The sequence below is a fragment of the Pseudomyrmex gracilis genome, unplaced genomic scaffold (genome assembly GCF_002006095.1).
Source record: "Pseudomyrmex gracilis isolate BER0280 unplaced genomic scaffold, ASM200609v1 scaffold_99, whole genome shotgun sequence".
NCBI classification, from domain to species: Eukaryota; Metazoa; Arthropoda; class Insecta; order Hymenoptera; family Formicidae; genus Pseudomyrmex; species Pseudomyrmex gracilis.
Genome location: NW_018020683.1, coordinates 43,803 through 106,903, shown reverse-complemented (window position 1 = coordinate 106,903; position 63,101 = coordinate 43,803). Strand labels below are relative to the sequence as shown.

Below are 63,101 nucleotides of genomic sequence, written 5' to 3'. Positions count from 1 at the left end.
AGAACGGCCTTTGAGTTCCACTTTTGTGAAAATACGGCTAAAACCAGCGGCTGAAACCGTCGTAAAAAATTACAATAGGATGGCCGCTCTCAGGTTTCTCTCTGGTTCGCGTTGCATGCTCCAACGCCCTCTAACAGCGAATTCGGTAGCTTGCACTAGTGCGTACTGAGCGCGACTTTTTTTTTTTTTTGAAAAAGTTTACTAAAAAAGTTTTAAAGTTTCATTAAAGTTTGATTGAAAAAAAGCGCGTTGGAGCGAATAGGAGCATGTTGGGGCATGCGACGCGAACAAATCTTAGGTATTCTTAACAGGAGGAAAGAAGCGGCAAGAATGCACGCGAAGTGAGGTAACGCGAAAGGAGAAGTTAACTTACCGAAACCAATTCCTTTTTCTTAAGAAAACAAGGTATGTGTGTTCAAAAAAGATTTTAGTTTGGCAATAAGAATAATGTTTATTATAGACATATTCTTTTTTAAGAAAAAAATTTATATTTTAATATATATAAAGTATGATTTTTTTAGTAACGTTTATTTTCAACAATTTCATGATGAAGTCCAGTGAATTATTTATTCTATCAGGAATAATTTAATTATTTCATTTACTATTTATTGTTTACATATACTTTTTGTTACATACATGATAATACTCGTTGTCGCTTCGATTATTTGTACATATAGGTATGTATACTCTCGTATATCAAAATAATTTGCCGTCTTGTGAACATGAGTCCACACATTATACTTCTATTCACTAGTTTGTAGTCGACGACAAACGATAAACGATGTCACTGTACATCGTCACGATCGTCGTCGTCGTCGTCGTCGTCGTTGTCGCGTACTTGCAAAGAGTTTGTGAAACATTAAAACCGGCAATATGCGACGTTGTCGCTTAATGACGCCCCTGGAGACACCGTCGCCACGATAATTATTGCGCGACGGCTTTATTGACGGTACACCGGAGAATATAACTTTCCTCGTTTCTTACCATGTAGCACACACGTTATAATTCTGCGCGATGCGACGCGATGTCACTTTGTACAACAGGGAATATGCGATAACGCGATGACGGTTCAACGAAACCGCGTCGCTCGTTCTTCCGCGTGCTAAACTACAATTTAGATACATTAGCAGTTAGTTTGTTTCTAATCTTGATTTTATTTGTTTTGATTCTTATATTTTTATATGTTTCTTCTGTTCTTTTCCAAGATTGTTAACTTTACACTGTTACGGCGGTGTAATGACATAAAAAACTGTAAGAAAATACTTCAATATTAAAAATTAAGTTAAAGATATTAGAAATTACGTTAAAAACTATTTTTTATTCAAAGTTTTGACGTTTTTAAAAGGAATTTGTTATTAGTCTAGACTAAAATAATACTTATTTTGAGCAACAAAAGCACTCCATTTAACAGGATGATTTTAATGCTCAAAATAATTATTATTTTGGCAGTAATCAATTTCTGTAAGAATAGCATTTTACACAACTACAATATTACAAATAATTGTAATATTGCACATAAGTGCAATAAATCGAGAGATCACGTATATAAAAAACTATACGCCATTACTTTTTCCTTTATTATCTTTTCTTCTCTATATAACAAGTTTTTCATTGTTTAGAAGTAGAGATAATGTGTGTGTGTGTTTTAGAGAGGATAATAAATTACCACTCCATTTCTTCAAATCCCCGTTTTAACATGTGTTAACAAAACTGTGCCCTTTGAACTGTCGAATATTTGGCCACAATGACAAAAAAATGCAAGTTCTCAGATACAATATTATTGACATTATATTACCTTAGTCTTTTTGATTTTTAACTAAACAGATTTTTTTAAAATTATTTTATATTTTTATTTTTTCTATATTTTGTATACATACATACGATATGTACGCGAGAAGTGCGCGAACGAAACTTGAAAATTAAAAGCTTAATTATTCACAATAATCGCACATCACGCGTGCGCTTATGTTTTATTTATGCGTGTTACTTTCTCGCGAGATATTTTTTTATTACGAGATATGCACCTGTACAGTTGCGCGATCACAGCAATAGGTCTCGACTGAAATTTTCCTTGGAAATTGTTGAAAGAGGGAACCGTGCTCGCCGCATCGCATCGCGCATAACCATAATGGAAATTACAAATGCTTCTCATTCCGCGAGCGACGTGTGTATGTGTGTATGTGTGTGTGCTTTTGCGCAATATGATTAAAAGAAGCAGATTATTGTCGAAGAGAGAGAGAAAGAGAGAGAGAGAGGGTGGCGACGTGACGTTGAGAGAAGCTCGTATCGACTAGAATATAGACAGAACGATCACTTATCAGGCTTTATTAATTTTCTTGATGGAGACCGCTATGTATGACAGATTGTACGTCGCTAGAATAAAGTAGAATAATGGTGTACGTCGATTATGTATAGCGTCACGGATATCGCAACAGACAAACTGTTGAAAATGAAAGAGAAAGAGAGAAAGACTGTTCTTAGTATTTTACAGATACTGCGACTCTCTAAAATGTATATACATGTGTAATAACAATACATATGCAATACATTCAATCCATATTAGGAATTAAGTATTGCGTTATTGCAATAATAAAATGTGACAGTTTACTAAATCGTGAAAATTTATAGACAAATCTCTAAATGTGATAAAGAGGGGACGAATCTAAAAGAAACGTTAGAAGAGAAAAAAATTAAACGCAATCATTTTATCATTACGTCTTTTCATAATATAAATATTGTAGATACTTTTGTAGATAATACCTGCGGTTGAATATTCAAATTCGAACGTAAAGCTTGGATCTCTATAGTGTGCACATGAAATATACATATAGGGGAGATTCTTTCCTTTAACAAAGCACTTTTGCATTGCTTGCCTCGTACAACCAGTAAAAACTGTAGATAATACACGGGTAATCGCGCTGATACACTACGTATATTTTTTTTCCCGCAATCGTTTCGTGCGCAAATATCACGTTGGTACCCAGCGACGCTCTTGATTCCTAATCGAACGCGTTTGCGCTGCAAAGAGTCGTCGCGCCGCTGTTTACTTTATTTTACACGCGATTTGTGCGATACATTGTAAAACATTGCGAAAGTGCGGCAATGTAAAATGTGAACCTTTTTTTTTACCCGGAAAAAAATTCTTCATTTACGGACAAAATTTTATTACCTGGTTATGTATAATTACACACTATGTATAATTATATACAATTATGTATGTGAGATATCGTCTTAATCTCAATTAAATATAATTATATATAATTATAATCAGATATCGAATTCGAATTGATGTATGCAGGACTTTTTTTCCCGGATTAAATGAAGAAGATAAATGAAAAAGAGAGATATAATAGTAGGATTTGTTTCTGAAACCAACTTATCGCTTTTGTGAGCAAGAATAGCAGTTTTGAAGATTTTATAATTTTTTAAATTATAGTTGTTTCTTTGTGACAAAAAAGCTCCTCAAACGCGCTTCAAAAGAACCCGTTACAACAATATTCATTCAATTTTTCTATTGTCATTGTCTACGAAAGACAAACCCCAACACCGTTTCTCTTCACATATATACAACGACAGATGACAACAACATTGATTACCTCCTGATTCCTAATCAAGCTATAAAAAGTCGGCTCTGTTTATTCTGTTCCGTGGTGTATCGGTTCTTTCGTGTGTACCCAACCGCGTTCAAGGTATATCTGCCTAGCACCACGAACGATTATTTGTCATGTCATACAGTTGTGCACGCATTGTGCAAGACATACTTCGTCGATGGCGGACCGTATGTGCTCGGCGCGATCGGTATCGTTTCGCGAACGACGGCGAATGTGTTGTAGGCTTTTCTCTTCTTCTTCATTCTTTGGCTTCGATCACGCTTCCCATGTCCGGCAGTGGCGGAATAATGAAAATAAAGTGGCGGATAAGGAAGCGTGGACGAACGGGCCAATATCAATGAACGATCTTCAATGCGCCCTTCGGCGATGCTGAGAGATTCCGATAGATCAGCGAAGCTCGCGCAGAAGCGAAAACCGGCGGTAACAGGTGCGTCTGGCGAAGGATGAATTCCGGAGCAGCAGTAGCAAACGTCGTTCGAAGGAAAGCGAAAGAAAAAAATGAGAATGAAAGTCAGTAGAAAAAAGGAACAAAAAGTTGATTCCTCTTGTCAAAACAATTTATGTTTTTAGTGAATCGCATTTCGATGCTGCCGTGTGACTGTGCATTCGCGCGCGTACACCGTTGGCTCTATTGGTTGTGCATCAGCAGGTGCAGGCGGAGTGATGCGATGGGGTTAGCACGGTGCGTCGATGACGATCTGTAGCGTGCGCGAATCGTGGCTCCGTAACAACCTACATATGTATACACACACGTATATGTATATATATATTTTCTCATTTTTTTTTGTAACCAAAGAGTGACTTTTATGTCCATCTGTTGCCGGCACCGATGCGAGTTTATGAATCCTTACTACGTCAGCTTTCTTTTATGATAATCCTGATGAACAAATGACACGATATAAAATGGCGTGTATAACGGAAATAACGGCGATGCGCTAAACGACGCTCAGTTCGCGAGAAAAATTACGTTAAAAACTGGACCTTAATTAATTAACTACCGTTAAAACTTTACCTAACTTTAACTACTTTTAAAAATGTATATACAAAGTAACAAATGTAAAACAGAAAGTATTTCTACGGCTCACTAAAAGTGAGAAAGAGAGATGAGGAATTTTTAATGAATTCTTTATGTACAATTTTGGTACCTCAAAAGTACAAATATCTATCTGAAATTTCAGATAGATATTTGTATTTTTTTGATAAATTAAACGCTAATGTACAAAATATTGAAAGAAATTGCAAAATGAGATTTGCTTTACGATATTTTTAAAACTTAATGACACAGTGGATGAAGAAAGCAAAAGGGGAAAAATGTAACCCTCTCGCTCGAAGGATGCAGACCAAATGACGAGATAATTTGTGTTGAGACAATCACTGCTAAGAACGTATCGGTGTCAAGCCCGCATGAAATGTGGGCCTTTAGGGTCTTTGGCAAAGGGTTCCTTGACCGCGGTAGGAAGCTCGTGAAAGATCTGTATCGCCTCGGCTAAAAATATGGCGGACACAGGAGGGAACGCGAAGAACGCGCAAAGGAAGAAACAAAAAGGACAGAGATCGAAGTTAGAAGGAAGCGGAATACCGCGTGTCTTTCACCCCGAGTGCATCGAACGTAGAGCATTTTTGCGTGTTATATCTCGGCGGCGATTATTTCATCCTTGTGATTATAACGATCTTTTTTTCTGCTTTTCTGTACAACAGCTCATCAAAATTGTCAGCCGTGATGCCTTCGTTTATTCCGCTTTTTTTTTTTTTTTTTTACTAGAAATGTTCAACTTACAATTAGTGTGTTTGTCAACTATCGTGATTTAATTAATATTGCTTTCAAAATGTAATAATGTAATTATTATTGCTTGTATAATAATGAACGAACTTGAGATTTACTGACTGAAATTTGAAATAATAGAGTTTGTATCCTTTCTTTCTTTCTCTTTCTCTCTTCTGATTATTCGATACGTAAAAGCAGACTTTATCGATCGAAACATACACGCACGTTGATGAAGAAAAAATTCGATAAAATCGGAAAAAAATAACTATCCGTTTTTTAACTATCCGCAAGTCTCGTAAAAATCGATACAATTAGTCTACGAACGTCCTTTTGAGTTCATTGCGACTCAGAGTTCGCCGACCGGTGGCGTGGCGGGTTTCTTTTTTTTCTTTCTCTCTTTCTCTCTCTTTCTTCTATCTTTTTCTTTCTTTCTTTCTCTTCCGATTTTCTCCCTCACTTTACTCCTTGCCATGCTGTGCTTTGCGGAAGATCGGATTTGTCAGATACCCGAAAGGAGGAGGATGGGGAGGTAGAAAGGGAGTGAGTCTTAAGTGGAGGGCATCCGGCTGCCAAAGGGCCCCGAGGGCCTCGGCCGACTGGAGCAGCTGTTTTCGGGTGCGATGACATTTGCCGCCCCGCGCGCTCTGAGCCCGCAGCAACGGCAATGCAACGCGATGGGACCCGCAAAAACCGCAGAGAGCAAATCTCAATGGGGCACGTGCCCTTACGAGTCAATTCACTTGCAAAGATTATTCTTACGAATTTTTTTCTCGTGCTTACTTTCTTTCTTTCTCTCTCTCTCTCTCTCTCTCTCTCTCTCTGTCTACATATATATGTATATATATTTTTTTTATACATGTATACATGTTATTGTTGCATTCTTTAATACAAAATTCTGCACCAAAAAGAGGCAATAAATTTAGAGAAAAACCATCGTAAAAAGATTTTCGATAAAATTTCAAAAAACATGTTTTGTATCGGTAATATACTCTCCCTGTAAAACTATAAGAGTCATAATATCTATGAAGTAACGATTGATTGTGACTTCTTACCTCATTTATAATTTAACTCGACTCGAAAGAATTATTCCAAGAATTTTCTCGCATGCAAGAACATCGCCATCCTGTTTAGCGAGAGTTTTATACAATTTCCAAGTGCCTTCGTGCTCTATCACATATGTATGTACTTGCTGACCGATGGTTTTATGTACTTAGGTGTCGTGTTACGTGCTCATGCGCGAAAAGCTCTATATTTATTTTACAGCTTCGTACACAGCTCTTGTACGATCGCTTTAGCCAGATATAACTGGTGATCGTTAGTGTGCGACTCGAGTTATACTCTTCTCTCGGCTAATCAGCGATGACCCACTTTATTAAATGCTGTTAAATAATTTCTGTCAAATGTCGAGTAGTAAACTTTTGTTCTTTCTCTTTTTTTTTTATCCTTCATGAACGATCACGTATTTCCTTTTGATGTCTTTTTTTGTCGTTGATGAAAAGCGACGACTTTACACTCTTACAGCGATATTTCAAATCTTAATCGCTTACACAATGTAAGAGAAGCTTACTTTTATCGGTGGACACTGTCTCAACCGACCGGTAAATATATTGATTTTAAATTAAACAAGATTGTGGCATGGATTAGGACGGTGAGATCGCGCGCGCAAAGCCTCTGGCCAAGTAACCCAAACCTCAGCAGGTTTTTCAGGTGCAGGTGGTTTGCCAGCATGCGAACGTATGAATAGAAGACGAACGGGTGTATCCACTCATTGTGAACATGCAGGAAAGAGTGCGTGGCTTTGTATGCGTTTGCGAATACGGCATGGCGAGAAGTGACTTTTGTTTTTTTCTATTTTTGTATCGTTTTGTTTTACGCATCGCCAGAGAACACGTAGTGTGCGCTAGCGCGAATGATACACAGATTACAATATACATCGATTTTTCTCTTCTTTCATTCATTTGGCAGTACGTATAGTTTAACTGTGTGATAGATGATACAACTGATAAAAATAAGAGATAAAACGTTAGACATTTCGTTTAGAACAAAAACACCCTTAATTACACGCCACTTGATCTCCATTGTGGATCGTCACGATAATCTCCAGTCGATTATTAACACATGCCTAGAACCAATATCCCATGCATCTTCTTCCTCTCTTCGTGTATACCTCGTGCCTGAACGCTCATAGTTGAGGGCCCGAGGGCCAACTGCTGTAGCCCGGGTTGCACTTTCGACAGTGCGGACGGGAGCCACGCGCCGGGGCCTTATAGGCCTCACGAGGTAATTAATACCCCAGACGGGATGTAACCGATATCGTACGCCCCCGACAGTATATATATATATATATCTTCTCTCTTTTTCTCTTCCTCGCTTCTCTCCCAGGCCGATCCTTCTTATTTTTGTTGCCGATATTAGAGGCTGTTCTCCACGGAGGCCGTATGGGCCTCGTAATAATTGGCACGTGCAAAAAGGGGACGGGTCATCGTGCTAGCGCGCTGTGCTCTGCCTTTAAACTTCGATATTGGAATCAGTGATGCGCAAAATTAATCGATCGACGATTAATTATTCAACAGAGAGAGAGAGAGAGAGAGGTGTGGCAGCGGATTACACGCGCTCTGCAAAATAATCACTCAACGCGCAATTTGTTCAATCACTTGTGCGTGTGCGTTATATGTTAATAAAAACAAACTTTATTTTTGTAATACAACAAGCGCGAAAATTATCAATAAGTGTTTAAATCGAGACAAGAAAATTTATATTAAAAGTTTATAAAAAAGGTATGTACGTTAACACATACGTGTAATTTCAGTTAACATATTTACAAGGTTTAATATGTGTGTGTAGTGGTTTGCGTAAACAAGTATTTTAAAACAAATTGTTAATAAATAGTTCAGTAAATATTCTAATTTCATTCGTTGAATGTGTGTTTTAATTTGCAAATCTAATTAACGCAGAAGAGCGTCAATAAATCGAATTAAGAGATTAGCCATTGATAAATCAAAATTTACGAACGATTTAAGTATCGATATTGAATACCGATAAACCGGAAATTCTGTAATTAAATCGTTATTAGTGCATTAGTTATGTGTCTTTTAAATGCATAACGTTTTATTATCGAAGAGCGATGTATCTGTCTGACACATCCCTTCAAAAAAAAAAAAAAAGTAAATTGAGAACCGCTGTTACGCACAGCCACGAAAACGAGGAGGAGAACTTAAGACTCGAAAGACGCTGAGAGGGGATTATTAAACGGTGGTAATGGCGGTAATAAACACAATTACAATAATCCCGATGCTCATAAGGCTGACCTCAACAGCAGAGGTATCTATAAAGTGATTTAACGCGTCTTTTGACAGACATAATGGCTTCATTAGACCGAGTTGCAAGTGCCGGTTTTAAATATTGTGCAGGGAGAATACTACTTGTTAATAATGTAATTTTTACTTGCGATTTGTAGCTGTAAATATGTTGCAAACGTTAATCTGGAGACTTAAACGTAACGGTGCCAATTACTAACTGTATTTATTTATCTTTACTAAAATATATCAAAAATCTTTTATTCACAGCATTGCATTGTGATTGCGATGTACAAATAAGCGGGCAAGAAGCTTTTTTTATCTAACGGACAATAAAACCACTTTATTGCGCAGCCGATAGCCAATCAAATATTATAATTCGGTTGTGGCCCAAGGTGCAAACGCATAACTTAATGCAAACAAGACCTTTGAGGATCGGGCCAGCAGCCACTTCAAAAGTCACTGTTCACGCCTGTCATAATATTTTATGTACGAATAGGCCCGTTTGAGCCCGGAGGGGTTGCCTTTTGTGTCGCCACGTTGCCGTAATTTATGCCCTTTTAAATAGGACGAAATTACGGTGAGGTTGGCTAACCATCGAAAAAATCCAAAAAAAAAAAAAATAGTTGAGAACACATTTATCTCCCCCTGTGTCTGTTCTTTTCGCCTTCGGAAACTTGTCGCGAGTGTAAATCATACGTGACATTCCTTTTGTAGGGTGGAAGCGATCGACTGAGAATTAGGACGAGAATTATGCAGTTAAGCGTATGTATGTAGGGAACGTTCCCGAAATCTTTGGTCAAAACTCAACTTCCCCCTCTTTCGAGCAAAAGATTTTTTCCTTAGAAAATAGAAGAGACAACAAAAGATGTGTTTCAGATAAATATGCTACAGACGTTGATAAACATATTTTTTGATAGACATAGAATCGATAATAAGTGCGCTATAATTTGAGCGGTGCTTGTTGCACAACGTGTCGAGTACAAAAGATGGATTAATATCTGGCAAAGTATTGACTTTTTGATTTTAACATACTCTAGTACTTTTATACGCCAAATAATGAGAAAATCGATTTACGTTAAAAACAAGTATCTAATCTCATTTAAAAAAATGAAGATGCATCTTGCAGATTTATCGTTTGAGAAAAAAATAAGCACAGAATAGATCATACTAAATAGTGCAAGATTTTCTTGTACCTTTTTTTTTATCTTGATTTAAAAAAGAGTCTTAATCCAGTTACTAGAATTGCCTTCTATATGTACGTACGTCTCTCTTCTAAGTGTGTCTGTGTGTGTGTGTGCTGATTTTTTATTGTAATAACGTAAGATTAATGCGATGGCAGAAATCGGAGCAAAACAGCAGCGCGCAGTGGATACTGCGGTAGGTAATGAAGGTAATAAATGAGGGAAGTCGAAGTAAGGAAAGAGCAGGTGTGAGCGCGTGCCTCGTGATAAGGCGAATCCTTAAGAAGCTCTTCCTGCAAGGAAAAAAACGTGCATACAGACGACGTGTGCGCTTCTTATACGCGTTAGGTCGGCATGAGTTTTGTCTTACAAGCACGTTGATTAATTCTTTACGCGCATGCCGAAAGATTTCTCTGTTCCGAAAATAAATCCACATATTGATATATATCTGTGATGAAAAAATAAAATTTAAATTTGCGCGATATTTTTGCGTAATACCGACGATATGCCGAGATTCTTTTTTACGTCTCTGTATCGTAACGTTACAGAATTACAAGCAATTACGAAACACAATGTAAAATTAAAAAACGAAAAGGATTAGATTTCGATCTTGATCGCAGATGATTGCCGAAGTGCGGTAATTTTTTTCGAGTAAGATTTTCTATTGCTGTGCGCGCGCGGTTTGTGGCTGAGTGCGCGAGCGCACGGCAACGATTGCACGCTATCGCTATAAAATCTTGCCTGCGCGCCCGTTATTACCCTCGCGCGAATTACGGAAAACAATAAATACCCGAGCCGAGGCGTACAGAAGCTCGAGCATCTATAATCACCCACGGCTAATTCTTCCGATATTCGTGGAACGTGGCGGGCAAGGGCGTGATTAGGGAAACACATCGTCCGTTACCGGTCGTCAATTCGCCGCGTTCAAGAGCCGTAAGATGGTCTGCCGAGAAATGCATAAACCTTGGTTATGACCATGAACAAGTTTGCCTAGTATGGGCATGCCTCGCCTCACGGTGAAAACCGCGAATTTCGCCGCATCAGCCCCTTTGTGATAATTATAAAAATTATCAGATTCCGTGAACTCTGCCGGAGCGCGTTAGAGTTAAAGCGCGCGAGATGAAAAGTTAAAAAGAAAAACCGAAAGATCAATAATTTCTCATCTCGTTAATTTGAATTCCCGACACAATGGCACAATTCTGAGATCATCGAATTTTGCAGATTTGGAACAAACAAATCTGCAAATATTATTTTATTTATTAACAATCTGATAAATATACGAGTGGAAATATACAGTTTGTTTTAGAAGTTGGAAATCCTTAAATGGTCTTTGATTGACGAAACGTGAACGAACGGAGACACGCACATGAAAGTAAAAAAAGTAAGAAGAGAACAAAACAAATAAAAAAAAAAAAAAGATAGTGTTTGATGGAAATTTATATTGCGAGACAGAGCGAACAAGAGCAGAATAATTTCCCGTATAAGTATATATGCGTGTCACACACATTTTAATTATCAACATAGGGACGCGTAAGTCCCGGTTAATTACTGTTCTCTTTAAATTACGAACGGCAGGTGAACGGCGGCAGACGTGCTTCACAGTGGCCGTTTTCTCAAGATTTAGAAACCGTCATGGAGCAGGTTCATTAACGTTTATGCGAACGGTAGCGCGCTATAAATTATACTACTGCGTTCTTTGCAGTTAAGAGAGTTATAAGAGAGTTCGTGGAAAACACGTAAATACAAATGGACTTGGAAACTTTCAGCAGATGTGTATAAATAAATACATGATTTGCATCTGATGTGTCACATTCAATTTACATGTCTACAGGATCATATTGTTTTAACATTGATAACAAAAAATAAACGCGTTTGTTTGTTTTTTTTATTATATCAAAACTTGCATATGTACATATGTTTATATAAAAAGGATAAAATTTATGCCCATAATATATTATTTTACAAATTCGTTTATGTTTTATAATATTATTTTAAAATTTAAATTGTCTCGATTATGTATTCAGTGTAGTAGATCTCAAAAGAACGACGAAAAAAAAGAGGAAATGAGATTCGGGTTAGTTGGAGCGATTTTCTCGGAATGATTTATTATAGTTGCAAGAGTTAATACCGCGTCGTTGGATTTGTGACGCCATTAACAATGTACATACAAAAACGACGATCCTTTTGTATTTTACTGGGCGATTGTGAATCAAATCTTCTTATTTGAACGCGAGGCAGTTTTTATCGACTGTTTCTTTACAATCGGCATAGCAGTGTTGTGTGCATTTCGAGAAGAGCTTTTCTTATGCTAAATAAAAGACTGATTATACAATCAGTTAGTCGACTAGATCATTAGATAACCATTTTAGACACGTGAAGTGCCATTGAGGTCGTCGCAAGTCGATTTCAGTAAATGCCGAAGTTATCGGTTACGATCGCACGCGTTCTCACTTGTTTAACTTTTTTAATAATCTCGAAATATTCTTGGCTTCCCATTTTATTTAGTTTACGTTTAAACGCGCTTTTGCCGATAGTTTATTGCATTAGCACTTTAAATATATAATATTTTTTTGTTTTTTAATAATTCTTGATGAAATATTTAGATTTTCACAAGTTTTTTCAGTCCTCCCGGGTTTATTCTGTCCATAAACGAAGATGTCACACATCTCGCAATAATTGACAAATAAAATTTGCGAACAACAAAAAATTCCAATCGATCTATCTATCCGAGTGTCACTGACTTGACGATATTAAGTTTATATTGTCAATCCAATTGAAAATAGAATAAAAGAAATACGCATCGCAAATACATCGATATTACAACGCGCGATTTGCTGCACAGAAATACAATTTTCTATAAGTTTCTCCAATCGATAGATGTTAATAACTAATTGCATTGAGCGCAACACATGCTATGAATAATGTCGTAACAAAACGAAAGATATACCTATATCTAATAATGAAAGCAGCGTCTCCAGGGACACTCTGATGCGGCAGAAAGAGAAATTCCATTATTTGTTGTAATAACAGATCGCGAAGCACGACGCGGTTCTGTGTGTTCTCTCGTGAGAGATGAATTTAATCGTTCGCGCATAACCGTAATCGCACATTGCGTTATACTTTTTAAAGCCCGACGGGACATTTATGCTCGTGGGATGCGTTTTTATCGTCGAAAGATATCTCGATTGTTTGTGTCGTGACACGTCGCATTGTTTATTAAGTTGTTGTTTCTTGCAACATCGAAATTACGTAATATAATATTGCAAAAGTTTATTATAAAGCACATTATATGTTTAATGTGTATGAAATGTATAATATATATTTTTTTTAGCATATTTGCAACTAAAATTAATGTAAGCACATCAGCTTAATGCGATAAATTCATTAAGAGCAACAGAAGAAGCGTGTGCTTTAGACTATATTTGTTGCCATTAAGAAAACACAAGGTAAATGTATTCGATTTACGGTCTTTTCCACTGAAATCGATCGAAACATGAATGAAACACGCAAGACACCCGCAGTCTGTCGCAGAATTATGGAATTAATACCAATGAAATATTTACAAGTGCTTCGTGATCGTGCCTCGAATTGGGGTTCGACCCTTAAAAACCTCGTCTTCATAAATAAATGGCTTGATTTTTCACCTCCTCGCACGTATATACGTACGTATATACGGTCTGAGGACCTTCGATCTCACAAAACTAACACACACGTAATAATTATCATCTACTGACTTACGCAAATATAATTAGGTATGTACACGATGCTAATCGTATCACAATATTTACATTACGATGTTGTGGTTTGGCTTGCTATATGTTTGTAGTTATATCAAATATAGAATCCACAATTTATATATTACGCGCGCGTATAGATGCAAAAATCGAGTATAATTTATATATTTAAAACCTAAATAAAAAATAAATTGTTTAAATTATTATAAACAAAAAAAGTCATTGAACAAGTTGGATTACCAACAACAAAGAGTCAAATGGTAGCAGTGTGATGGAACGAGAGATGCGCTTTAAAGCACACAACGCGTGTACACGAATGTGCAGATCCATGACGCAAATGGCAATAAATCAAGCTTCTGAAATAATAGCAGCGTCGGTAAAAATTTATTATTTATACACTTGATAACACGTAGGTGTATTTACGTACATTGGCATTATTAAAAAGAAACTATTGGATCGTGACGTCTACGAACTATACGAATCATGAATAATGATGTATGGAAATTCGCATAATTTTGCGAATTTTACATGTTCTCGGCTTTCGCAAACTTTTAACAAGTCTGTATACATGAGGCGAGCGTACGTTTTATTATCGTCATAAACGATATTCTTGCTCGCAAATTATTAATGCAAATGTCCTTATTACCATACGTATATAGATTTGGAAATCAGCACTCCTCGCAATCTGAAGGCATGAATAATAATGAAAAAAAGGGGGGCAATTGCGCTACTCTCATTTCTACTCCTAAGACCGTTAGTTTTTTGCCTTTTGTGATATTTTGTTACTCTGATATTTATACATTTCTCTTGCGGCAAGTAAGAAATATCAGGATTCAGATTTTTTAAAATAAAAATTTGTTTTTTGACAAATAGGTGACTGGTTTTAAATTCAATTCGATAAAAAACAAAAATAAAAACTAATTAATAAGCAAATTGAAAGCAATATCTGTGATAACGCGAGGTTAAAAGTTTAGTAATCAGTCCACGATTAACAGTTAATCCGTTAAGTTCTTTTTGTTTGCGAGAGGTAATCTTGGCGGAAGTATGTATTACGAATCGGGAAGTAACTTAACCAGACTATGCAAAATGTGCTGATAATTCGAGCGGAAAGTGCTCAGGCGATGATGCGTAGGGAAACTGGGATCATTTTCAAATGTCTGCGCTATGGGACGAGTTTATTGCTCATCCATAATTAGCGGTAATAAAACCAGAGATCTGGAAAGGAGAACGCGCGCGAGGTATATCGGCCGACAATGAAACACGATCTTAAACACGGTAAAAAGCATATTCGTTACACCGGACGTGTGACATTCTTCAAAGTTCAGTCTCATTCAAACGGATATTTTTAAGTAAAAAGTAATTTTTTTTAATTAACAAAATATCCAAAAAATCACGACAATTACGAACCAGAAAAATTAAAAAATTACGAATCAAATAGAAGACAGAAGGACAAAATAAAGCGTAATATTGAACAGAAAAGAGGCACTATTAAATGTTTGCTGAAAAATAAAACATCAGGAAGTAAAAGTGTTAAATATCGCGAATATGATAAAACGAGAAGGAATATAAAAAAAGAACGAAGAAAGAAAAATAAAAACTCATTGTTTAGTGCGACGTTATACAACGCGCTTCTGTCAAACTTGCTCGCGCGTCGAACTCACGCAGGTGAATCAACAAGAAAGGATTAGTTCCAAGGATCCTTTGCGATAAAACCGAAGGATTTTATCGTTTCGATCGTATAAATTGCCGCATTCCGATAGAAATCGGGTTCCGATTATCTCTCTCCCCGTACGTTATCGCGCAAAATCGCGGCTCGCCTTCGCGTCCGCGGGATCGCGAATTGCAAATTGACCAATTACGAGCGCAACGTGCACGTCGACACATCGTCGTGTCGTGCATGTACGTTTTTATATCATTCTTTGAATTTGAACTTTTTTTCACTCTCATATAGAACTTTGTTCGTTTTACGTGATCAAAAATTGCTATTGAAAATTTTCATCTTCTCCGTTGCAAATTGTTTGCGAGCGAGGCGTAACAGAAACAAAGAATTGTAATAATATCAATAAAAAAACACCGCGGAGATTCTTCTTGCAATGTGCATTAGTTAAAGAGCTAAGTACAGTAAGAAAGAATGTGTGAGCGTGTATAGGAAGTAATGAAAGGATGTTAATATCAAGATACACACAATTTATAAGAAAAACAATTTATTTAATCAATATCTTCTTTAGTAATAATATAATATATTTTTGGTTTTTATTCCGATTAACACAAAAGTCGCTCTTACTTGAGCTCGCAGTACTTCTCTTATCACTATTGCGTTCTTTCTTTCTTTTTCGCTCTCTCTCTCTTTCTCTCTCATTCTTTTATTCAACACACACGCACACACAGAAATGCTCTTGTATAGACACACTTATACAAATATCTTGAAAGATATTTACTTATCGAGATTTATTGAGACAGTTTCCTAAACATAAATTTATATATAATCTTNTATATATATATATATATACATATATATATATATATATGTATAGCTCGCGCACAAAATTGCTCGGCGCACGAATTTTGTATAACAGAGCCTTCCAACTGATTACGTGACTGCATAGAAATCTTATGGCGCAAACCGCACGCCGTGGTGCGCGAGTTGGAAGGCTTTGTTGTATAAGACACATGTAGCGCTATAATATTTGTTACTCTCGGGAGAATAATGTCTTTTTTTTTTCGATTCAGCTCCGTCGATCTTCGATTGCGAACAAATCATTGCCAACGACGCGTCGTCGTTATCGGACGGTTAATTTAAATATATACGCTTAATCATCGCACATAATTTATTATCTTACTAGCTAATTCTAATGGTATGTTACAATCTGTATGTATGTATGTACGAAGGACCCGGAATCCATGGTAAATTGTCGAGCTTTCACGATCTATCTTGTCGTTATTCATTTTAGTCGCATCAACTCGTTTTTATATCGCAAAGTTTTTAAGATCGGGAAAACCCGATTAAGTACCATTCGATCAGGTCCGATTTACGTTATCTTTGGTCCTCTAGCCGCTATGATTTGTTGGCCGGATATGCGAATTTTACATACGAGATTTTCTCACGAATCGCCTACCAGCGACTTCTTCGTCGTATTTTATTCACATATACAGGGACGGATACTCGTTTCTTTGGGGCGTTTTGTGAAACAAAAAAAAAAACATAAAAAACTGTATTTACATAAAGCTCTTTCACGCGAATGTAAAACTCTCTCTTACATTTAAGAGAATGCTAAACCGTCAAAATTTGATTTGCCGCTATCACTGTCCGGAAGGTAGCGCCTTCTAGTCGGATTGAAACGGAGGATAGATGTGTCTCTCTCTCTCCTTGTTTTTCGTTTGTCATCCGTCTTCTTTTTAGAATGAAACAGACTCGCTGTTTTACGCATTAGATTATATAACTTTGGTGCTTCTGCTAAAACTATACTAATTCTAATTTTCTACTCCTATTTCTTAGAAGCTTCAAAGTCTTTTTCTGAAACGTTCAAAATATTCATCTATGTCTGTAAAATGGAAAACTATAAACTTTCCGTTTGAATCATCTACCAATTTTGTATAGGAAGTGAAAATGTAGTAACCTCAGTAACGGTCCATAAACTTTTTGTCGTTTTTCTTGTATTTTTCTTAAGTTTTCCAATTTTTTAGCAAATTGTCTTTCATTCTAGAGAAGCGTTTTTCATTCCGATCAATAACTGCAAAATGAGAAGTAAACTACGAAAATGTGATAAAACGGTACGGTTCAGCATCCTCTTAAGTTTTACTCGCGATCTTCGGATTGTAACATCGATTGTATTCTTCGGTGCAGAAAAAAATACAGCGTGCTTGTATGCGTGCTACACATCTTTCTTTCTCCCGCGTTCGAAATCATCACTTTCGATTTTCCGTCGCTGGAATAATTTTCTACGCAACAATTATAAAGTATCGGAGAAAAACGTGTTCACTCAATTCATTTATGTCATGAGAAAGATATTAGAAAAGATACAAAAGAAAATTGAATTATAAAATAGAATTATAAAATAACAACGTTTACAAATATATATTTATTGTAAAACGGTTTCAAAGTGACGTGATATTTTTATCTCGGACTAATTGACAATAATTTTTGATTTAGCAATATACATTGTTGAACTAATTTATTCGATTGATTTTTCTTTACAAACATAGGCGACTTTGGTTTCAATGGACTATAAAACATGTGCAATATAAACAAACAGTATTATATATTTACAATTAGCTCTCTCTCTCTCTCTCTCTCTTTTTCTCTTCCTCTCTCAGAGCTCGATACAATACACATTTTGTATACAACTTGGTTTTTGTCACAGTTTTTATAAGCTCAGGATATATCAATTACAAAGTAAAAGCAACAAAAATACTGTTTTTTTATAAGTTATCATTTTTTCGTAGTTTTGTCACTTATGCGCATATGTTTGTTATCATCAAAATAGTCACTTATATATACACATATGTATACATGTCTAACAATTATACATAAATGTTAAAACCGATGATTCAATTATTCAATAATTTTATTAAATAAATAACACACGTAAACGATCTCTCTGTAAAATTTGTACACATGTGAGCTAGAAAAGAAAAGAGACGTATTAAAAATAATTTTTCAACATGTGTATTTAAGAGCATATTGCACGGAGCTCAATGAACATATTTTAAACACACGAATATTATTTATGTATTTAGACGCGCTTTAACATACTTCGAATATATTGAGAGTGATACACGACAAGTAGAGTTTACAAGAGAAATATTTCAAAACAGCTCGATGTAAGAACTCGTTGATACATTCTGTTTAATCACACGCTCCGTAAATGTATCTCTGATACGACGCTCAAAAGGATGTATTCGATTGTGATAAGAAATGTGTCTATTTCTCTGAACTTATAAGTGGAAATCGCAAAAGAAGACAGTGACTTTTTTGACACGGCAGATTGTGTTTTCTATTCACACATCTTGAATCTCTACCTTGTGATAATGCATACGGTCACTGAGTTGTGTATTTGTTACGTCAATCTTCAACTTCGCGCAACGAACTCGCTTGTGATAAGAAACGTCGGTGTGCGCCGCTATTTCACACAAATAAATACGTTTAGTACATGAATGGTGCCCATGCATGATTACTCGTAACGCATTATTGTTATTTTCGCCGAACCGATTAAACACCACACAGAAACCAGTTACTGGGATCTCACAGTACGATTTAATTGACGATGACGGGCAGTTTTTTCATCGCCGATTTCAACGACATATACCTACCCCCTACGAGCGCGGGACGCTTATTATTCAGTTGAGTGCGCGTCATTTTTCACAGATGAAGCGTCTGTCAGACGAACAAATCTCAGCTACTGCCGGGAGTGCCGGGTATCATATGATAACCGGTCGAAGGCGGTGCGGTCGAGTGCGACGGTATCGGCGAGTGCCGATTGCTATTCGGCGGTATCTGCAGGGAGCGATAATCGAGCGCTGGCGCCGCTGGATGCTGACCCTCCCGATGCCTTCGCAGATCGACCTTCCTCTGAAACGCCTTGTCGCAGAGACCGCACTGAAATGGCTTGTAGCCCGTGTGCTTGCGCATATGAGTGATCAGGTTGCTGCTTTGAGAGAACGCCTTGCCGCAAACGACGCACTTGTGGGGTTTCTCACCTGCAACAAATCAAATTCCGGAGTGACGTTTAAACGTTCTTTCTTTCTCCATCGGTCACGCTCACTGTAATGTGTGAGACGCGTTCGAAATCTCTCTCATATATATATAGAACATATCTTGATTTTTTTCCGCAATGATTTCTTTAATTAAAATTCGCAGTGGGAGTGAAGAGATTGTTTTCTGTATGCGAGATGCGCGAATTGTAATTTAAACTTCAAATATTCCGCTTGAATCTCATTTTAACCTCATTATTTCTCTTATAGTTGTGCGTACAGAATATTTTTTTTTTTTTAATTGCTTTTTCAAAATCGAGTCGAGATCGACACGTCTCGAGATATTTTTTTGAGTTATTACACGTACGATAGAAAATACATCTCTTTTACCACGTGCCGACGAATCAAACAATTAACTACTTGCACAACTCGTAAGTAAAGACACGCAGAAGACACAATCGATTCATAATAATTAAATACATATATCGCGTAATGCGTAAATTGCGTTTGCAAATTCGCCGATTATTGCCGATCGGAGACAACGCGGTCTGATATAACGAGACGAACCAACTGAATCAACAAATAAATCGTAGTTCGTGTCGGCATTATTGGCGATATACATTTATATCTGACAGTGCATGACTGAAAAAATATACAAGTCTGTCTTGCGATACGCGTTACCGTGTTATACTCCATGCATCAGATCTGCATAAAGAGTTTTCATATAAAAATTTACCGGTTACACTGTGTGTTGCTATTTAATGCACATCTAATTACGCGCAATTAAAAGAAAAACTCACGACATCAACATCATATGCGATACTTTATCATCAGCTGACGAATACTGTTGATGCAATTGTCCGAGATTTTTGAATGGGACGATTGAAAAAGCATCATCAATTATAAATCACTAATTAATAAAGTAATTAACTTATTGTCACACTGAAATGATATCATAAACGCGTTAAGTTTTCTAAAACCAACAGTTGTAAGTAAAAATATACAGAACATTACGCGCGCAATGTTTTCTGTACAAGATAATGCGCCTTTTGACAATAAAATTATTATACTAACGAGAATCATTCGTGAGAGTCCATACGTTTTATCGTAATTCCCTGACAAATACGGTTTCATCAACAGCAAATGCAAAAAGTGTCATGAGCATCATTTATTAACGTCAGTCGCATAATCTTGCACGTATCTTGCACTTATTCTCGTGATATCGTTACACGAGAGAAAAAAATCAACAACTTCCTCCGTTAATCGTTCGCGCGAATCTTGAAGAACGTTTGTCTCGCATGGCATATCGCGACTATTTCACACAGCCAGATATAGTAATATAATAATAATAAAAAATTAGACGCGACCGCGTACTCTTGTAAACTCTTGTCGCGCAGTCTTCTGGAAGTCCGCCGTCTAAACGCCGTCGATCGAGCGACGATGATAATACAGAGCAAACAGTTTGCATTATGGAGAGACGGGCACTCTCTCTCTCTTTTTTTTTCTCTCTCTCTCTCTCTCTCTCTCGCTCGAAATTCCGAGCAAACAGTTTTACGATTGTAAAGCGACGATAAAAAGTATACAGACGCCTCCAGAGTGGTGTAACACGACGGAAAACGTCGTCGTTAAGATTCTATCGGAAAGAAATTAATTCTGCCTTCCTCCACGTTGTGCGAGAGCACACGGCACTTCGTTTTCTTTCGAATAAGCTTGAATAAAAAGCGATCAGGAGAATAACTCAGAAAGAATTAAAAAAAAAAAAAAAATATATATCACAGCTCATTGTGAAAAGAGAAAAACATTTTATGTTACTTGTGTGTGATAATTAAATTGGGTTCCTTGTATGCGGGAAAATAAAGTTAGTGACAATTTCTCTATCATACATCAGTTGTAAATATAATTATTCTACAATGCTCGAGACATGTGAAATGAGCAAAAATCGATTTTTCTCGCATCTTACGCAGAATAAAAAAACTTTTATTTTTCTTGACGTTTCCTGAGTCATCAGAAACGGTGTGCATCAGGTTTCTTTTCTTCAAATTAAATTTATCGCCGTTTCTCATTTCGATATACAACCGTTGGAATTATCGCGCGCTCATATAGCACAAACGCAATATAAGAGAGCGTAACTGACAGTCGCTTTGTCATTCGGACGCGGACGTTTTATCATTTTCTTCATAACGAAAAATACAATTATCGTAATTGTGCCGATTACGATTCAATTTTCTAAGATTATTTCAACAGAAAGCTTGAACCTCATATTCGAGCGAATTCATCACTAAAGCCAAACGCATTCAAAATGACGTTTATATTATCGATACAACTCGCTATACGTGGATTCGTTAATTTACGTATATGATTTTAATTAAGCAATTCGTTGATTCGGTCGCGCGTCTCACTTCATATTTTATACGTTACACATTCGAACTCATATGTGTGTGAAACTAGTATATAGAAAATTCCTTGAAAACATTACGCGCTTAATTAGAACATTTGCTTCGAGCAAACAAATGCAACCTGCATTGTTATTCCGCACACGTTTTCTGCAGTTTGTACTTGTTCGGCATACGCGCATACATTCTTGTCATAAACATCTCGATATTATTGACAAGAACAAAGGTTTATTTCACGAACGACCAAGGCGAGTATGTATTTCCCGAGTTAAAAAAAAATAAAGAATGAGCTCTCGAAGTATCGCAAGTAGTGCAACTATAAGTTTAGAAACGACAATATATAGTTCTGACATGTGTTATATATATTACAGAATGTAAAAAAGCGTACATGAAAACACGTATCTTTGTGTACACACACACACACACATATGCGGCGTTTTATCAGAAAATTTATTATAAGAGGTTCGCAATCATGATTCGAGACTTTTACAACTCATACGGCCTTGTTGTGCGATGATAAACTCTAAGAAAATTAAAACAAAATTTAACACACGTGGAAGAACGATAAATATGAATAATAACTTAAAATTAACGCGCGCAGGATTTTACGATGTTTAAAACATCGTTAACGCACGCAACGTGAATTGATATTAACTGCAAATTGATATTTAGTTAAATTGTGTTTTGGGGCTGTAATATATTTGAATAGAGGCAGAACGATTAGGTGACATTTTGCCGCGTTTATTTGCCCTTTTCAGAATCAACACGGAATGTGTTTTGTATATCGTTCGGAGGAAGAGCGACTCGGAAAAAAAAGAAGAGAAAAGTGTGACAGCGCGATGTTTGCCTTAGACTTTTTAATTTCTTCGCCATGATATATCGCCGCGTGCGCGCACGTTATCTCTCTCTCTTTCTCTCTCTCTCTCTCTCTCTCTCTCTCTCTCTCTCTCTCTCTTCACACACGTAAACGCATGAAGAACAAGAAAATAGATATGATTTGCGGACTACCGGACAATATTTATCGAGAGTGTCAGCGACCTATACGGACGTGCGTATACACTTCGTCCTATGTCTATCGATCCATCTCGACTCTCATTACCGGCCCCTTACCGGTCGCCTTAAATATTTACCGGCTGAAACGTTTGCTTCGCGACCGATTATAATGATAGGAGCGAGTAGCACACGTTTTTCTGTGTGCGTACTTATCCGTACATGACGCACACAGCGGAGCGAATCGCTCTTAATTATGCAGGTCCGTCTTCTTTAACGAACGTGATGTAATAGCCGCGGTATCGACTGTAATAATGAAAGAGAAGAGGAAACACAGAGAGAGAAAGAGAGAGAGAGAGAGATAGAGGGAGAAGAGAGAGAAAGATTGATATCGGATTTTTTCTAAACTAACATTAAATTAAGAGCCAAACGCTGGATGCAAAACGAATATATATATAAACATATATATTTATATAATTTTAATGTAAATTATACAACTGAATTTTGGATTGAAAATTCAATTCTTTAATTCATAAAATGCTTTAATTTATAGGATGCTGAATGTGCATCACATATATGAGAAATGTCTTCTTTCCTTGTCTATCTAATTTTAAAATATTGCAAAAAAACACTTTGGTCAGGAGTCGAACCTGAAATCTCTTGGTTTCCATGCAATCGCCTTCCCAATTCGGTCACCGAGGCACTCGGTGTTTCTCTCGCAATATTCAAATATCAAGCCATGAGAATAAACACAATAACGCATCTTTCGACTGGCGCAATTTAAACGAAGAAGCTTCTGAAAGGAGCTTTGGCTCTTAATGATCAGTTTAATGATTAGTTTAGATTTTCACAGGAGCCTCTTCGGTTTTTTTTTCTGTTGGAAAAGCCTTGTTAAGAAATATCCGACGCGGCTCGACGCTTTTGCGCAAACTGTGTTTGTTTAAAGCAAAGACCTCAGAGACTCTTGATATTTCATATAGACGTTAAACTATCAAACCGCGCATGCGGCGGAAATCAACTCTCATTCTTTGAAGTTTTTCTTTCATTTCACAGCGAGAATCTTGCGTTCGCGCGAAAATGTGATGTCGCGGCGCGCGACATAATACGCATTGATACAATAGACAAAGTTGGATCAAAACCACACTCTTTGTTTCTGGGATGCACCGCGAAATCATAGTTTGCCGGTAAAATTTGCAAACAACACACACACCGTTTTACTTAATGTGCGCGCATTCGTTTCAATTGCTCTGTCAAAGCTCTCGAAATAACGGTTGTTTCATAGCGTATATGACGAGATACAACGACACAGTACAACCCTGCGTTATCCGCGAGTACCTGCGTATATAGTAGGCGAAAGTTTACCGGAAATACGCGGTCGTCGGCCAATTGTTTCAGGCATTTGTTCCGCTGATTACCGTCCGGCATGCGGAAAAAGTTGTTCTCCGGTTGTTCGTTCGCCGGAAGCGATCAGACTTATTCTCGTCTTTCTTTTCTCCGTCCTCTTCCGGCTAATGGTCTTAGGGTGAAACGGCTGATCCTATTGATCTGTTCGGTGAGATCCAAATCGAAATTGCCGAGTGAAAGTGTGCGTAAGGGACGCGAGTTTTTTTCGACAATAACTGTCATCGCGATTCGATGGTGTATTTGTATTATACAGAAGGCGCATCTCTCTCTCTCAAGAGTTGAATAATTTTGCCGCAACGCAGTTGCATGGAAAAAAAAAAAAAAAAAACATGCACGCGTGTACACGTTTCACAACGTAAATAATAAATGTTACAACATGAGTGTTTTTTTCTCGAGTTATAGAAATGTATAATCTCGAAAGAAGGTCGGGAACATATTGCATTTTTATACGAGTAATGTTTATAGAAACGCGAAATCTTTTTTTTTTTTTCATTTCTTTCGATGCAACAGAAAGGAAGAAATAAATATTCAACGCGACTTGCGTTACGTGAGAAGCGTATTCGCGAGCGGAGTGGTTGAGTACTACAAAGTAATCATGATAAGTGTCAGTCAATTATGCAAGAAACGAAATTACAGCGGTGATATTACCACCCCACGAAAAGATATCGCCCTATGCGAGGGTGACAATGAGAGAAATAACCTGCTGTGTATCCCACATCTAGAAATTATTTACACGATGTGTTTTCATTGAAAATTTTTATTGCAATATCGTTGAATCTCTCTATTTCCTCGATGTGTGTGTATTTTATACACACACACATGTGTAAAAAAATAGAGGAATTTGTTTGATATATATATATATATATATATACTTACATTGACAAAGATTACGTTAAAGTATCGTATATAGCGTAAAATTGCATCTATAGAACATATATCTCGAAAAGTGCTGTGTTGTCACAGAAAACTTGGGGAGGTCAAAACATTTGTAAAGTTTCATCCCTCTTAAATGAAATATACAAAAAGCATTAAGTGAGACTATGTGTGTTTTAAAGCTATAGATAAAGCGTTACAAAAACAGACTTTAAAGAAAAAAGTTTCAACAAGAAATGTTCTTTTTTATATATGAAAAAGAGAGAAATAATAAAACATAAAACTTTGCACATAAACGTTCTCCTCTCTCTCTCTTTCTCTCTCTTTTTGTAAGTACATTCTATCAACGTCTATAAATGCAACAAATTTTTAAATATTATATCACTTTGAGAAAGAAAACTTATATAACGTTGTTACTGATATTACTATACAGCTGTAAAACAATATTACTATATTTGTAAAACAGTAAAAAAATTTATGTATTTGTAAAATAAAAAATTTATATATTTGTTTTCAACACCAAGTCACGTTAAAAAATTACGTTTCTGCCTTAAAGCTTAAACCATACGTTACATGCTTATATAATAACCTTAGTATCACCTGCAATTATATTTCAAGGAGGTCTATTTTAGCGATACAAAAAAAACGTTGTACACGTAAACTTACTTGAAAATTATCATAAATATCGGCGATTCACATATTGCGGGACTTGAAATAGTAAATACATATATTTTCATGTTACATATATTATTTTATCTTCTTATTATACTATATGCAACACAAAAGTGAATAGATATGACCGTTAATTATACATAACTTCCACTTTAATTTTAAGTAATTAACTAATGATAACGCAGCTTTATAAACAAAAATGCATCTAGACAAACGCGAATAAAAACGACTTTAAAATAAACAGAATTCAAATAAGATTTTTTCAGTATTGTTTTTTTTTTCAATTTTATCAGTCTTATTTAATATAATTGTAACTAATGGTTTTAGATAAAATATAATTAAAAAAGAAATAATGTTTTTCTATCTTGTGAACAAATGCCATCTCTGTAGAGATTAATATTTATTTAAGATTGGTTATATGCCAATAAATTTGTATAATAAGTATTTAGGCTCATATATTATCTTGTACCGAGACATCTGCGTTGACTCTTAGAAGACTTATTTGAATTTTTTTTAATTGCGCATATCTGTAATGCATGTATTATATCAAGAGTCGCAAAGTAAATAAATCTTTATAATTATTAAATGTATGTTAATATATATATTTTCATATCTTCTTTTATAGAAATATATAGAATTTATTATTTTTAAAAACAGAGAAAAAGACAGAGAAAGAGGAAGAAAAAACGTATAAGATATTTTGAAATCTTGTAGCAAATCTATGTTAAGTTTAAATTATTATTTTAGTGTTTATAAACACTAACTAGTATTATTTACATAAATCTCGTTTCCATTGTTACTTCCTCAATTATTCGTAAATCTCGAGTATTCCGATCTGGGAGAAGCGAAATTGATAGCAAAAAAGTCGTTGGGAGAAGAATCGATTAAATTCGCATTATGTTCGCATTATGTTTCACCCCTCATAAAGAGAGCACAAAATGTCTAAAGCAAAGTTCTTGGAGCATTTGAGGACGCTATTCTCTCTTTCTCTGTAGTTTCTAACTACGACATGACGACGCCAACGACGACAACGATGACGACGACGACGACGACGACGACGACGACGACGAAAACGACGACAACGATTCTTCCCTTAGCCGCTAATTAGCGTGCAACATGCACACCCCACAACGACTCGTGTCGGGCACGTGTCGCGCCGGAAACTCTCTTAACGTGCGACAAACAGACCATTTCCCATGCGCACATGCGCTCCTTCCGGTCGTTTCCACGAGAAAACGTAGCAGCTGATTAAATCGCTATTAAAAACGTATCCCTATCGCTTGCGATCAACGCTTGCCGATTAAGAAAAATACTTCGAATACAACACACCGCAAAAGCATCAAATATCACAAAAACGGTTAGACTTTGTATTTACACAGTTCGGAATTGTGATAGTATTTTATATACATCACGTGAAAAAACAAAAAAACATTTTTTAAAAATTTATTAATGATACCTTCACTAATTCCTATTTATTATGTCTAAAGTTCTCCGACATACATATTGCAACATTGTTTTATATTTTACACATATGTATAATATAAAACGACTTGCGCTATTTGTTGCATGATGAGCACGTTTTCACCTTCGGGCGATTTTGTATGACGAAAGAAAGAAAAACAGCTGTTTGCTCATGTGCGTGATGAGACGCGATTTTCATATGAAATAGCTCGATGATTTGCCGATATATTTATTGTGCCCAGTGTGCGTGTTCGCATTTAGATCTTGAAAAAAAAAAAAAAAACAAATTTGGAATAAATCACAGTCCACAGAGCCAATCCGATTGCCAATTCGTTTTTTCTGACTTGTACTACAAAGTTTTGTAGTATAAATAGCAAACCAATAACAAAATAGTTTTGTAATAATGGAATAAAACAACGCAATCTGAATAGATACATAGAACACTATAGCAGATGACGACATATTACAAATATTCTTAATTATATGATTTATATTATAATATATATATATATATAATAAAAACTATATTATAAAAAAACGTAAGTATATTCTTTATACGAGTAGAAATAGAGAAATCAGCAAGTTTCAACGAATTTTAAATTCTGTGTTGCATTTTTAGAAACTCTAAAGAATAGATTCCCTCCCGTCTTTATTCCACGCGCGTGATGCGCGTGATGCGCGCGACTTGTGTTCGAACATTTCGCCAATCGTAGCACACCATTGGTTTGAATAATGTACAGAGCAGCCTAGCCAACAGTGGCAACAAGACAGTCGCCATAAATAAATAATTCGAAAACCATTCGAAGATCGAAGACTCGATCTCACGTCTTTTGTTCAGAATAGAATGTAAACAAAGATGTGTCTTTGTAAAAACAATTATAAAAGAACAATAAAAACAGCAACTAAATCTAAAAAGCTTGAAATATCGTTATATAATAATAATAATAATAATAATAATAATAATAATATTAATATGCACATACAACTGTATTGTGTATAAAATTTGTTTCTAATTTCAAATATTTGTTGGGATTAATTTCTATAAAAGGGAAATCTTAATTGTAAGATTTATCACATAAAAGTATGAGCGCCCGATTAATTATTTAATTCAGATATCATGTTCTATTATCGAAATTATTTTTAACTTGTCGTTTTGCGTTTGAGGTGTAAAGACAAGAAGCTCGTTACCAACAAACTGTAGTTATCGATCAGCAGCATTTGGTCAAAGACCGTGAAGAAAGAACTTTGAGGGAGAGAACATGCGACAAGCTGTAATTCCGAGGACAAGAGACTCGGGCTACGAGTATAGTTCCAACGTAAAAATTAGATGTACAAAGTAGAGGCTTGTTACCAACGATTGCAATTATCGACAAAAACTCACGCAACTTACGCCAAAACTTTGTTATACGGTTCCACCCGCTTCGTCCGGTTGTAGCATTATAATCTGTCTTTTAAAACGACGATAGCGCGCAAAGAGATCAAACGAGTACAATGCGGTTTAATTCGGAGACTATACGTATATATATGTATATATGTATATACGCACACGTTGTTCATAATTCTATTTCAGTCTTAGAAACAAAAATTAAATTATCTCTCTATAAAACATAACACGTGTATTTCTTGTCGTAGATAAATGAAAGTATTCATCCCTTGTTTGATATATAGTAACTTTTTTCTGCTATTAGAGACATAATAAGGCCAGTAACAATAACTAATAAGTAATAATCCCCTGAGAATTTTAATTGAATTATATTTTTAACTGTTTTCTACGTGTATAAAACATTTTCAAAGTAACAAACTTTCACAATTTATCGCATCTTGATTTCGGACCTATTATTTCATACGTAGGATAACCGAATTTATAATTAGCACCCTTTCAATGATTAGTATTTATTGACTTTTCTAGTTGTTAATATTTCTGTCTATAAATACTTTTTACTTGATTATAGATCAATTTGGGTGTTTTATGACAACATTAATTTTGAAAAATAGAATAATAATCGATGAAAAGGCCGATACGAGGCAAAAAATTCACAACATTACTAATTAATTTTGAATTCTTTAGTTGGCACTTTTGAAAAGAGAAACAATTGACAGATCTTTGCCAATTATTGGATCTTACACGCGTATTGCGCGATTTTGTCAGCACATCAAAAATAAACAAAGAACAGAATTGAATTGCGGAAAACTCACCGGTGTGGATGTAGGTGTGTTTCTTCATGTCCGACTTTTGATGAAACCTCTTGCCGCAATATTGACAGGGATAAGGCCTCGTGTCGGAGTGGATGAGTAGGTGAGTGCTGAGTGTGCTTGACCGTTTGAAGGCTTTTCCGCACTGCTTGCACTATTTTAACAAACAGATCACATTTTAATATCGTGTGTGATTAACAATTATATACATATATGTAATATAATTACATAATCTCTATTTATATATAGTTACAAATTTTTCTTTTCAAATCTTTTACATGTGTGTATGTGTGTATAATACTATATTGTATAAAATTTGTTTATACATAAAAAGATATTAGAGCCGTTTAATTAATACTTTATTCAGATATGTTGTTTTACTATTAAGATTGTTTTTAACTTATCGTTTTTAACTTTGCAAGCAAATAAGCGTATTAGTGTAAATACACAACAAATGTTCTGCGCCCACTAATTACACATGACGTTATTCCCGATCAAAAATCAAACCGAAAAGGAAATCAGGTCTCGTGTTTTATTAACGGAAAATTATCAATTCAAGTCCCAATCGCACAGTCAACTAGTACCGTGTTGTAAACGTATGTACGTTTTGAAACGCGCGTACAGTGTGCAAAGAGCTCGTGTTATGCTATGCTCCAAGTGTTTGTGGCGCGACTTCCACTGTTATAAGTCTTTTTTTTTTTTTTTTAATCGTAGACGCGAAGGGAATGAAAGCGAGCGATAAGGGAGACGCTCACTTCTGAGCGCCGGGACGCCAGGCACACCTGTGTTCACGAAGCGTCGTATATATTTCTCTCGCTCTTTCTCTCTCTCTTTCTTTCTTCTTTCACTATTCTGGTTCATTGTCACACGGGCGCCAGTCGTCACAATGTCCCGGCGCGGCGGCGCGGTTCGATGCGTGTTCAGGTTGACAATATATATGGCGTATGAATATGCCGGAATATTATTACGCGCGCGTACACACGAGTGCAAGAGTACGCATGATTCACGTTGCGTCGCGATCAATATTGGGAAGAGCGACCTATCTTCACGCGACACATTTGACTTGTTTGACTTGACGGTGTCGCGCCGTCAGTCGGCGTATGCCGTGGTTTTTATAATTTCCATTGTTCGAAAGTGAACGGAAAATCACCAAAGGCAAATTGTCACGTGTATATTTTTTTACTTCCTTAAGACAACAAAACTCGTATCCGTTTCACCGCTGCGAATTTGTATGTGTATACGTCAGATTGAGATGCGGAACGAAGCACATTATTTCGAGCCCCCGAGTTGTAATTAAAGCAATATGGTACCCCATCGCGGTACATCTCGAGTCACACCGGTAACGCAAGAACAAAAACTCAATTGTTGCTTTTAATTGTTCCGCCGTCCATCTGGCGAAAGACCTTAGAACGGTTTAACGGTGGGACCGTCCCGTTTACGGATTTCGAAGAAAGGGAAAACGAAACGCGGAGCCAAAGGTTTTCGTTAATAAGCGGGGTGTGTTTCTGTCCGTTGCGAGAGATTGCGACGGAAACGTTGAAGGAGAAGGAAAGAGGCTCGGAAGACGACGACGCGGTCTCTTGCCATTGTCACCGCACGAAAGCGTCTGCTTCCGGTATACGGCTCGGAAACAAAGCCGCCGAGAGAGTCCGGTCGCAGCCTTCTCGGCCACCTTCCACTTTTCATGTTACTCCTCGCGATATATTCGCGAAATCGCGTAATTGTCGTTAATCTTTCGCTCTTTGTCCAGCCCTTTTTCTCTCCTCCTCCGAGTTCCGTCGTCGGAACATCTGTCGCTCGTCTACGAAGACGTGAATTAAATAAAGGAGACTGCGGCTTTCTCACGGATGAGTTATACAACGCGGGAAAAACCATCGCGAGATATATAAATAAAATTATACAAAAACCACATACATCTCACACGATATTTCCACAAAAAAAAAATCTCTGCATTTAAGAACACGTGGTCCGAACCTAAAATACAGTAATTAAAACACTCGCGAAAAAGAATTGTTTGATGGAAAAGTCGTCAAAAATGTCGATAATGTTGAAAAATTCAAGCATGTAAATACGAAGAATTTTTAACGCTGTCACTTCCACGCAAGAATCTCTCGTATCTCTTTACATATGTATATATTTATGCCAATAGTTGTGTACATATACACGTTTGTGTGCGCGGCCCACATATCCTAATATGTCGGATTACGGTTACGTGTCACGGACGGTAAAACCACGGTAAGGCGAGTTTCTCTGCTTCCCATTCAATCACACGTAATTGCGGCGAGGGCCTTTTGTCGAGATCCCGATATTCGTCAAAACGTTTGACCTGTTTCCTCGCCCCGACGCACTTAAGGGTACTTACGCGCCCCGAAGAAATTTCGTATCGCGTGACTCGCCGTATCGCTCTGTGCGATTTTTTTTTCTTTTCTTCTCAAACGAAGATCGACCGGTTTTCACTCGATACGTGACGTACGGTAAAGTCGCGATCGCTTCTGTGCACATCGAAGAAAAGAAAACTGTGACGACGGATGTGCGGTGCGCCGTGATAAAATAACTCAAACTGACACTCTGAGATATTTGTTCACGTCCGGGTTTACGTTCGTTATGGTAATTAATTTTAACAGATGCGTGATGCTTAATGATAATGTCTTATTTGAACACGAGTGCAGACATTTCTTTTCCGACAGCTGTGTGGACAGTGCGGGATTATTAGAGAATCTCTTTTCATAATTAGGCACCTATTGAACTATTTCTATTGGATAAAAATTTTATAACTTCGTTCTTCATTTCGAGACAAAAGAAAAAAATCACTTGTTCATTTTGACACGCTGTTGTGTAACACGTGATACGACACCGGGAAAACGAGGAAATTTACATCGGTTATATTAAATTGAAACTGTGCGGAATCCGTTGTTGCAACAAACGTAAAAGTGCACGCTTGTATGTACTTGGAAATTGACAAACTCTGTTCGAGTTTGTTGCGGATAAGTCGGGGGTTTTTTTTTTTTATTTGTGACAAATATGCATAGCTCGTATAGAAATATCGATTTTCAAGAAAATCAACGTGACCTGACCATCAGATTGGCGAGAAACACTTCCGCTGTGTGTCGTAAAAAAAACGTTCCACATATCGATCATCGGCGACCTTTTTCGAAAGCTGTCGCGTTCTGAGAAGCTCAACTCGTAAACTATTAATCCGTCCCGGAATAATGTTCCTGTCTTCACTTATAGAAGAATCCACTAGCGGACAGTTTCTCCACAGAGAATCGCTCGAAAATATGATTGATAGAAGAAATATTTAATTTTATCCGGTGATTGCGAGTTAAATTTCCGCTCGATCAGTTGTTGCTTTACAAGTGCAATTTTTATATAAACATTTACAAGTAACAAACCGCTCGCGAAAACCGAAATTTCTTTACGAGCTTGGAATATGACTGTCTCACCCTAATAAAAGGGTGAGAGTTGAGTGTTTGTCGACCTCGTAAAATAGGCATTGTACGTGCGTACGAGATCGCTCGTGCACGTTTCAACCCCGCGATTAACTTGTCGATGTGTGTCGAACATCGTAGAAGCGGCGCGAATTGAGATTTCTAGGATCGATTATCACAGGTCTTCTTTGAAAATTCCATTATTTCAGTTTTTTTTTTCGCAGCGATTTGCAATGAAGTCTTCGAAAAGAATCGCATTGCAAAAATCTCTCTTTACGACGTGATGTAGCGATTTATATTGGCCTTACTGGCCATTTTTTTAATTGAGTCATTGAAAATCTGTTACAGTTTTTGCATTTCGTACGGTCGATCGACCAAAATTACACGAGGTGAAATTGTCCAAGATTCACTGTGCCCGATAAAGCGGGATGTACGTATAAAACGTGAATAAAAAAAAAATACGATATATTAACACTCACTTGAAAAGTCCTCTCCGTCGAGGAAGGCGGCGTAAGTGGCGAGTGATGAATTTGCCGCGTAATTATAGGGGTCGAAGACGGACTCCTGGAGGACGGTGCTCTCGTTTCCCTGGCCTCCCTCTCGCACACCGAACCCGGTGACCAGATTTCACTTTTCCTGTTACCGATACTCGACGAGACGTCGCTCGGTTTTGTACTGAGATTCAACGGAACTTCTTCCTCTGAAACAAAAAGAGATCCATCCACATCTATTCATTTCAAGCATTCGCTTGTTTCTCTTTTTTTTTTTTTTTCAAACAAGTGTTTCTATCTGAACCGCAAATCTATCGTCACGTTAATTTAACTTATATATGAAAGAAACTCGCACACAAAATATATTAGACTTTTTATATTGATAAATATTCTCTCATGAGATTTAACTACAACTTTTTATCATAATGCAAAAAATATATTCTTGATATTATTATGTGCCATAAAAAAGAAGTACAAGAACAATATTATGATATCGAAATAATTTATTATTAATTTCTTATTGCAACGTCACACACACTAAAAAGCTAAGAAGTGAGTGAAGATGTGTGTCTGTATTTATAGTTTCGCGACGCACATTTTATACATCTTATGTATACATATGTATACATATGCAGAGATATATAAGAGATAGAAATTAATTGTTCGCGTAATTAGTATCCATGCAACGCGAATAAACGACGCGATGGCGATAATTGATGCCTCTGTGACAACGTTAGGCGATCGATAGCACCCACTTACCGATAATTGCTTGTTAGTTGGTCTATTTTCAAAAAGGCACTTTTTAAACGCTCTATACGGAGTCTATTAAAACCTTGATAAGGCGCTTCATCAATTTTATCCTCTCAAGTTTATATTTATCGTGGTTATAAAGCAAATTTGTTTGAATAGTTTTTTAAATGCCTTATAGTTTTTGTAGTATTTATTAAATTGTAATATACACGCGCGTATAATCTCAGTCTAGTTATTATTATGCTTCTAAAAAATTGGATTTGTATATTTCAATTTTAATATCATGTAACTGTCTTTTTTATATTAGATTTTAGAGAGAAATGCCGATTGATATATTTAAATATAAAAACGCTAGAGAGTCTCTCTCTTTTTCTTTCTGTATATTAATGTGTGCTTAGAAATCTGTTACACATACGTGCTACGTATAAGTTTTATAAGCAATTAACAGAAAGCTCTTCCTACCGAATTTGGCTTTTTCCGGTGTACATCTTCGCGGTGATGCGGGACGGGTCGGACTGAGAGGTTCCGAATGAATAGGTGAACAATTTGTTACCGGCGTAGTTTGATGAGACGGAATTCTCGTGGGCGGAAGGAAGGAATGTGGCAACAACAGACCCACGTGACGAGCCCACCAGGCACCCCCGGATGCCCCGTAACTACTGTACATGAGACCACAACGCATGTCTGCAATCACAAAATGTCCGTGTTACGTAAATTCGAATTTAGAGTATACTGATTCCCGCTTTTCGTAAACCACCGCTTTTTGCAAGTTCATCTCGTGACTTACCTCTCGCGGTGGCGCTAGCGCTAAGTGGTAGACTTTGCAATCGTTGATCAGGGTTGTAATTTGAGACGAGAGTGAAAGCGCTAAAACGATCGGAAACGGGTTGACAAAGACCAGAAGACGCGCTGTTAGAAGTGATGGTACTCGAACTGCTGCCTGGCACACCTGGGCTCCAAGGCGAAGATGACAGTGTGATTACGCTCGGGCTGCCGGGTGGCGACAGGGTGGCCGGGGGTGATAACGCGCCCGCCGGAACTCCCACGGGATTGCAATGAAGTTCCGGTTTCATATGCCAGGTTCGCGGCACTGCTTCTGTTACAACAACGAAATACCAAAAACTATATAAAAAGAGATATGTTTTATATACGAAAACATAAATAGCATATGAAATAGTGTTTGTAAAATATATATCATTGAAGCAAATTCAAAATAGTCAATTATTATAAAGAATAAGATTTTCTTTTGTGTATTATAATTTATAGTTTGGAATTAGATATATTAACAGTATACAAATTAATTAAAGATGATGAGAAACCATCTCATGTCACAGATAATTACTTATTATTTAATTAATAAATAAATACAAAATAATTTTGTAGACTCGTGAGAAAAATAGTAAATACTTGTATATAAGTCAAGTACGGTGTGCAAATACAAGTGTTTAGATAATATTTTAACTAAAACCTGCATAGATAAGAACGCAAAACAATTTCGAAAAAACAGTAAACGATGGACTTTAAAAAGCAATGTTATTTAATCTGCTTTAAAATTTAATTTTTTATCCAATCTAATTTATTGTAATTTGCATATATAAATTGCGATAAAATAATACGTGTATACATATATGTATATAAAAGACAAAGTAAAATTTTACACACGTTTCAGAGACTAACAAAACGTGAATTTAATTACTTTTGTGTTCTTTTGGTTTAATTTCGAAAGTCTACGCGCAAAATAGAAAAAAATAAACAGTTAAATATGTCTCACTCAAACGTAAAAGATGCATTTTGTAAACGCGTTTATTATGTACACGAAACATATCCGTTAACAGAGAAAATGAATAATACATGAAGCCTTGGAGCAAATTCTTTCGTGATGCATAAAATCTGATGAGACTCCGTTCGACGCGACCGAAATTGTTTCGTTGATCGCGCGTGTTGCATGAATGAAGAATGATTACAGTTCCAAATTCTGGAAGGTATGTCTCTCATGTTCACAAATTTCGATCAAAGAAGAATTTGAGAAACGCCCTGTCTCTTTTGAAGATTTTTTGTTTTGCATTTTTCTGCCTATCCATTTATATATTTCGTCTATGACAATATATACATGTGCATTGTTATAAAGTAATAAATTTCAGTTTTTTTACGTAGATCGCAATAAAAAAACTCAATTCTTTTTTGAATAAACTGTAACGCTATGAAAAGCGCGAAAAATGCACGTGAAGCTTGTCAACGTTTTTAAACTTTTAAAGTTCAAATTATGCACTCACAGTGTGTATTCCGTAATAATCTTATTCTCGTTTACTCAACATAATGGGAATACTGACGATTATAAACTCAATATTCATAACAGTCATCCAGCTATGAGGTTATTTAAACTGTCGTTGGTTTTTATTTTATCACACGGCAATCTCGCGCAACGCGAGGAATGTACGGTAGAATGTTTATGTTCGCGTTGCATTTAACGAGAGAGCATGTCGACATTTAATGCGTGTCGCCGATGGTCGGTCGCTGCGTTTCACGTATATCAGATTCGCCGTAAAACAGAAAAATAAGGGAGGTAAAATGAGAAAGAAATCACAAACGGGCCAGTCGTCGGTTATCGGTCTGGTGAAATGAATTATAAATCGCGCGTGCGCGCGCGACACACACTACGGGCAGACAGACAGATCGAGAGATCCTAATCGAGCAAGGTTGGACAGACGTGATTGTCGGACAGGGCTTTGCTCGCGACGACGAACCGCAATAAAACACCGCGTATCGCGAGCTGAAAAATTTCAAAAAGCAACGCTCTGATCGGAGTTCCGATCGGACACACATGCGCTTTAAAATTCACACGTGAAATTATAGAGTAAAATTATAGAATAAATTTGTATATCGAGAGAAACTTTGAAAAGTAAACACGACAACAAGCAGTCCGATAGATTAATTGGTTTTTATCCATCTATTGTAAAGCCACAAACAAATGAACAAACGAAAATACGAATAGCCGTTTTGCGTAAAAACGACGATGAGTTGGAAAAGCGTTGATAATTCGCGAAGTAAATCACTGGCTCGAAGGTTCCGTCGCGTTGATAAGGATCACGTTCAGGCATAAACTACGACTAATAACCGCTACTCGTTGTTTGAATAAATCTGTAATGCGCGTTCGTACGAGCCACATTCCTACATAATTCATGCGCCAGCAGCGAGAATTTCTTACTCGTTTCCATAGATAACGGCGTGCGGTGCAATTTGCTACCAATATCGCCGGAGGATTCTCATTGCGAATATGAATTATTGTTTTATTTCTGTTTGGACGGGCGAATTTAAAAGAGGAAATTCACCGATACACACATATTTATAAAAAGATATTATAATTCTCATATAAAAAAATGATGTAAATGATGATTTAATATAAACAAAGAAGAAAACAAATAGATCGAACGAGTTAATTTTCCAGTCTGGTGAAATAATATTGTTTAGTCAGAAAAAGCAAATACTACTGATGCAAAGATGTTTGATGAGATTAAGGAAAGAAACAATTTGTAGATTAGTTAACACAAGAACGCAGAATACATCAAACTAGAGCAAAACAAACACAAAAATATTAAAAATGGCTCGAGATAATACGAGATATAATGCATAGAAAAGTTCCTGAGAGAAAAGATCTCGTTTATTAAAATAAAAAAATAAAAACAAAAGAGGAAAAAGTAATTAAAAAATCTTGAATAGAGAACTTGTGTCAAAAAAATATTTTATGTGAAAATATCACAGAGTTTTTAATTAGATATTCTGATGAAGAGTATAAAATCAATTTGATGATATATCGCGCCACTTTGTTATTTATTGTTCATATGCATCATGTTATAAAGGGAAACACTATGTCCCGCCTTTGTTGCACATGCGAGAATAAATTATAAATGTGTTGCGAACCGATTTTCTGCTGTGCTTCTTTTATGTATACGATACATGTATCAGCAAACGGTACTTCTGATAAAATGTAAAACTAATGTCAAACAGATACTTAAAAAAAAATAACCGTTACAAAACAATTTTGATCAACAACAACAAAATATATGGTGCAAAATTATGGCGACTATTTTTTTAGTGCATGGTTTATTATTGCAATAAGTTATTATCGATTGATTTCATAATGATCTCGGAATTTCGATTATTTAAGATTATAATACATAAAATAAACAAACAAAAAGACAAAGTTAATATCCTGAAATGTGTGTGTTCAACCACAAATATCTTCAAGTGCTAATATTCAATCATCGCTGAATTTACACGTGTCTTTATGTACATATATTTTTAATAGTGAATTAACAGTGTTTTTACAACAACCTTCAATATGAAAGAAATTTAAAAGAAATGACGAAACAAACTGCACAGACATGTGCGGTGCAATAACAGAAATCTTCGATTAATGACAAAGATTGATTGATTCAATGCTCGTACACTTGTGAAAATATCTTTAACAGATTCGATATATTAACTACGTCATACATTTCTTAATTTTATACTTGAGAGTTGACACTTTTTTTTGCATCCAAGCAAATAATTAAAAATTCCGAGTCAATGAATCGCGGCATTTTATTATCGCTGAATTTGATGATAAGGCAAAGAAATTCTTTTAATTATCGATTAATCACACACGCACGCGCGCACACACATATACACATTTCTAACTCACACAATTTGTCTTGTTATATAAACACGGAGAAGATTTTGTCAAATGGAAAAATTCGTGGTATTTCTCCTATGTTCTATAAGCGATAACAAAAAAATCGTTTTTATGATATTTTTAATGAAATTATTTGATTTTATCTTGGGAAATTCTCTTTTAATTTGTATATCTATTTGTATATGCAATATATTATTATTATGTACAGCTTGTCGTTGAATAAAATCCAAGTGATAACGAACAATGAGACGACATACGCTAATCAACGAATCGATTAATTGATGACAAACGAGGCCTCTCTCTCAGCCAAACCTGTTTGCTTGTTAATTACGAAAGTGACTGTCATCATAACAACTCATATAAAATCTCATAAAACAATCATGAATATTTACGCGAAGCCTTGATTAAGAGCTGTGTGAACAAGTGTCAGATGTTCTTCTTTTCAGTCTCTTTAAGACGGATTTATCGGCTAATACAAGTTGTAAGCTGTTGCTGCATCTTCGAATGAAGAGAAAACAAGTAAGAGAGTTTTAATTTAATTTAAAGATTGACAAATTCACGGATTTTTTTAAATACATAATTTTTGTTGTCTTTGTAATACATGCAGCATTAAACATTTTTTTTTTTTTATAATTTATTAATTTATTACTTTATTTTATTTATGTATAAAAATAGCTTTTAACCAATTTATTAAACATTTAGATCAAAAAGGAGATTTGTGTGATTTGTTATGCGTAGTATATAGTTCTATTTGTTTTTTAAATAAAATATATGTAAAAAATATGTTATGATTTGAACAAGCACATAACAATTATGTATTAATTATTATATAACAATTATATATATGTATATATATATATATATATATATATATATATATATATATTCAATGCAACTTACAAAATCTTATCTTTTGTTTTTCCTTTTATTTTGCCATCACATATTACTGTAAAATATTTGTTGCGTTTCTTGCAGAAGCAAAGTAATTATGATAATGTTTTGTATATTTGTTTATGAAATAGTTGCATCTATATGTTAATCGCCGTATTTTATGCAACAGGACAAAGTTCGCTGATGTATTTGAAAAATTTACACGTGTGTTTTTACCATCAATTTCCATTTAATTATATGCTTAAAATACAAATTATCGTAATATGCAACTACTACCGTGCAATAGTCTTTTCGTTTTGTACGAGTAATGCGTACATGTAGCGCAAAAATCTTTTATTTAGTTACACAAATACATGTTGTTTAAACTTTACTTGAAAATCATTAGTATCAAAACTAAAAAAATGACGTTGTGGAAATTTACAAAACGTTAAAACTTTGTGCTGCCGTGTATAATCAAATGATGAAACTCAAATTCTTGTCACTTCGATTTATCTCTTCTCTGATTTATTTTTCAATTATAATAATAAAAAAGCATCACTGATTAATAGAGCACGTATTGTATTATCGCGATATACAAAATTTAAATATTGATGGAGCAACGTTTAAATATTATTAGAGTCGGTCGTGATTTATACAACTGTGACTCTAAGAAATTCTCTATTTTCAATGTACTTTTGTTTTTAATTTAAAAGTATTATTCATTTGAATTAAGCTTTTGGCAGGTTTTTCCACGTGTCGCGAATATCACGTGTTGTATCGCGTTGTTCGACAGATTTCGTTACCTACACATCTCAGATAACACACTGAGAGAAAAATGCTTGGTATTTACGACTATAATTGCATAGTAAAATAATTATAGTTGGAATTCTTATTTTTATCGTTAGTATTGCTATAATATTAGTAAAACTAAACTTATATACATGGTTTTGACAAGTATGTAAAAATTTTGCTATAAATTATAATAATTTTAAATAGTAACATAGTCAAATGTCAAATAACAGATGGTAAATAAAATACACATTTTTAAGTAATAATTACAATCACAATTATAGTAAATGTGACTATACTGTTGACATCAGCTTTACTATTTACTGGTAATAATAACTAAAAAATAAGTAAGGAAAGTAACTTAAGAAATACATTTTTATGACTACATTAATAGTCTGGTTAACTATATTTTTAACTAGGAATGTACTAAAGATATCGTATAAACTATAAAAAAAGTGGCCAGAAAAGTAATTATTTACATACAATGCATAGAATCATAGCAATAGTATATTTTTAGTAACCACATTTATAAATAGCAATTTACTATTTTCCTAAAAACAATAAAAATCATTAAAACTAAAACTATCAGTTTTATCACTAAAACTATTGGAACCATATGCATTATAGATCAAATTATATATAAAAAGTTTAATCTTACTATTATATAAGTACGACTTCTTATTATGGCATATAGTGTTTTTATCTTTCAATTATGGTCCTTATTATCACATTTACAGTACAACTTACTATACATAAATCACAAGTTATAGTGTATGAAACCATGCATATGAATGCATGTTAAAGCTATGGCAACAATAATATATTATTGAATCAACTATAAGTCGCATTGTTAAAATAACTATAAAAAATAGTTGGCACCTTAAATCACTATAAATTATAGTAAAATTGTGGTAGCTGCAACTATTTTTTGCTCTCAGTGCATATTCTGAGGGAATATACGGTGTATATAAATTTCATACTCACCGCACATCACGTTCGAGATGTCGTGTGACGAAAAAAAGTGCGTTAAAATTTTACGTCGTTCATGAAGCCGCACACTGGCCAGTTACGCTGGCGCACTTTACGCTGACAGATTGTTTACAGTGCGAATCACACAAATCTCTGCAGGAAACGTCAAACTCTCGGCACACGTTTGTTCTCTTGCACTGTCGTGAAAACGCGCGCACGAGTTTGTTTCTGTGTGAAACGAACGGCAAGCTTGAAAGTGTTCTCGAGGACGAAACTGGTCTCGCGATCGGACAATCGAATCTTCTTTCAGAAGTTTACGTCGTTTCACCAAGAGATCGATGAAGAGAATCGATTGAAATTCGATTTCTCGAATCCGATCTCTTTATTTTCTTTTCCGAAATTTGTTCCAAATCCGAACCTCCGAAGAATTTACAAATGCGAGATGTTCGCGGAATCGCGACGATCGAAAACTCGTTTCTTTATCTTTGATGACGAAGAGGCCGGGATACGTACGAAGAGCTGGTCCGTGATAGCCTGATTGACCAGGATATAGAGTACTCCGATTTACAGGCAGCTGTTTGAACGTCAGCTCGTGTTAAAGAGGCTCGGAGTGTCCTGTCTAAGAGCAGGACCCCGACTGACCCCGTGGTGTGGCCGAGGAGGGCACGCACGTCTCTCGCGTGTGTTGCTTGGCCCTGCGAGCTTCCCCTTACCTGGTCTCCGCTTCTCCTCGTCGGGTTTCACTCTTCTCTCACCTGCACACTAGCCTCGTGTGCTACCTGGAAGCCACGCCTACCGGCGCTGGCGCGCGCCGACTATATGCCGCATCGCGGACATCCGTGGTGGGAGAGCGAGAAGTCTTCCCTCGCACGTGAAAATCGTCGTATATGATGTAGCCCGTACGTTATTCAAACACGTAAGCGTCTATCTAAGCACTTGTATGCTCGTATGATATAGAGAAACAATGCAAAACCCCTCCGCTCCGCTTCGAGACAGAGATGTTTTCTGGGTTTGGTTTCGTGGAATAGGAAGAGACATTGACTACAGATACTTATTTCGTATTGTATCATTGTCGAAAGACCGAAGTTTCGAATTAATTGTGTCGCGGAGAGAAAGAGAGAGAGATTAATGCGGTGAAGATGCGTGTATGTGTTGCGCGCGAACGTGGTAGGATGACGCGACTGTTATTTCATACGACACGTGCCGTAGATCGTTGGATAGATAATTAGCGACATCCTGCACACAGCAGGAATGATTGAATATCGCGGTGCTGACTGTGTTGTTCAATTCAAATTGCACTTGCTTGTTTTGCAATTAAAATTCTCAATCGCGTGTGCGGCTTGCGGCAGTAAGACGTTACAAATTCAGGCTCGACTTGTACAGTTGAGACTTTTGTATCTTAAATATATTCGCCGCAATTGCGATAATCTTTCTACTTAACTGTAATTAATTTTTTACAACGTATGAATACGTTGTCACGTGTAACAATGTGGAATTTGTCTAATGCAATCAAATCTAATTGATGTACATAATATACGACACGAATCAAATCCAAAACAGTTCAACTAGATGATTAAAAAATTCAGCTGTTTGATAGTTATAATTTATTCAAGTTATCCAAAATTGAGTATTTCTGCTGAATCTCAACATTTTCAGAGTGCGCTATCTTTTAACTGTGTGTTTTTTCGCATTGATTTACTCACATTCCAATTCTTTAAATATCGGAACGTGATTTTGTTAAAATCTCCGTGTCGCGAGTGAGCGACTTGCGATCAAATTTATTTACGCGCGTATCTATCGCACCTTGTCTCGTGAAAAAGTAGACACACAGTAGTCATTTCATATTAATCTACATAGAATTCATATGATCTACATAGCATTGCATGACGTCCATCTTAACTGGACGCCCGACTGCAGATGCGACTTCACCACGCCAATAGGCATCCTTCGGCGTGGCGGTGCGCGCGCACGAGATATCCACTGTTAGATGTGATTCGGCAGTCTACCTCATAAGAGTAGGAGAGTAACCAAGTGCGTCGGCGCTGTAGAAGAGATCGCTCTTTATTGGTTACTCTTCTAGGAGAGAGGCGAACATCGTGGCGTAGCTCGAATCTGTTGCATCCTAGATGAGAGTACGAGGAGAGGGAGAAAACTTGTGCTCTCCTGCGCGATATAGCCTTGGAATGAAATATATTGCAAAGCTGCCGTCACGTCTTGTAATAACTATGTGTCGACTCGAATCCATTAGATCTAGGTCAAGACTAACAATAAGTCTCGCGTATCGGTCACCAATTAACGATTTTAACGTCTCATCTTCACGCGGTGTCTGTCATCCCATGTAACGATTAAATAATATTACAAGATATGTAAAATTATTTGTTCTATTGTTACTGGAACGTGATCGAGCAGACGAAACAATCCGATTAAACAATCGTACAAGTCATTTCTGATACTTGGAAAGATAGATATTGAATATTTTTCAGTTTAAGCTGTGTATTATATATGGAATATAAGCTTTAAATACAGCAACAATAATATCGCGATACTTAACTTGGGTTATGAGTATGTTTCGATTATATATCACGACAGAAGACAAGTTGGATAATGTAATTCATGTGTAGTATTGCTGTTGTAATATTACACATCATATTGGCAAAACGATTAATAACAATCGCGGGAACAAAACGCGTCGCAAAGCGTACTTCACTTAACCTTGGCGATAAGGCAAGAAAAAAGTCTATAATTGTCATAGATATTGCCGTATCTGTGGACGTAATTTTACGACGGAACATAATGACTTTTGAAAAGTGGTCTAATTATTTTAATAATCAGCTGAATGACCGGCAATTAACAAGACGCAGTATATTTAATATTCACACAATCTTTCTCCGCTCGTTTTAAATTAAACTTTGAAAAGTTCCATGTCTCCATATTTAACTTGAATGTCTTTTTTCTACATAAAAAAAAAGTTAGATAGCTAACGTTTGCTAAAAACTTGCGGATTGTTACTTGAAGTGTTTCTTTTTTTGCTTAAAGTTCTTTTGTTTAAAGTACCGCGTATGTATATGTTATGCAACGACATTTTCGCGTGATACGCGCAGTACAGTTCCCCGACGTATCACAAGTGGAGCGATTAATATATTGCACACCTTGCAAAGATAACGTTGCGGAGATAACGTTCGCGATTAGCTTACAGACAGGTTTTCGAACGAACATGGTTAATCACGATTGGCCGTCCGAGTCGCAACCGTGCGCAAGAGCTTTCATTAACTGTCGCGTTATCATCGCCTTCGTCTCGTTATATGGAATAGCCGGACGGATAATTCTTGATTATAATTTACTATGACGCAGAAACACATTGCTGAAAATAGGGAAATTTTTTAAGTGTAGATCGCGCTCTCTTTCTATGCGATGCGTCAATTCAATAAGACCGATTGTTGTAGCGAATACCAGCGATTAAAACACTTTCTTTTCAACATTATGTACTTTTGATATAAAAGAAAAATATATGAAATATTGTATTCGTAGCGACAAGTAAACATAGAAAGTAGATATTTTATAGAAATAGAAAGTTATTTTATAAAAAATTATCGTTAATAATAAATGAATGAATCTTTTATTGTAATAGCCTCTGAAACTTGTGCTTTAGGAATTTACGAGATGTTGAATTTTCACTATATATTTAGATATTTTCTATTCGACAATTAAAATATCCGGAGTAAATAAAATTTTATACATACTTAGCAATATTGTTTAATCACTACATAAGATAGACACACTGCGCGGAGATGAGATCGTTAATTGGTGACCGATATATACGCGATTGTTCTAAAAAGAACGCGAAACATCCCGCAAATGCGAAGCTGGCTCATTTGCGACGTGAATCGTCGCATAGATCACGATCAAAGCATATTCTTCTTATTTGTTACGTTCTCTCTATACATATCTACGTTTCAACCTACCGCGGCGTGCAGTGAATCCACATGCGTGTCATCACAATGAACGAAATTAGCATCGTAATATACGACTGTTGGAAAACTGGGTAAACAGCTGTGCGAACAATGCGAACGCCTACTTCCTTCACCTTGTCTCGCCGCTTTAGCGCTTTTCATATTTTCCTCACTTTATTCACTGCTTCTTCTTCAGGCGCCATCGTTCATGTTATAAAGTACAAGAGAATATTATATATACACATAGCATATGTCAATTCTATATAAAGCCCATTATTATTATTAAAAATAAAAAATACATATAATAATATATTAGAATAAATTTCAAATTAATCTTTCGCGACAGACATTTACCAAACTTACTCAAATTGCGCATCGGCGTCTTTAGTAAAAATTAGTTTTTTTTTAAACGCTTATATTTTCGAAACTAGAGATTTTCTCAATTTGTTTTTTTTTTTATCGACGCAGAATCGTTCTTTCAATTAAAAAAAAAAAATCACAATTGGAAAATATTGATTTTTTGAGAAGATACACGATTTTAAAGTTGCGTGGGTCTCATAGATCTGGTCTGACTCGTAAGTCATTTTTTACTTAGTCTGTTTGCAAAGTTAATTTTAATATATCTGTTGGCAAAAAACTTTTAAATTGTGAAAGCAAAAATAAAACTGTTTTGATTTAGTAGGAAACAAAAAAACACAATGCAAGTTAAATAAGCAAATATTTACATTGACAGATTTGATATATCTACAGACAGTAGGAAAAAAATAGCGATCATTTCAGAGAATGTTCTCTTTCGCATGATTCATTCTAATATTACAAAATTCCACGATAAACGTTTGTAGAACGTGTGTCATCCGTCACATTGATATCAAAGTGATAACTGCAGCAAACAAAGTTCGGAAGGAAGAAGGCGTTCGCCGGACGAAGAGAAACGACGAAGTAACGGCAAGTAATGGACGTCAAACAAAGCCGCGGGAAATTTTGGGAAACGCCTATTTCTTTGAAACGTCGCGATGTTCTTTCACGACGAGGAGAACAAAAAATAGCACGCCCGTTACGTGTTAATCGCTCGAACGACGTGTCGTCTTTGTGTGACGCGGAAGCATGAATGAATGTTAGCATCGCGCGCCGACTTTCCCGCCATATCGGTCGATATGAGGATGCCCGAAATCTCTCTCTTCGAAAACCTCGACCGAAATCGAGATAAAAGAGGACAAAATTACACGCGATCCAGTCACGGGTACAGTGAATTGAAAAAGTAAAGGCTCTCGTGCAAAATAAATATCCGGTTTTCTACTTATATTTTGGTTTTTTTACACAACCTAATTGTTTTTGTGAAGCACAAAGATATTGTGCAACATTAATTTTATTATACATAATTGTTTAATTTAGTATACATAATTTAGTATACATAATTTGCAAACACATTATTTATCTTATACCATGAAGCGTCTATCACAATATTTGCTTTCTTAAAAGGAAAGATATATTTTTTCTTTTTTTTCAAACTGTTCAGCACACACACATAGACTCTGTGTACTCGTATATGTGCATATACACTCTCTCAAAATATAAAATACTATTTAATATTAGAGAATGACAAACGCTCTTGAGTCAGAGTGTACACGACGGTCTTTTCCGACAAGACGAGGACCATCCTTTGTTGCGCGTAAGTGCAGTATTTGCGGCCGATGCGTGATGCGTCCTTCTACCTCGCGGCAGATCACACCGATGCGATTCCACGCCACTTTCGTAACCCACGGGAAGTTTCGCAATTCCGCCATTGCCCGGGCGGCCCAAAACGTTCAAGCTACGCCCATCGTGCCAATTCCGGACGCCCTCGTTTTCAAGACTTGTGTGACCGGAAATCTCAAAAAGAAGAGCTCTCCGTCGAGATGAAATATCTCGGACAGAGAGCCGAGAGAGGAAATCATTCACAATTATTCGTCTCACACGCTTTATAAACTGCGGTTTTATTTTCTCAAACAAAAAAAAGCCAATGTGAATTCAATTCAAATTAGGTTATTCGGTTAAATTTGCTGTCAACACTGCTTTTTCTTATAAGATTTTTAAACTTATATCTTCTCATTACAATAATTAAACCTTTAAAACATAATATATGTACAATATATGTGTGGCGAAAATAATGTAATAAATTTTTAAATTGACTCTTTCTGGAGTGAAACATCAAATAACAAATATATTCTTTCTCTTATTCATCATCAATATTAAAATTAAAAAATTATATATATAACACAATATATATACACATTTATATATTCACTTATACTATCGTTTATTTAGTAGAGAATTATGTGATATTTTATAGTGACAAAACGGAATTAAGTAACATATTAGCAAAAATTGATTAATGAATATAAGTCTCGAGACGCAAGCACGTACAGTTGCAGCATTCGATTCCGGCTCACTCAGAAATACTGAGCGAGCGAGGAGTAATTCCGATGATAACTGCTGCTCGTTAACATAGCGGCATCCTATAATAAACCTTCGTGGCTCGATCGAGATTTGTCTCAGGTTGTAGCCCTTAATTTCTCCTCGCAATCCGCCAGATCGGTCTGAAACGAAACTTCTGTTGCAGGTGCAACCGGGAATGCCTAATAAGCTCGTGCGAAGGGGAAGCGAGTAGTAAGGAGAATAATTAACAAGTGCGACTTAATTGTCGATCACGCTGAGTGAACGAAAGAGAAAAAGGATAGTTCCAATGTATATGTTTTATCTCATTAGATAAATTCGTGATGTAATATGTTTTGCACAAGTGCTTCCAATTTGACCAATTTTTTTTATCGATTCTATTTTTCGAAAAAAACCAACGATATTTCAATCTGATTTTACAATTTGTAATTTGTAAACATCGACGCGTAACTGCAAATAAATTATTCTTATTGGACATAATTAAATTTCAAATAAGAAAAAACGAGCTTTCCGTTCGAATGGAAAAACTCAAAATCCGCTAAGTGTCGCGCGGTAGAAAAATTACGTTCTCACCTTATCTCAGCGTTATTATATTCATCATAAACATGATGAAAATTTTCGTAGCAGGTGTAAGCTAAGTCGCACACGCGGCTATAGTAGGAGATTTAAGGGGAAAGCGAGGGCGCACGAGTGAGATAGGGTGAGATGGTAATTAACCAGTACGCGTAATTACGAGGACACGAAAAAGAAGGAAGGGAGAACATGTCGAGGACGTATAACATGTTGCAATCCGGTCGCCTCGCCGATTCCCGTTACCTTCCAGGACCGCCCGAGTCAACCAAAACTCGTCGCACCGCTTGTCGCGTGTCTTTCGTGCGTACGCGATCGGAAGACTGCGAATTTCACGTGTCTCTCTGACAAACTTTGCTCAACAAAGCTGCCGCCGTGCGCAATGCTAAATATATACTCACATATACATGTGTGTACGACTGTGCGAGAAACAAAATTTCTCTTTTGTGTATCCACGTACATCTCCGGCATTATCGATAGAGTTACTTTTATTTATATACGATATGAAATTGGTTATTTCCGATTCTGCGTCGATGTATAATCGAACCTCTTTATTCTTATTCCTCTCTTGTATGCAACATTTTTCTTTTCTAATCTCTGTTGTTCTCTGTAATCAACTTATCAGAGGTAGAGAGCAAAAACAAAGGAGCCCGACTTGTCAAGACAGACGTTAAGAAATATAATTTTTAAAATCATTATTAATTTATTCTTTAATTATTATTATTATTATTTTATTTTATTGTTATTATTACAAAAAATTTTAGAATCTCAACTCAAGATGTGACTCATTGCAATATCGAGATAAACAATAAACACAGAAATCACAAATATTATATTTAACACAAGTAACGTCTCTCTCTCACAAGTTATTGCCGGATAAATATTATAATTGCTTTTCAAAGCAAGTGAAACAGCGCTTTTGTTAAACACCGAATATTTATAAAGAACAATTTTTAAGAATAATGGCACACTGCGTACATCTTGAAATAAAGTACATAAATAACTTTTACATACGTTATTAGAACGAGGTGAATTGCAAAATTTGTCACGACACGCTTCCTTTTCTCATTTAAATTCGTGTAATCCTTTATTCGAAGTCTCTTAGCCACCTGCACTTATCTTTCTCTGTCAAAATTAAATGTACATACCAAATTTCGTTAAAGACTTCGCCCGAACATCCAAGTTTTCAGAAAGCATATTTTTTTCCAAATTACAATCGACATCTGCTTTGCTTCGTTATATACAGTTGCTTCATTACGTGCGTTTTACTTATCGCTTTCTCAGTGGAGTAGCGTGCGCAAAAAGGAAAGAGTTACGTTGTTGAAAAATTATTAGTTTTTATATTGTTTCACAAAAATCACGCATATGTATTATCGCCGTCGCGGCGACAAAAATGTTTATTACGGTGCTCGTAAACGAAAACGCATATAGAAGATCCGATTTGATCGATCACTGTTAGCGTCCTTCAGAGGAATGGATTCGGACTGTTAGGTCCGGAACCCGGCTTTAAAATCCACCAGTCATGCTCGGAAGAGGGGTTAAAAGCGCGTGCACGAAGGATGCACCCAAGAATGCACCAACCGGAACGGGTATCCGACACACGTTTGCGCGCGGACGCAACCGACTTCCCTTCCCCGTGAACAAAAAAGCGAGCGGATCTCTCATTGGCGTACTGATAATATTTTCTAAACAATATATTCGTGCAAGTTCGGAGAAATTAGAAATTGGAACGAACAACTGAATAATATATGTTTTTTGTTTTGTTCTTTCAAGATGGCCTGTAATTTACTTAAAATTAAAGGTCGGTATTTTCATAATTCGATCTTATATGTTTATATCTGAAGATGTTCTATAGGCTGTTTCATTGACTACAGATCATTTGAAAATGAACTTAAGACCGTAAATATAAGATTCAACAATGAATAACGGACTGAAAAAAGGGTTTTCAGGTAAAATGCTTCATACAGTATCGCAAACACAAAGGATGTTAAACAAGTGAAAAAGTATTTGATATAATTTATTTTATTGAAACTACGCAAAAATTCGCTTTTTCCGAAAGAAGAGAAATGATATGTCACCGAACTCATATCACCTTCACGTTTAATATAACAACAGAATACACTACTGTGGTTTTATATTGTATTGGTATAGACAGTGATTACGCCAATGCTCGGCAAGCACGTGACTTGGGCACACGCCGGCACGCGCCACGTTTCTCACGAAGAGCACGCGCCTCTCGCTTACTACGCGTCTCGTTCCCTCTTTCAATCTCTTACTTCTGCGTTTTCCTTTCTCCGCCTTTTCTCCCTCTTTTTCTTTTCTTTCTCTCTCTCTCTCTCTCTCGTTGATCTCTTCTTTTTCTTTATAGCTACTTTTTCATTCATTGTCTTCTTTATTACCCAAGTAACATTTTCGTATGTCATTTGTCTCTCGCAATATACCTTGCCTTCACGCGTGACCATACTTCTCGCCTATTTAAATTTATTGCAGACAGTCAATTAGTCGAGAGTGTTACATAGCCATCTTGAAAACAGAAGTCTCCAATGTAAAGATTTCACCGTATTGCTATTATATAACCAATATATGATATATATGTATATATAGATATACACGTATGCCGTTTTGACGTCACAACAACATGCACACACGCGTGCGAGAAGAAGCAGCTGCTCGCCAACGGTCATATACGCCCGCACACGCTTTGCGCAGAATGGCGATTAAAATAAAAGCAAGAAGCGAAAAATGAGGAAGAGCTACGTGTGAAGGCGGGTTAATGTCTCGCTGATAGCTCAGAAGTTTAAAAAAAAAAATGCAAAGTGAGATTTTTATTTTGTGTGACATTAATTTATTTAAAATAAAAAACAACATCTCGAAATGAGTTTGATGACATTTATTAAATTTTGAATAACAAAAATTATATAAATATATAACTATTATGATATCATGCGTATATACATTACATATTTATATAAAAAATGCTATAAATTTATTCAGAGATAATATTCTTTTCTCTCTAAAATGAAAAAAAACTTACATAAAATTTTATATATTTTTAAATAATTGGAGTCTGCAGTAGTGTCTGTTATATAAAATATTGTTTATTTATATGATATTTTCTATTCTTTTTCGTCAACACTACAGCGACGTGGACTGTTTGGCTTCCTCAATAATTTATCTTAAGGTTTCATAGCATGCTGCACGATATATCATTATCTTCTGAATATCTTTTCTAACTCCATGAGTCTCGTGAGACTTGTACAAGTCACGAAACGTGTACGCTTGTACTTTACGGCGTATGTCTTAATCAAATTCAAAGAAAAAAACTCAAAGCCCATAGCTGTACAATATAAAAAATACATAAAAAGAAGCGAGAGTCGGTTAAAAGTCGCTACGTATCGTGATCAGAAAAACATCTGGTTTAAACTTACTACTGTAAGTAGAAAGGGGTTGATGATCCCGTATGGGGTGGTCCCGTTCATCTCGTGCGGGGTGACTAAATGAACCATCGCGATTCACAAAGAAGACTAACTGTATAAAACCACGGTGTGATATATTGTCTAAAAGTTCGTTTGATCAGATCGAGATGTGATCGCATCGAATTTGTCATGTATAGACAAATATCTGTATTCTCACTGTATGCCTAAACTAAATCATATATTGATTGCGAGATGAGTATCTCATCTATAACGTAGAATTAGCCCGCATAGAGATAATTGAAAATTAAAATTCTGAACTGAGCTAAACTTAAGAGTTGGAACTCAACGAATATTTCTCGGGTATCTATTGGATTGGTCAAAAAGTCTTTTCGTATTGCCATATTAAAATTGCCGGATTAAACTATGACAAGACTTTCTGACCAACTCAGTGTAAAACACGTACAGTTCTATATTATTAAAATGTAGTACAAATATAAACATGTTTAATATATAAATATATTTGATAATATGTATCATTGAAGTATATCACAAAAATTATATTGTTTCGAACATGAAAGTGTGCGATTGATAGTATCAACAGAGTGACGAGTTTAACACATTACAGTTAAGCTTCATAACTATTAGTCTGAATTGAGATCCACGCGAGGATTGTAGAAAGAAATAATTATTATCGCAATTCCGGCATCACTTTTTGCCTACTTGGCGAAGTATTCTTTGTACACATATGTCATCACTTTACGTCTGCTCACCGAAACACACGATATTATCTTTACATTTCTCCGCTCATGGCCAAGTGGCTTTATTACCAGTAGAAACGCCAGCCTCGAGAAACAATAGTATAATGTACACATCGAATGATTTGTGCCTAGTCGTAAACCGTGTGTCTACCTCTTAACATTTACACCTGCGTTTCAACCGACATCTACAACCTACATCTACACATTCGTTAACATTCACCAAGTCAAGCACGCCCGTGTATCTAATTACACATATGCGCGCGCGCACACACACGTGTGTGCAATAATAATTAAATTGTTAGTAAACTATGGATAAATATAATTCAACAACTCAAAGAAACCTATTTGCGTTTGTCTAACTTGAAACCCAGTAATTAATGATAAAAAACGGAGTAGCGTTTATGCATTAACTTAAAAAATCAATTTGTTAAATGTCGAGAATTTTGTTGTATTTTAAATCATCAATATGTCAGCAAAACGAATAGTTGAGTCAAAATCGTCTTTAACAAATGTATAATATTCTATATAACACTCTGTCTACGTTTGACATTTACATGTTAACAATAGCATAAACAAGTTCTTTGCTTTCATAATCCGATGTGCCGGAGTGCCTGTGATATACGAAAAATTACATTAGGTGGAGATTAAAAGGCACAAACTCAATTGTTCCGCGTAACAGCATAACCGAACGGTAATCGGGGAAAATCGCGGAAGAACGAAATCCCCTGGAATGCTCATCAGAGGCACGCGACTGGCACACGACGACTCGCCTCTTTGGGCGAGGGTGCGGTTCTTTTTTTTCTTTTTTTTTTTTTTTTTTTTTATACCGCCCTTCGTGTGCGCGAGCCTATGTGTGGTATATGCGTGCGGCGTTGTGCTCGAGGAACAGTGGTATAGATCTAGAATGGGTGCACGATGTCATCTGGCAAGCAGACGAGAGCCGACGGAACACATGGATGTTTTGTGGATGTCGTCGTGTGCGCTTCTGCTTATAACGCGTATAAGTCTGCGCGCGTCGACATAACGGTCAGATCAGCCAATTCGGACTATACGCGCGCAGTGTACACGGGCGAGCAGTAATATCTTCCAAAGAAGAAACAGGAAGCTTTCCTCTCTGTCTTCAAAAATCCACCCGACGACTTGCATCGCTTTTCACGAGCGAACGTTGCGAAGAATCTTAACAAGACTTAGGGACGGAAAGAAGAGAAAAAAGAGAGAAAGAAAGAGAGAGAGAGAGATCGATGATGAAGCAAATTTTACCTCTTTAGAACGCCTTAAAAAAGTAACAAATATTTTTCTAAAGCGATTAAAATACTCTCTGTGACCCTAATTAACAAACCAACTGATACTTTTTTTGATTGATACGCGAAAGTACGGTTTCTTTTTGAATTTTACGCGTGTGCGAGATTGTCGTTTATCGCTTCTTCGTAGCACCTGCTATTTTTACATGTAACATAATAATAGGTTGTTCCAATAATATTGGCCGGCATGACGATGATGTGCGTTCGCATTATTCGAACGTAAATCAGCGAGAAAAGTGAAAGGAACGAGGAATCAAGAAAACGGTTGTGCTATGCAAATCGCGTCCTTCCTTTTACAACGTGACATCTGCGCGAAATTAAATGAAGACATTTCGATAATTATTTTGTTCCACGTGCCTTTATACGCTGATTGCATATAAACGAGAGATACGTCTAACAAAAATTATAAAATTTCACGCGCATTCTCGTCAATATTTTTCTACGTTAATTATTTTCTTCACCAGTCTATATAATCGTGCAAGAGAAACGGATGAAAAGATTTACTTAATCGCAATTAACGCGACAGGTGAATCTTAATAACTGTAATCTTAATATGTTTTTAAGTTTCTTATCAATTTCGTCGTTGCACAACGCGTATGTACGCGAGGAGAACGAAATTATTGTATCCGGAGCTGACTTTCATACATACCTACGTATGTACCTACGTTGCGTACATACGAATTCTCAATGCGCGCGAGTACACACGGTCGAAATTATGGAAATTGGCCCCGGCGTGCCGCGCGCCGGAACATATCCGAAGTATCACGACGGTGTACATTGTGCCGTTGGCGGCTTGACGGAATCGACTGGGTGGGACCACACCGGGTATCATTTGCCATTCCCGCGCCATTATGCTGGCCGAAAATGCGGAACCGTGTTTCACGGACGTCTACTTAAGTGATTTTACCGGCGATTAAAGTTGCGAGTCGCTTCGTACAGCTGATCGCCACCGCCGTGGCTCTAGATAACGACACGCTCCATCGTGTGTTGGCCGGAAGCGAAATTAGGTCCGAGATTCTGAAGTTTTATTTACTATTGGACACTAATATGGGACACGCTGTGCCGTATCGTTGAAAACATACGTATATATATATATATATATTTTTCAGATTACATCTATATAACTCTCAGTTATTTAAAATAAATGCGTCACGTGTTTATACATAGCTTGACACAATTTACTTCGTGAGATATCTCTTCATATTTTTTCTTAAATAGAAAAAAAAAACTAAAAGAAAAATAGCTAAAAACACTGCGAGAAAAGAAAAACGAGGTTTGATGGAAAAATTGGCTTATAATAAATAAAAATATTAATATTACAATAAATAAAAACTAATAAGTATGATTAATAATAAAAGAGAAGAGGAACAATAGAACAGAAGAAAAGAGAGAGAGAGAGAGAGAGAAAGAGAAGGATATATTGCTACCAGCTGCACGCATGCGCTTCGAGGTTGCACCTGACCATTGAGCTTCTTTTCCAAGCAGATACTTCATCCATGCGGTTCCGATAGAGGGTTCGTTAATGAGACGCTACCACTCTCTCTACGGTTTGAGTTTACCTTTAATGAGGGGTTTTTCTTTTCCGTTAGGGTTGCGCCGGCAGATTGTGATCTACTGTACGCACGCACGATCGTGCGAGAAAACATGCAGAGCTTACCTCTGAACAATATTCCTCTCAATTTCATGTTTTCGTGGCGAAAGACGTACAGGTGGGTAACAACTTACCCCGGAGGAATCGGTTATTAAGATAAATTAGAGCGGCACGACTTGTGTGTACCAATTTTTTTTGAAACGTGAATTCGAAGATTTCGCGTCAAGTCAACGTCACAAATGCAAATGTAAATTTCACTCTCATTTTCAGCCGCAAATCATGCGCTAACGTGTGTGTGTGTGTGTGTGTGTGTGTGTGTGTGTGTGTTTGTTGTACACGCACGTAAAGCAATTTATTCCGTTGTTAAGGTGATTGTCAATTAAAGCTTTATGTAACACACAAATTTTCATTTGCCTTCTTCCTCCACCGCTATCTCTATTACCCGCTTACCGATTAAACGTGATTTATAAGCTGCTTGCGTATAGCTTCGTCAATTTTTTGTTCATTTATTCTATGCGGGTTATTAATTGCGGTCGGAAGTCGGAAATCACACTTAGCAACTGATGCGATTGCTGGTGTTATTGTCATCGCGCAAATATCATTTTATTTTGACTATCCTTTAGTCTTAAAATTATTTATCTGCTTTTTTACAGATTTATCTTGTTTTTCTCCGAAAACTGTATCGTGTATTCAAATACAGTATAAAAAATTAATTTTAGATCACTAATTAAACAAATACCAACATCTTTGTGCATGTATAATTTGTCAAAAAGAAAAACATGATAGAAATAACAGTATGACGTGACTTGATAACTTTATCAAGGTATTCCCTTAATAAAGATTAACCTTAAACCTTTTTTTTTCGATCAAGCCCGTTCTTCGCGTTAACGCAATTAGGAAGTTAATAATACTTCTCGATGACAACGAGTGAAATTACAGACTAGTTTTTTTTCTCAAAGAGGGATAATTGAAAGGGTAAAAGTGGTCTCGGGGGGTTGAATGAAAAGGGTAGAAGTAAAGGAAACGGTGCTCTCGTGCTTCGGTTACAACGCCTAAGATTCTATGGGATATGAATGAGACTCATGGAAGACCCTTCCCTTCTACTTCTGGCTAGTGAATGAAGTCGCAAAACTTTTCCACTCTTGACAAAGTTCAATGATGAGACGGTTTTCAATGAATAAAGAGAAGACACTGTAGGTATCTACGGTCACTGAACAAATAGGGCGGACTATTCATAGTCCGAGTTTACATTTAAGATCGTCTTAACTTCTTAAGAGATTCTGTATGGGGTTTGTCTCATGGGAAATCGGTGATGATGTACACGAGGCATAGATGAGAAGACGAATGAAGTAGTCGTTGATTGTGAAGAAAAGAAAAATTAACTACAAATTCATCTAAAAATGAAAACTTGTGACGTGTCTTAAAATTAAAATTCGATTATATGAATACCGGCTGCAGATTTAAATGATGACATTTTCAGTGAGACTACATCTTCATTTTGTTAACATAATTGATGAGTTATAATTAACGACAATTAATATATGTATATATTGCGATCAGTATTTTAACGGAAGTTTAATTTGTATATTTTTTGTACATTTTCGTTTTGTGTGTGCTTTTTAATAATGATTTTTTTTTGTTTTAACGTTTTATTTTTTGTACATAGTGATAGTTTGATACATTTCATATTATTGATATGCGATCCAAATACGGAATCGAAAACGTCCGGGCAATGATATAATATAATGTTATGTGTATATACAGGAGCATGTTGAGCAAAACTATGTGCATACTCGCATGACAAACGCGTAACCTTATTGCACAAAAAATTCATTAGTGAAATTAGCTAATGAGATACGCTCGGTATGTACCGCTCGTGCGGTTGGAGAATAAATGAAAAAGACGCAATAGCATAGTACACTAAAAATGCGTTAAAGTGCGTAATTAGGCCAGTATTTTTAGTCCAATCTTATATTTAAGACTGTTTATCTTAAGATACTGTATGAGCCGTCGCGTTGGCTACAGACAATCTAAAAATAAATGTAAGACTATCTCATAAAATCCGACTATGAATACCGGTCTAACTAACTGATACAAAAAGACAACAGTTTGTAATGTCTATTACATATATACAAGTATATCTTTCTCAAAATATACAAAAAACATATCACCTATTGATATGTGTTGCATAAGAAAGAGATGATGCATATAATACGAGATAGAGTGAGCTCACATTTTAAAATGGAGAGTAATATTTTTAGCGTTTATGCCTAATGTCTTTTTCACATTAATGTATATAATTGTTCGTATTGTAAAATCATATAAAAATAGAGTAGAGTGCTTTTGAGAAAGAATAACCTCTCATTAGAACTTTTTGTATATGATACAATATATGATATTATATACAATTATATATACACATAGGATCATACAGAAGTACATACAATTACATATTATTTCTGTTCATGCACAATCTTATTAGAACTTTAGATTAAGACCAATTGTATACAAGATCATACAAAAATATATACAATTATATATTATTTTTTATATATTATTTTATATAATTATACACAAATATATAATTAAGATACATAATATTAAAAACAGTGTGTATGAAGACGAATAATATGCAAATTGTATATATTTTTATATGAACTTATAGTTGTAATATAATATTGGTTATATATAATATTAGTTACATATAAAAATGTTCTAACGGGATGTAAACATCAGTGTTCTAAATATGTGTCAGAATAGATTACTTTTAGACTACTAAAAATATATTCTTTCAATTCTTTTCGTATTGTACCGAGATATTACTTTTGCCAATCTTTTATACGTATTACGTTGAATATGACACCGAAATGAAGTATATAGCAAAAAGCGTTCTAAAAATTTATCTACACTAGGACGTATCAAAATTAAGACGAAAAATTGTTTGACGTTCCAGTGTCTGATGACAAGTATCAGAAAATATTCTAGATATCTTATAGATATAGGTGAATTTTGAGGTATTCCTGAAACATGTAGTTTTTTGATATGTACTTTTTATATGTAGCAGAGTAATGTTTCAATTACATGTAACATATAAGATTGAATTCTACCTTTTGCTGAATAATACATATTTTCTGTCTCAAAGAAAATATGCTTTAGGTATACTAAAATGTCAATTATATGTATTATACTTTTTGGCGGGATATCCAGATTCTTTTTTCTTCGACAAAATAGAGGAAATATATGTAGCATTGTCTTTCTCAAAATTTGTTCCAAAAACTCTTTATCGCACATGCTGTAAAAGTGAGATTAAGATTATAGAAATAAATGTGTATATAATAAATAGTATAAATATGTAATGTACATAATAAATATATATGTGTGTATGTGTACACACTTATATGTAGAAAAAATATATTACATACTCTGTATTAAGATGATAAGACATATAGACGTATTGATTTCGTATGACACTTATAATTCTCAAAATATGCATACGATGTAAGTCGTATGTATTATACAATACACAACGTTTATATATAGACGGATGTACATATTTGATGACAGTCATTATCATCAGAAAAATTTGTACAAATATCCAAAAGTTTTGTAAATGAGTTAGGAAATGAGTTAGTCCGTTCATATCTATATGTTTGAACTGTATGTTAAAATATACAAAAAAGCATTTTGTCAATGCGTCCAGTAATATATCTACTCTGAATAATTGTTCCAAGAAGCTGGTTGTGGGATCCGATAACTGTATCTGAGATATTACTTCAATCATTTTTATCGCTTCTAGAATTACGTCGCCTACAATAAAAGTTGTCAATCAATTGCGTCTTGCAAGTTGAAAATTTACACTTGTATGCGTAACAAAAAAAAAAAAAAAAAAACGAGGCTACATTGCTGTGATTGTTATAGTAAACTGTAACGCATTAGTGATATCTACCTGCAAAAGTACTCGTCAATATGGCAATTGTATTAGTTCCTATCAAACAATTATAATTCTTCAAGTGGCGAATCCAATTTGATTCGGGATTTGTTTGTATTTCGCACGCTATCAAACGTACAAACTTAAACAATTTTTTTTGCAGCCGGACGTTATTGTTACAATTAGCAAAGAAATAACTCAGCACACATTTAACCAATTCTCTATCTTCGCCTACCAACGCGATTGCTTTATCAACGTGGCATATGCTTGTGAGAATATCGAACACTTTTTCCTACGAGAATATTCCATCTTTTCAAGTGACATGGGTTTGCAGAACGCGATCAATTACGCATTAGTGTGTATAAATAAATATCGTATCTAACAACCTTGGCGTATTGCGATGACAGACTATTTATTATACCACTTGCTCTTGATAAAAATGTTCTCATGAGATACAGTTTTATATTTAGACTTTTGCTCAGCTCCATTAACTTGGCAAGTTGTAAAAATGTCATCTTCGTCATGTGAGATGTGGACGTTAAACATTTCAGTGCCTGAAAGTAGGTTTGAGTCAATTAAGTTACAATTTTAATTGCAACCGGAGTAAAAAATATGTAGCTATTATTGTATTAAATTAGACAACATCACTGAGAAAAAAAATGCTATGAGTATAAAAATTGCTTTTTACCGTATCTACTGCATTTTTGATGTAAGGCGATACATCTGTTATATAATCATCTGTCATATAGTCATCAGTTTCGCAATGTTCACTGTAGTTTAGCGACTCCATATTTACACTGGTTGCTTGTATATTTACGAAATTGTTTCATTCGCTTTTCGAGTTTCTCATCATTTTCTTCTACTACTACCATTCTACTACTACCATTTTGCATGTTTTTATTTTACAGCAGATCTCAATTTTATGACCTCTTTATCGCCTTACTCACTATAAACAATTAATTTGACAGTTTTTTCGAATTTCTTGCTTATTTTATACGTCGTCTTTTCTGTTTTTTTCTTAGTGCCATAATTCATTCGATATATGTGATAGTAAACGCGTAATGTGCGGTGTGAGTTTAAATTGTTTTATTCATACTTAAAAAATAAAAGAAAAGAAAAAACAAAAGTGACAAAAAGAAAGAAAATATTTCTTTGACAAGATCAGATTTCTTGAGAGAGACATTTTCTTTCTCTTTGTATGCGCAACAACTTCGTCGTTCGACACATGATGATAACAGAAAATTATTTTTCAAGTATTCTGTTTGCGAAAAGAATCTTTTTAAGAACAATGTAGTATTTTTAATATGAGAATAATACCTGCTTACCTTTTTGTGTGTTTTCTCCTAGATCTCTTTTTTGTAACTCGTCCTTAAAACGACATTCGATTGTTTTTCTATTTACCGCGAACCGTCATGCTATTATGATACGTTCAAATGTGACGGTACTCTACTACGTAAATATTTGCTGCTTTTCCATAATGTTGATATTTAAAGACGAGTGTCTTTGCAATCAGTGCTTCACGTAATCAATTTCACAGAGATGGCTCTGTACATTACATCTAGGAATATTGATGCGAGAGATTTACAAATCGATATTTCGCGGCTCTTATCTTGGACACGTGTATATTCAAAAAAATAATAATTTTGAAATACTTTACCTACCTGAGATTTGTTATTAAATTCTAAATTGTCTTGTACGGCAGTAGGTTTATAATTAATTGTAAGATGTGTATAAGTTTCTGATATTCGCAGATGTACACGTGCGTAAAAGAAAGTATTGCGTCCTAATTTGGCAACATTAAAGAGATTCCATGTTTCAACTTTCTTTGCATGTATCATATAAATTAAACATATATACGAGCAAATATTTATAAAATGCTACAGAGTCATATACAAAGTGACGCGTGTTCTCAAGAAACGTACCGTGGTGTATAGTAATTTAATGGTACCGGGTCGCGCACATACAATTGAGTGAGCGCGCCGGTCTGTGCTTTCACACGACGGGAGAACAAGGTGTTGCAAATATGCTCAAGTCAACGCGCCGGCCTCGCCGTTTAATTTATGGATTATGTAAATTTTCTTTCGCAAGTCTAACACGAAAAATCATTCTCCGCATAGCAAAATTTATATTCTTCAAAATTACATAACATGTATACAATTTCTTCGATTTTTTTGCGGGAAGAAAGAGCAAAAATATTGAAAACTCTTGCAACAATGTATATACACACAAAAGCAACATTTTTTGTGCGTAGTCTTTTTTGTATTTCTTTTATAAAAAAGGCAAAAAAGTTTTTAATTTTGTTATGCATGCAAGATACACGGTTGACCGATATATCATATAAATATATAAATGTAATTAATTTTTGTTTTGAATGCGATATTTCTTCCCGACAGGTGAAGCGTAATGCTTTTTCCGTGAATTTTAATCCCGACACATTGCTTGTCTTTATCTCCGAGCAACCTTGTTCCTAATTTGACATTAATCTCCGAAACCAGTACTGTTTGCAATAATTAATATTTACCTGATTGTGTGGCACCACACGTTTTTTTTCCGAACCATGCTCGAATGTTTATTGTTTATAATGTTCGTTAATGTTAATAATTTTTTTAAGTTTTATTTTTGCGAACGTTACGATTTTTCTTACGTAAAATAAGATGTAAATGCTTCTGATTGTTAATAAATTTACGAGAATATTTTATGAGAACGATATGAGAACAATAATTGCATTGTAAGGAGTAAATTGTGACACCGCATTAAATCATCACAAACGTGTATATGTGGCAATATATAATTTTCCACAGAAAGTTTTCGACGACGGGTGAAAGAGAGAAAGAGAAAAAAAAGAGAGAAATATCATCCGGTATGTTGTATCGCGAGTTGCAAGTAATCAAAAGTAATTACCGAATTAATAATTGCGTAAGCAATCTTTGTCGTTCGTGCTTGTGATACAAATAACAACGATAATTACAACCGTTTCGCATGCTCTGTGAATTGTGCGAGCTACTGCCTCAGAAGATGAAAAATAAGTATTTGCAAATAATTGCTTACAAAACACCGCTCAAAGTTAATTTGTACATGTATCTACAGTCGGAAGAAAAATAGAACCAACAAGACTTTTAGTTTTGTTTGAATAACATTAATTTTCATCATTCGCGATAAAAAAAAAAAAGCGATGTAAAAACAGCATCAAATACAAATCTAGTAACTCTCAATCGAGAAAAGAAAAGAGAAAACAGAATATAAATTGGTCAGTTAATCCCGCGGCGCGGCTCCGGCGAACGGCTGTTCACCACTTCTTCTTCTTCTTCTCTTCCTACTTACACACATGCGCAGGAGCACATCGTATATGGCTCTTCGATGTGCCAGATGATAACAGTATCGAGAGTAAGACAAGTATCGTTAAAGATGCCGCGCGTAATATCATCAGAAGTTAGCAAGCGGAATAAAAATTCTGAAATTCTCCCGACACAGAGTTTTTAAGTAAATAAGTTTTAATTGTTGACTCGCTATTATAAATATAGCACACTTATCTCTATATACATATATTATATTATAATATATCTTTTTACATACGTGTGTTTTAAATACACAAAAATAGGATTTTTTCTAATCTTTTAAATTTAAATTACCAATTTAAGAGCTCTGTCTAAAATAATCCTTTTCTAATAAATATTTTTCTAATTACTTATGCATATGTATATTTCGCTTTCTCTGTCCTTCCTTAAAATAATTTCCCGATTCCTTTAGAATAACAGAATTATTTTAAAATACATTTAACATTCTCATTATCTCTATTTCCAAAGATGTAAATAATATTGCATTCTTATTAAATTTAAACGACGTACATTGAATTATGACCGTTATTGCCTAGACGAAACCAAAACAAATTGAAACCGATTGCGTTCAAGCTTCTCTTAC

General features: G+C 35.6%; 1 protein-coding gene across 2 annotated transcripts; it reads right to left on the bottom strand.

The window, feature by feature from the left end:
* Positions 1–17,665: 17,665 nt before the first annotated feature.
* On the bottom strand, positions 17,666–41,878 carry LOC109855829 (zinc finger and SCAN domain-containing protein 30-like). Of its 2 annotated transcripts, XM_020430464.1 has the most exons (6): positions 41,252–41,878; positions 34,724–35,032; positions 34,399–34,620; positions 33,175–33,395; positions 29,271–29,421; positions 17,666–19,287 (listed from the first exon to the last, which is right to left on the bottom strand). In XM_020430464.1, the coding sequence occupies exons 1-6, from the start codon at positions 41,256–41,258 to the stop codon at positions 18,983–18,985; spliced, it is 1,215 nt and encodes a 404-aa protein (XP_020286053.1). In that variant the 5' UTR covers positions 41,259–41,878; the 3' UTR covers positions 17,666–18,982. The 2 variants fall into 2 exon arrangements, with proteins under 2 accessions (XP_020286053.1, XP_020286054.1); XM_020430465.1 differs by lacking the exon at positions 34,399–34,620.
* Positions 41,879–63,101: the final 21,223 nt, after the last annotated feature.

What these genes read in the sequence shown, in the direction of transcription:
- LOC109855829 (XM_020430464.1), bottom strand. An exon ending in CGCTAGCGCCACCGCGAGAG is followed by an intron (nt 34,621 to 34,723) that starts GTAAGTCACGAG and finishes TTGTGATTGCAG; the next exon opens with ACATGCGTTGTGGTCTCATG. An exon ending in ACCGGAAAAAGCCAAATTCG is followed by an intron (nt 33,396 to 34,398) that starts GTAGGAAGAGCT and finishes TTTTTGTTTCAG; the next exon opens with AGGAAGAAGTTCCGTTGAAT.